At 44.5% G+C, this 71,794-nt stretch overlaps 5 protein-coding genes across 5 annotated transcripts; 3 read left to right on the forward strand and 2 right to left on the reverse strand.

Annotated features, from left to right (window-relative positions):
- Positions 1-1,992: 1,992 nt before the first annotated feature.
- On the reverse strand, positions 1,993-2,817 carry LOC124652157 (transcription factor MYC2-like). The gene has a single exon (XM_047191182.1). It carries the CDS (start codon positions 2,815-2,817, stop codon positions 1,993-1,995), a length of 825 nt encoding a protein of 274 aa, XP_047047138.1.
- An 18,629-nt stretch (positions 2,818-21,446) lies between these two features.
- LOC124655200 (DNA polymerase delta subunit 4) lies at positions 21,447-22,247 on the reverse strand. The gene is made up of 2 exons (XM_047194135.1): positions 22,043-22,247; positions 21,447-21,941 (listed from the first exon to the last, which is right to left on the reverse strand). Exons 1-2 carry the CDS (start codon positions 22,200-22,202, stop codon positions 21,721-21,723), a joined length of 381 nt encoding a protein of 126 aa, XP_047050091.1. The 5' UTR covers positions 22,203-22,247; the 3' UTR covers positions 21,447-21,720.
- Positions 22,248-26,477: 4,230 nt separating this feature from the next.
- On the forward strand, positions 26,478-30,839 carry LOC124657342 (probable 1-acylglycerol-3-phosphate O-acyltransferase). The gene is made up of 9 exons (XM_047195913.1): positions 26,478-26,686; positions 27,026-27,259; positions 27,845-27,891; positions 28,209-28,327; positions 28,415-28,563; positions 29,211-29,320; positions 29,410-29,509; positions 30,465-30,588; positions 30,675-30,839. Exons 1-9 carry the CDS (start codon positions 26,478-26,480, stop codon positions 30,801-30,803), a joined length of 1,221 nt encoding a protein of 406 aa, XP_047051869.1. The 3' UTR covers positions 30,804-30,839.
- Positions 30,840-32,710: 1,871 nt separating this feature from the next.
- Positions 32,711-37,858, forward strand: LOC124652707 (probable 1-acylglycerol-3-phosphate O-acyltransferase). Its single transcript, XM_047191747.1, has 9 exons — positions 32,711-33,035; positions 33,927-34,163; positions 34,774-34,820; positions 34,953-35,071; positions 35,154-35,314; positions 35,962-36,071; positions 36,168-36,267; positions 37,226-37,349; positions 37,429-37,858. Exons 1-9 carry the CDS (start codon positions 32,806-32,808, stop codon positions 37,555-37,557), a joined length of 1,257 nt encoding a protein of 418 aa, XP_047047703.1. The 5' UTR covers positions 32,711-32,805; the 3' UTR covers positions 37,558-37,858.
- A 1,802-nt stretch (positions 37,859-39,660) lies between these two features.
- LOC124657343 (pentatricopeptide repeat-containing protein At2g36980, mitochondrial-like) lies at positions 39,661-41,580 on the forward strand. The gene has a single exon (XM_047195914.1). It carries the CDS (start codon positions 39,661-39,663, stop codon positions 41,578-41,580), a length of 1,920 nt encoding a protein of 639 aa, XP_047051870.1.
- Positions 41,581-71,794: the final 30,214 nt, after the last annotated feature.

The raw sequence follows: 71,794 nt of genomic DNA on the forward strand, positions 1-71,794 counted from the left end.
TTGGGTTTGTGTCACAGCCCTTCACCTCCAGGTCTTGGATGATCTTCTCAGGTCAACATGATCTCTGGTGGTTTGAGTGGTTGTGTGTGTGTTGGTTCTGTTCTTGCTCAAGAACTGGATGAACTGAGCTTGTTTTTGCTTCACCCTTACCTGGTGAATCTTATCTGGTCGACTGGTCACTATTTCTAGGGTTTTTGCTCCTTTTATATGAACCCTGCTTCTATTCTTGCATTGACACACAAGCCTGGCTTGCTTGGGTGACTAAGCTACTGCATGGCCTTGCTGTTGCTGCCCAGCACACTTGAGCTGTGTGCTCTCATATGCTGAAACTTGAGCCCCTGGTGGTGCTCAGGTTTGGTCTGCTGCCCTTATCTTGTGCTGTCCATGGTTTTGGACAAGCACAAGTGTGCATGACACTTGGTTCTGTCCAAACTGAATTCTTTGGCTAACACTAACATTCTGGCTAGTGTTGGTTCTTTGTTTTGCAGGTTTTGAAGATGGACATGACCAGAAGATATTCTCCAAGTCATTTAGTCTAGGTTTTAGTTTAGGAATAATATTGTAATCTTTATTTTTATTTCTATTTATTATTCATCAATTCTTGTATCAAGAATATTGTAAAGACTTTGTAATCTGTGTTGTGATATCAATAAAGCTCAAGTTTTTGTTTATGAGCTTTTGCTTTATGTAATATTTATATTCTAGAATAAATATTGTATTTATTATTCACTTTGAAATTCAAAGTTGTTTGATTTTATAAGTTGTGTTTAAATTATGCATTCTATTTTTATATTGTTCAATGCTTATTGTTAAATGTATTAACACTTGTCAAATGAAATCAATTCCCCAAATCAACAAGATACAAAAGAGATCATGTCGAAATTTCCCTCACTCACATTGCCTAACCCTAAATGCAAAATGAGAGAGAACCTCGATCCCTCTTAGGTTTAGTTGCAATAAGGCGCGAAAATTTCCCCAGTTTTGCAATGAAATGCACATCCCATTTCTAAATCTACCCTTCGTTGTTCCTATGTTCTGGGTTATTACAAGCTGTCAGTGCTTTGCAAGCTAGATTAGCGATAATTCGAGGTCCTAGCCGGTTTCGGGACAAAGAAGGGGAGGGGTTTGAACTTGGAGTTCTTCTTTGACATTGTTAATACTTGGGAGAAGCAACCAAGAAACTCGGATAAAATCCAAACATTTCTTGAGACATACGTTGGCATTGAGAACTCCGGCGCCCACGAGCAGCTTCAGCTTGATCTCATTCATCACCATTGACGGAGACAAGAGACTCGATAGTGTGGCACTTCTTTTTTATTTGATGTCACATTCATCATGAGTGATTTAAGCCATTATTTGTATTCCAAACCATTCTTTTTGGTCTAATTATTTGAATTTGAACTATTATTGTAATTTGGATTATTGCTGTATTGTGTGGTGTTTAAAACTAGTATCAAATTTTAGATTATGTTGTTGTCATATTTGTATTTTTATTAGCTATGTCATACATATGGGCTGAAATGTTGCAGATGCGATTTAACGTTTCGTGAGGGTCTGGTCTACGCAATGCATTTTCAGCCCCAAAACGTGTTTACCGTGCCATATATCTGAGATTTTAGGAGCTGCGGGATGCGGGGTCTATTAGAGATGTTATAACTCCCCAAGTCGCATAGAGATAAACTTAGTTAACAAGCCAAATAAAAGTAGAAAAAATATCCCATGTGGCCTGACAGCAATTACGTACATATCGATACTATATCAAGCCTTCATTGCTCATAATTTACACGGTTCTTGCCATCTTGGACCAAGCTGAATATAAATCCATCAATCGTCTGATTTATTCCATGTAGATATACACTAGGAGAGCAGATTAACCGATGTACTGTAGTATCCTAGTACTCCGTATTTGTATTGAGATGTTAAACTCCCGGAATGGCGAGTCCGTGCGTGTGCCAAAACGTAGGGTAGCTTAGCTTCATCTAGGTTAATTAGCTAGGCACTGTCGCGTAGCATCTTGAGCAGCGCGGAGTGGAGGGCGCCGCCGCCGCCGTCGTCGTTCTGCAGCGCGGCGGGCACGTCCACGAAGACGTCCTGCACCGTCAGGCCCTGCACCTTGCTAACGCACGCGTGCTGCACCTGCAACTCCAGCGAACGGAGCGCGCTCATCAGTCGAGCAGGCGCGTGCGGGGCGCCCCCCGCCGTCGTCACACGCAAGGCCGCCGCATCCCGCCCAACCATTCGCACCTCCACCGCCTCGTCGCCGGCCAGGCGGTGCAGGGAGTAGCCGCCTCGGCTCGAAGCGGACCTGCTGCTCGCCTCCCACGTCGCGGCGGCCTCCCGGCCCTCCTCTTCAAGCCGCGCGACGCGGGCGCGCAGCTCGGCGATGTAGTTGGCTGCGTCCGCGAGCAGGGAGGCCTTGTCCATGCGGGACACCGTGGGCACGGCGGCGCGGAGGTCGCAGAAGCGGCGGTTGAGTTTGTCGCGGCGGTGCCGCTCGGCCTCCACGTGGCTGACGCTGGGTGCCTCGGGCCGGGGACCGGGCTTCCGCCCACGACGCTTCGACGTCGACGCCGGGAGACTGCACGGCGGCATCTCGGAGAGGTTGGAGGCCGGGGAGAGCGTGGAGCTCCCAGCAGGCCACACGTAATTTGCATCCTCGCTCTTGGGCGCGAGGACGATGTCGTCCAGCAGCCATTGCTCGGGGACCTCACAGGAGGCGAACTCGAGGACCTGGTGGTGGGGACCGTCGGCGGGGGAGAACTGGGACGGCGGCGACGGCGGGAAGATGGAGGAGCACGGCGAAAGCAGCTCGTCCATGGCCGGCACGCCGCAGTACTTACGAGCGTACGTGTCGCTCCTGTAACTGAGGAGCTCGAATTGGCAAACTAGCTCAGATGCAGACTCTCGTTAAGTGTGGGCGTGTTCTTATAGTGGTGTCACATTTTGGTGTTAAGCCCTTGCTCAAACATACGTGTCACGGAAAATGTGTCTCTCCTTTTCGATTTCATTTCCTCCCGCGAAAAACATGTTGGCTAACTTGGGCTTCAGAGTTCTGAACCAATCGGTTTTGCAAATTCTCGGTCGCCTCAGGATTTTCTTAGTTCCCAGTCTACTCCAAATTATTTTAAAATTGCGACGTAATTCGTGCTAGATATGAGTTGTAATAGGTGCAATTAAAAAATTGTGGTTGCGGTGGCCTCCCTAGTCGACACGATCAAAGCTGAGGCGAGATTATGGGCGGACGCGGGAGCACGAGGGTTACGTCAACTTCTCCCGTAGTTTTCTTGGGTTGAGTTGTATGGCGTGGGTGTCAGTCCACTCTTTGGACTTGTAAATACAACTTCTATTCTATCAATGCATCGAAACGCAAAGCTTTTTTGCGTTTTCGCGAAAAAAAATTGCGGTTGCGTATGAGATTGCAACTGAGATTTAACTACTTATACATGGATGACGTCGTTTGACTGGGATTTCGACCGAGAATTAGTCACACCCTACATCAATATCTTACTATATCATATATCGAACCGGCTGTTGACGGTTGCTCGGGACTGCTATTTCCGGGCTACTGGATGGCGACACATTAGCAAATTATCAAATGGATAGTTTCTTTATGTGTCACATTTTCCTTTGGCTGATTCATGTATCGACGTTGGCTGATCCATGATTGTAATCGTTTAAACTACCGTATACTCTGAACTCGTTTTAATAAAGAAAGCTGTGTGCATCAATTGATGCAGAGGCTGTGCTATGCTCCCATTTCGAGAAAAAAAATATCGAACCATATGTACTCCCTCTACCTATTCATGAAATATGTCTAGAAACATCTAAATTTGCGATAAGAATTATGGACTGGAAGGAGTAGATATGGATGATCATATTAAGTGAGAATTCGTTTATCTACTACAACAAACTTTACAACTACAAGCTTTGCCCGGCTTCAGTAATGGGGGGCGAAGACGGTGGTGTGCCATCGGCTTGCGCTAGTGTTTGTAGTCATCGCTAGGTGAAAGATGAATTTGTATTTTTTATAATCTTTTTTCGGGTTCTTCTTACTACAATGAATGAGTATCAATAGATAATTGGTTTTTTCGCAAAAATAAGTGAGAAAAAGAATGAGCAGATTGTAGTAAGAAACATAATACCCCCTGCAAGAAATATTTTTTGTTGTGTGTTTCCAACATTGCACCATTTTCTCCCATAATTCGTCAAAGCTACTATCCAAAATCATGGCAACATTCAAACATGACTTTGCAACACAAAATATAGGTTTTGCAACAAATCTTTTTTTGAAGGGTCAACAGTGGGAAAAAATCCCCACTGCAATTTTTATTGATAATTAAAAAAGTTTACAGTTGTACAAGATGTACAAAGGAAAAGAAAGAAAGAAATAGAAAGAAAGAGAAAAAAAGAAAGGAAGCTAAGAACTCATGAAGCTATGAAGCCAAGTCTTGAAAGGATTCTCCCATTTTTTCTTCATTCTGAAAGAAAGCAAATTGATCTCTTGTTTGAATTCTGCCTTCCAGGCTTGTAAAGTTGGTGTTTGTCCTTCAAAAAATTTCCTGTTTCTGATTATCCAAATGGACCATGAAGCAATCATAACAATTTCCACTGCAAACGGTAAGTTCAGCTTGTCCTTGACATCATATAGTGCTTCCATGATTGATTGCTGGTTGGAAATATGGGGACAGATAGAAGACCAGCATTGCTGTGCAAATGGGCAGCTCCAGAAAAGATGAGCTAAGGTTTCTTCTTGAGTACATTGTAATGTTGCACAGTTATAGGTTTGTAAATTGCAGTTTTTCCTCCGAAGTAGATTCCTTGTGTTTAGTCTGCAACAAATCTACAATGGTGTCAACAAATAAAATTAGGATGTACTGCAACTTATGTACTCCCTCCATCCCACAAAGGATGTCGCGGATTAGTCTAAATTTGTGTGCAATTTAGTGTTCAAATACACTCATATTTAGACAAATCTACGACATTATTTTTGGGACGGAGGGAGAATAACATAGGAAATACCAAAGAAACTCATTTGCAACATAGATTCACTCGCTCCTAACAGAGGTCTAGAAAATTACAACTTATTTCCCATTGGTACAAAAGCAAAAGGTATACCGGCTATATATAGCTTGCGACTAAGGGTGTAAACGGATAGAATTATTTTCGTGTCGGCCCCGAATCCATTTTAAGGCGTCCATATCCGATTTTAAAGAATCCGGCGGATAAGAATATCCGATTTCAAAATGGTGCTCCGGATATGGTATAGGATATGGTATAACGAATAGCATGCGGATATGGATTATCTGAAATTTAATTAGGATAATTCAAATGTTTTAAACCGGAAAATCAGATTTCGAGTAAAAAAAGCGAAGGGCAATCTCACAAAGTTAGTAGCTATTGAGTTATCGAATTCATTTGACGAGCATGTTTAGCTCTAAATTCTATCAATGTTTGAGTTTTAACGTAAATTGTGTCTATCTTTTCTTAACTATACAAGATTAAAAGTTTAAATCCTCTCAAGATTTGCAAGAACTATATATATTTATCGATGAGAGCATATATTTGATTTTTATGTTTCAGGTCCGATTCCACCCTATTTCAGATTCGAATTCGCAGTCTGGTATATCTGCATTCGAATCCGAAACCAGTTAATATCCGCTCCGATCCGAATCCGAGAAAATATATGGTAAAAGATATGGTACGGTATGAGTGAAATCCGATCCGATCCGATCCGTTTACATCTCTATTTGCGACAACATCATTCGCAACATCAAAATCGTCGATTTCCTAACATCACGTTGCAGCTCCGTGGACGTTGGATAGATATGGTGGGTCGGAGCACTACCCCGTGTCGGTTTCGAGGACAATAATAGGTTTTATTTGTGTTGATAAGCTATGTTGAAACTTAACACGGCCTAGGGTGATGTGTTTGGACTTGAGTACATGAAGTACTACAAGCGTGGGAGTGCAAGGTACATTCTCTGTTTCCGGGCATGAACTGTTGCATACATGCATGTAGCCCTATAAGGACGTTGACACGCAGGGCTATATACTCATTTGGAGTCACATTAAGTGTGTGCTTCGCGTGCGCGCGTTGGCCGGTTGAGTGAGCATGGGATGCATGCATCATGGATGCACTCGTACGTACGTTGGCGTGTCCAAGGAGAGTGACACTTGACAGTCGCGATGCAAGGAGGAGATTCTTGGACTCACCGTGGCCATTCAGCAGCAGTCATCTGTTCCTTCAGGCAATCAGGCTTCAGTCTCTGACCTTTCTCCCGCTCGGCTAGCTAGCTGCCACCTTGGTAGAATTTAGAGCCCACCTTTTCTTAACAATGGTGATGGATATACACACGTGTGGGCGAGCTGTGCTGGCCGGCCGGGCTCCACCTTGGCCTCTTGGGAAATGGACGGATGCGGCAGTGATGCAGGCGGCCGCTGGGCGCGCAGCGGGGGCCTCCGGCGAGCTGGGACCGACCGGAGGAGTCGGAGAAGGTCCATGGCGTGGCGCGGGCTAGGTCGGGGTCCTGGTCCTCCTCCTACGGCGAGGCTTGGTCTGGTGTCTGGTCCTCGCGACACTCCGTCCGCCAGGCCGTACGTCGTGGCCCATCAACGTACGGATTGCCCGCTGGCTTTTGCCCCTCTCCACCGGCCAGGATGCAGAAGCCTGTAGACAAGGCTTGGCTCCAAGATTCCCTGCACTGCCGACGCCATGTGTGATGTGTCATGCTTTTGTTCAAATTTGAGCTGAATGACACTTTGAGTGTTTGGTTAAGCTATGGATTCAAAAAAAAAAAAACTCATGCGTGGGTAAGTTGGTGCGAGATAAGAACCGTGACAAAACTGAAATTTGTTTCAATTTTTGGGGAAACACAATAAAAGGTAAGTTGTATAGATATGCTACTAGCAATGTGCGCCCATGGATATGTTTTAACCTAAAACCGACTATGTTTATGCCCTTCTTCGTGAATTCTTGAAGAGGCGGCCATCATCACATAATAAGAAAACAGAGATGAAAGCTTCACCCGCATTGAAGATTGGAGGGGAGCTGCGCCCCTGGTTGCTTCATCGACTCCTCCAACATCATCTCCATGATGAAGAGGGAGCAGTCGACTCAAGGTTTCCACGGTACATAGAGATGTGTTCATCTTTAAATTTTGGGCTACACAAAAGTATGTATATGTGTCTCTCAAAGGCCAAACAAATTTGATTTTGCTCTGCACATTTATATTTTTTCATAGATCACAACTACAAACTATATATTTGAACGGAAGTCTCAGCTTACATACAAGACATCTATATGCACTTATATATATTTTAAGAAATTTGCTAGTTTCAAAAAATTTACTCAAAAAATTTCGTGGGGGCTCAAGCTCCAAAAGAGGTTTCCCATTTATTTGATGATACAATTATGTTGTGCAATTGTGGAGATTATCAGCATCGATCTTGTAATGACAAATTTGCCGTCTAACCAATGATGCTTTAACACTAGAATCCGTTTGAGTTTTCTCCTCCATCTGCTCCCTTTGCGGTGCGATGGGACTGCTTCCGAATGTAATTTTTTCTTCCGGTTGAATCAACTTCACCAGGAGGTATGCATCGCTTTCCTCATAAGTGCACCGTACTCGCATAGCCATCACTCTTTCGTGGAGTGATAGTTGGAAGCCCAACAAGGACATGTTCCGAAGGAAAGTATGGATACACTCCACTCGCATAGCCGTCATCCTTAATCGATCTTTCTCTCTTACATGCACAATCTGTACATGTGATCTCCTTTCTCGGTCATATTCCATGTCAGGGTTATTTTTTGAATTACAAATTTCGATCTAATTAGTTACCAAATGTAGTTTTGGAGAGCAGCTAGGGTAATTAATTAGGACTTTCTCTGTCTAATGATATAGCCAATATGAGTATGTCTGAAATCTAGGAGTGAAACCAAACGAGGGACATGCAGATCTGGTGTACGTTAACAACAACTCGCCGTCCTCCCGGGTCGCTCCCTCCTGAGCGGCTCTCGAGGTGCCGCCTCCACTCTCCACCCTCTCCCCCTCCACCCACTCCCCCTCTGGCCGCCGCTGCCGCCCTCGCCAGCGGTGGTAGCAGCCCCTTCATGTCAAGCGGCGATGGGGATGGAGAGGTGCTGCTGAATAGCTTCTCTCGGGAGGCGGGGCCTCGCTGGTGGGGGCACAGAGCGACGCGGTCGTCGCTGGCCGAGGCCTGAGGATCTCCTTTGGGGGTTGACGAGGAGGAGGCAGTACATCGTCGGCGTGGCTTCGGCGGGCACGGAGGTGATCTGCACCGTCAAGACGAGATCTAGGTTGTGAGGCCCGATCTTGACCAAATGGGTTCAGCCAGGGCCAGTGTTGTGTGGTCTATGGTTGTCTTCAGGACGCTGTTGACTTGCAGCCTGGCACTAGACTACTTCTTTCCTCATCGGTTCCATCAAGGAGACGACTAGTGCCGTCGGGGCCTGCCAGTCTCGCGAATAAAGACGGTGATCCTAGGGTTTCTCGTGTGCGAAGATGAAGAACTGCCCGAGGCTTGTCATTCTTGATTTGGCTGGATTGTTAAGTTCCGGAAGGCTCCGCCGGCGAATGTAACAGTGAACATGATGTAGCCCCGCTCACCAACGACACTACATCAAGGCCAACAAGTCCCCCAAGTGGACCAATGACAAGGGCTCGAGTTAAAGCTCTACACGACAAGGTGAACTCGCTCCTCACTTCCCTCGACCTAGATACCCCATTGGATGGAATGCTACCTCATGCCGAAACCCTTTGTGTCATTAGGTACGTGGAGCATCAAGACCACGGAGAGGACGGTACGTCATGGTCAAGGGAAGGAGAGGAGCAGCTGAACGAGAAGATGTACACGGAGCTGGACCCGAAGTCGCCCCAAGAACGCAAGGAAGAGACGATGAGCGGCCAGTCCAGAATACGGTCTGACCGGCCTCCTGACCGGGCCACCCGGCCCAGAATCCGGTCGACCGGCCGCCTGACCGGGCCACCCGGTCCACAACCGGGCCACCAACCGGTGCCATCCGGACGCCATCCCGGGGCTCCAGAACCTCGCCCGGTTACTGCCCGGTCCCAGGCCCGGTCACCGACCGGACTGCCCGGTCCCAGGTCCGGTCCAACCGGCCTCCTGACCGGCCTGCACGACTAAAGACGCCTTTTCGGCCCGAAACGTTTTCCTTTGTGCCTTTTCGGCCCGTGTCGCCTTGTACCGCTATATAAGCACCTTGGACACCCCTTTTTCCCCTTAGACTTCTTTAGAACTCAAACCTACCTTTGAGCTTAGTCTCCCTTGGGTATCATCCCTCTGTAATCAAGGCACTCTTGTTGTTGTTTGGTGAATTGCTATGTGAGATTCTAGTGCAAGGCACTCTCTCTCCCTTACCAATTCCCTTTCTCCAACACCGATCTCTCACTCCGGGATTCTACCTCGAGTCTCTCCCGTGGTGATTCTATTGGCGTGGTCCATCGAGCCACGAGGGTAAGTATCGATTGTATCGGGTCGGTGTGCGTGCGTGAGTCTCGTGTTCTTCGTGTTCTTCGTGTTCCTCGCGCTCTCCCACCTCTTCCCCTCGAATCTTGGGTCAATTCGCGAGATCGGGCCAAACCCTAGATCTCAGATCTCATCATATGGTATCAGCAGCTTTTGGTTTCTGCGGATTTGACCCTCCACCCACCCAATTTCGTTTCTAGAAAATTTTCCAAAAAATAGCCCTAAATTGCCTTTGGACGGATCTGTGATTTGGTTGAGTTTAGAGTGGTTTTGCTCCGTGGATCTGGTGTTGTTGTGCTTGATCTACTATTTCCCCAACTTTTAGCCTCCAATTCCATCGTTTCCCTTCGTTTTGGCCGATTTGGTTTTGGTTTGGGGAAGAACAGGAGAGAGAAAGCTCCAAATCGTGCAATCCGGTTTCAAACCCGGTCAACCGGCCCCCAGACCGGACCGTCCGGCGCAGAACCCGGCCAACCGGCCGCAAACCGGACAGCCGGCCCAGAGACCGGTCCGACCGGCCGCCAGACCGGACACGCCGGCGCCAACTCCGGTCCAACCGGACCAGCGACCGGGCTACCCGTCTTCGACATCGACTAACACCACCGCCGACCACCACCACCACCATCATCTCCACCATCGCAGGTATAACTTGCAGTAACCCTTGTAGCCCTCTTCTTTTTGCGATCTATCCCACGAGCGAAGCTTTTCGAGTGTTGCGAAACATCGCACGAGGTCCCGACCGTGAGGGTGTGCGTTGTGTGAGTAAAGCTCATAAGTGGAGCTCGTGAGTGGCCAGCAAAAGAGGAAGAGCATAGTGTGCTAGTGAAAAAAAAAAAGAGAAAAGCAAAGTGCAAAGTGCCACCGATACAAAAAGAGTGAAAAGCTTTTAAGCAAGCAAGAGAGATAGAGAAGAGAGACCTCGTGCGAATCTTGGTGTTTCTACTCTATGCAACCTAGCTTCGATCTCTTCTTGCGTTAGTGTGACATTGAGCACCCTTGCTTAGGGATTTTTCATTTTTCCGCTCGTTCCTTGGTTGCACTAACCCCGTTCATCTCGTGTGTGAGTTCCACATTTTTCCGTGTTTATAGTGATCTCCACTTTGACACTTGATTTTTGGACCTTACCCACTCTTAACAACATACTCGATTTTGGATTTCGTCTTTTGGCTTTCCACCATCCACTCCTAACACCATATTTTCTAGCTTTTGCGTGTGCCTTTGTGTGTGTCCCGATACAATTGGTCTTACTTTCGGCTTGGTTGATTGCCTCAATACTATCTTACCACGGTAAGAGTGAGAGGTAGTCTCCTTCCACTAACACCCACAACATAGTTCTTGTCTTGTGATCATGGATAGGCACGGAGACCAAGCAAAGGAGGATGAGGTCCTACACCCCTCCGAGAGGTTGGCCACCCAACACAACCTATGGGTGCAACGCCAAGAGTTCAAGGACCAACTCAACTTGTTCGAGACACGCATCGATAAACAATATGAAGAAGTGGCTCACAACTTTGGCCAAGTGAACCAAGATATGAATCTTCTTCGAGAAGCTACGGACAACTTGCATGACCAAGTGACGGCCAATGATGCAAACATGGAGCGGCGCATGGATAGCCTCGAGCGCGCCATCAACAACTTGGGACGCCGACATCGACATCGCTCTACTTCCTCATCGTCATCGACCTCCTCACATGATGACTACTCCCGTGATCACCATTCGTCCTCAAGCTCCGACTCAAGGCATGGAGATCATCATCGACCTCGGCGCCCACATGTTCGTCAAGATGACTCTCGCTCAAACTCAAGGCGCGGAGAGTTCCATCGCCATGCTCGTCCTCATGAACGTCCGCAACAAGAACAAGCTCTTCACCAAGATCGTCATCAAGCGGCTCGCCATGCCCACCATGGGCATGACGACCAACCCCAAGACAACGTCCTCCACAACATGGACCCGGCACCTCATCGTCAAGCCCATGTGGATGCTCAAGACCAAGGTCATCAAGATCCACCAAGGCGTGATCTCCGGAATCATCCTCGCCATGACCAAAGGGGCCGAGGGCAACCACAACATGATCAAGATGAGAGGGCCATAATTGGGCAACGCCAACAACCTCGCCAAGACCCGCAACAACATCCTCAACATGAGCCAAGTGAAGCTAGTGTTCACCTCAACCGCCAACCCAATGCTATGGTTGGTCGTGGAAGACCTCCTCTACCACCTCAAGCCGCAAGAGATGAAGGAATCCGTCCTCGCCGCCGAAACTTGGAAGATGAAGAGAACATGTATGGGAAACTCAAGTTCAACATGCCCAAGTTCAAGGGTGAAGACGACGCCGAGGCCTACCTCTCATGGGCACTCAAGGTTGACAAGATCTTCCGCATCCACAACTACTCCGGAGCCAAGAAAGTAGCCATGGCCTCCCTCGAGTTTGAAGAATATGCCAACACTTGGTGGGAACAAGTTGTCACTCTTAGGGAAGAAAAGGGTGAACCTCCAATTGACACATGGGAAGATATGAAGGAGGAGATGCAAGCTCGCTTTGTCCCTACACACTACAAGACCGATCTCTTCAACAAGCTCCAAAAGTTGAAGCAAGGAACCAAGACCGTTGAGGAGTTCTTCAAGGAAATGGAATTGACTATGATGCGAGCAAACATCCAAGAGTCCGAGAACCAAACCATTGCTAGGTTCTTCAATGGCCTCAACTACCCCATCAAGAGGATTGTGGAGTTCCAACAATACTCCAACATGGTTGAGTTGGTTCACCAAGCTTCCAAGGCCGAGCGTCAAGTGAATGAGGACATCAAGTACTCGAAGTCCAAGCAATACTTCTCCTCCAAGCTTGCCACATCAACTCCTACAACAAGTGTCAAGCCAACCGCATCCTCTACACCTTCCAAGCAACCTTCTATCCAAAGTCGCATGAAGCAAACGGTGTCGTCCACCGCCTCCTCCAAAGCCTCTACGGGACCTTCCAATGTCACTTGCTTCAAGTGTGGTACTCAAGGCCACAAATCCTTTGAGTGCAAGAACACCAAGGTTATGATCACTATGGAGAATGGTGACATAGAGACACTAAGTGAGGGCGAATATGAAGCCCTAGTGCAAGCCGCCGTTGCTAATGAGGAAGAGTATGATGAAGAAAGTGGAGAAGACCCTCTCTTATGCACCCACGACCCAAGCCCTTCACTTGTGGTCACTCGAGTGCTCACCACTCAACCCCAAGCTATGGAAGACCAAAGATGCAACATCTTCCAAACTCGCGCCGGAATTGGTGGCAAGTCAATCAAGGTCATCATCGACGGTGGGAGTTGCCACAACTTGGCAAGCACCGAGTTATGTGAGAAGCTCAACCTCACGCTTCGCAAACATCCTCATCCATACCATGTCCAATGGTTGAGTGACAAGGGCAATGTCAAGATTCAACACACCGTCACCGTCAACTTCAAGATAGGACCCTATGAAGACACCGTTGAGTGTGACGTGGTACCCATGACCGTGTGTCACATGTTGCTTGGCCGCCCATGGCAATTTGACAAGAAGGCCATACATGATGGTTACTCCAATGCATACACCTTCAAGGTCAAGGACAAGAAGTTCGAGCTTCGCCCAATGACTCCTAGCCAAATCATCGCCGACAATGCGAAGGCTTTAGCGAGGGCACAACACCACACCCACCATAGTGAGTTGAGAGGAGAGGGAGCAGCCCACCACAAAGAGAGTGAGCGCCAACACCCACATATGAGTGAGAGAAAGAGTGTCCTCCTAGCCACAAAAAGCGAGTGGAGAGAAGTGAAAGACAACCCATCCACCACCATACACTACGTGCTCATTTGCAAGGGCCTCGCGTCGGAGACTAACGACTTATCCAACATTCCTTCGTCTTTGTGGTCTCTTTTGAAGGAGTTCCAAGACGTCTTCCCCGACGAGCTACCTCATGGACTACCACCGCTTCGGGGCATCGAGCACCGCATCGACCTCATACCCGGCGCTCCCCTACCAAACCGCGCCGCCTACCGCACCAACCCCGAAGATACCAAGGAGATACAACGACAAATACAAGACCTCCTCGCTAAAGGGTACGCCCGAGAAAGCCTTAGCCCTTGTGCCGTTCCCGTGATTCTTGTGCCTAAACCAGATGAGACGCAACGGATGTGTATGGATTGTCGCCCCATCAATGCCATTACCGTCCGTTATCGCCATCCCATTCCGCGTTTAGATGACATGTTGGATGAATTGAGTGGTGCCACCATTTTCTCTAAGGTTGATTTGCGTAGTGGTTACCACCAAATCCGCATGGCGATTGGTGATGAATGGAAGACGGCATTCAAGACCAAACTTGGTCTATATGAATGGCTCGTCATGCCATTTGGTCTTTCCAATGCTCCTTCGACTTTTATGCGTCTTATGAATCACATTTTGCGACCTCTCATTGGCAAGAGCGTGGTTGTTTACTTTGATGATATCCTCATCTATAGCAAAAATCTCGAGGACCATGTTCAACATGTGAGAGAAGTCTTATGCATCTTGCGCCACGAGAAGCTCTTTGCCAACCTACCAAAATGCCATTTCGCTCAAAACAAATTGGTTTTTCTTGGTTTTGTGGTTTCCGCCAACGGGATTGAAGTTGATTCTTCCAAGGTTGAGGCCATCCACAATTGGCCCACTCCCACAAATGTTGGTCAAGTTCGAAGCTTCCATGGACTTGCCGGATTTTACCGCCGCTTTGTGAAAGATTTCAGCACCATTGCTTGCCCTCTAAACGAGCTTACAAAAAAGAATGTTCCGTTTGTTTGGGGCAAAGCACAACAAAAAGCTTTTGATGAATTGAAAAAGAGACTCACCGAGGCACCACTACTTGCTCTTCCCGATTTTGCAAAAACATTTGAGATAGAATGCGACGCGAGTGGCCTTGGAATCGGTGGTGTTCTCATGCAAAATGGAAAACCCGTGGCATACTATAGCGAGAAGTTGGATGGCGCACGCCTCAACTATCCTATATATGACAAGGAGCTTTATGCTTTGGTTCGTGTTCTTGAAGTTTGGCAACATTACCTTTGGCCAAAAGAGTTTGTTATCCACTCGGATCATGAGTCCTTGAAGTATTTGAAAAGTCAACACAATTTGAACAAGAGACATGCTAAGTGGGTTGAGTTCATAGAGTCCTTCCCTTATGTTATCAAATACAAAAAGGGAAAGGAAAATGTGGTTGCGGATGCACTTTCCCGCAAGATTACTCTCCTACTCACCCGCTTGGAGTTTCACATTTTGGGTCTTGAGGAGATCAAAGAACTTTACCCTTCCGATTCTTTCTTTGGACCAATCTTTGAAAAGTGTTCCATTGACCGAGGTTTTGATGATTTCTACTTGCATGATGGCTACTTGTTTAAAGCTAACAAAGTTTGCATACCCGAGTCTTCTCTTCGTAAGTTGCTTTTGCAAGAGTCACATGGAGGTGGCCTCATGGGTCATTTTGGACGCGACAAGACTCTTTCGATGCTATCCACACACTATTATTGGCCACGCATGAAGCGATACATGGAGCGCCTTTGCAACCGTTGCACCACTTGTTTACAAGCTAAGTCAACATCCAATCCCCATGGTCTTTACATGCCTTTACCCATTCCATATGCACCTTGGTCGGATATAAGCATGGACTTTGTGTTAGGCTTACCAAGAACAAAGCATGGGCATGATTCAATCTTTGTGGTAGTGGATAGGTTCTCAAAAATGGCACATTTTATACCATGTCATAAGAGCGATGATGCTTCACACATTGCTTCATTGTTTTTCAGGGAAGTGGTTCGCCTACATGGGATACCGGCAAGCATTGTGTCGGATCGAGACGTCAAGTTCATGAGTTATCTATGGAAGTCGCTTATGGCAAAGTTTGGAGTCAAGCTCTTGTTCTCATCGTCCTCGCACCCTCAAACCGATGGACAAACCGAAGTAGTCAATCGAAGCCTCTCCACCCTCCTCCGCACACTTGTGAAGAAAAACTTGAAGTCATGGGAAGATTGCCTCCCCCACGCGGAGTTCGCCTACAATAGAGCCAAACACTCCACAACATTACGGAGTCCCTTCATGATCGTCTATGGATTCGAACCTCCAACGGCACTCGACATCCTCCCACTCCCTCTTCATCAAAGGACCAACATGGACTTCGACGAGCGCACCACCGCCATGAAGAAACTACATGAAGAAACAAGAGCAACCATACAAGACCATGTCCTTCGCCAAGCTACCCGCCTCAACGCCAAGAAGAAAGAACGAGTGTTTGAAGAAGGAGACCTCGTTTGGGTTCACCTAAGGAAAGAAAGGTTCCCTCAAGAACGCAACTCCAAGCTCAAGCCAAGAGGAGATGGGCCTTTCAAGGTACTCAAGCGCATCAACAACAACAACGCCTACGTCATCGACATACCAACATCCAAGTACTTGGTGAGCAACACTTTCAACATCTCGGACCTCTCCCCACATCATGGAGATGAGGAGGAACAAGAGTCGAGGACGACTCTCTCCCAATGGGGGGGGGAGATGATGTAGCCCCGCTCACCAACGACACTACATCAAGGCCAACAAGTCCCCCAAGTGGACCAATGACAAGGGCTCGAGTTAAAGCTCTACACGACAAGGTGAACTCGCTCCTCACTTCCCTCGACCTAGATACCCCATTGGATGGAATGCTACCTCATGCCGAAACACTTTGTGTCATTAGGTACGTGGAGCATCAAGACCACGGAGAGGACGATACGTCATGGTCAAGGGAAGGAGAAGAACAGCTGATCGAGAAGATGTACACGGAGCTGGACCCGAAGTCGCCCCAAGAACGCAAGGAAGAGACGAAGAGCGGCCGGTCCAGAATCCGGTCTGACCGGCCTCCTGACCGGGCCACCCGGCCCAGAATCCGGTCGACCGGCCGCCTGACCGGGCCACCCGGTCCACAACCGGGCCACCAACCGGTGCCATCCGGACGCCATCCCGGGGCTCCAGAACCTCGCCCGGTTACTGCCCGGTCCAGGATCCGGTCACCGACCGGACTGCCCGGTCCCAGGTCCGGTCCAACCGGCCTCCTGACCGGCCTGCACGACTAAAACGCCTTTTCGGCCCGAAACGTTTTCCTTTGTACCTTTTCGGCCCGTGTCGCCTTGTACCGCTATATAAGCACCCTGGACGCCCCTTTTTCCCCTTAGACTTGTTTAGAACTCAAACCTAACTTTGAGCTTAGTCTCCCTTGGGTATCATCCCTCGTAATCAAGGCACTCTTGTTGTTGTTTGGTGAATTGCTATGTGAGATTCTAGTGCAAGGCACTCTCTCTCCCTTACCAATTCCCTTTCTCCAACACCGATCTCTCACTCCGGGATTCTACCTCGAGTCTCTCCCGTGGTGATTCTATTGGCGTGGTCCATCGAGCCACGAGGGTAAGTATCGATTGTATCGGGTCGGTGTGCGTGCGTGAGTCTCGTGTTCTTCGTGTTCTTCGTGTTCCTCGCGCTCTCCCACCTCTTCCCCTCGAATCTTGGGTCAATTCGCGAGATCGGGCCAAACCCTAGATCTCAGATCTCATCAGAACATATATCCTGGAGTTTGCTGGATTAGGTGGTATTCGGTCGTGCACACACATGCTTTTATTCCGACCGTTTGGTTCTGGAGGGAGCGGCGCGAAGTTTTGTTCTGTGTTGCCATCAGATGATATTCTGATTCATGGTGAAATCAGAGGCGGAGAAAGTCATGAAGGTCGGATTGAAGGACTAGCAATGGAGGTTCGAATCTGTGTGCTATTGAGGAAATTGCTTGGTGTTGTCGGTTTTCGCAGCAGCAGTTTGAAAGTGGGGGCGGCAACACATGTGAAATCCAGAATCTTACCTTTCAGGGTGAAAATCTAAGGTCTGATTTTAATTGGTTGTGACTGGCAATGACCTTGTTGAAAGCCTAAGATCTTTTGATAGGGTGATGACGGCGCTTTTGGAGATCCTGGATTTCAAATGATGTCTTGGTTGTGGGTCGATTGTTGCTGCTAAGGCTGGAATACCGTAGCTGGTCTTTTTATTTTTACTTTCTTTCACTTTGTTTGACTCTGTGCATCCGTACTACTATTAGGGTATTGAGTTGTTGTAGAGGCTGGGTGTAATTGGTATCTCTCGATATTAATATTCTTTGTATCGAAAAAAAGGGTTATGTACTACCTCGATTCACAGAAGGATGTTGCAAATTTATCAATTTGGATGTATAGAGACACTCTCTAGTCTATAGATACATTCGAATGTAGACAAATGTCCGAAATCCTTTTATGATCGGAGGGCGTGTACAAAACAACGCAAATCTGTGTAGGACCTATACGTCTGCATGTGTAGGGATTTTGCTAGAATTCAACCTTAATTCCAATGATACGATAAATGTGCGCTAGTATTTTTCTAAGAAGAAAGGGAAGTAACTTGTTTAATCATATGAAATATTGACCATAATTTCTCATAAAAAGTCGTTCTATATATACGATCAAGAACTTGCATCATACACTTGTGTACGCTATTGCCGGCCTGTGCAACAAGATGAGCATAGTTCTCATGAACAGTGTTTCCTAGATCACATCGATCCTCCATACCTTTCCCGAACTGATTTGTATCGTTCGGCCGCTGGGTCTCCGTCGACCGTCATGTTCACCAAATCGGGAAGGGTGTGAGTTTGTCACAGACAGAAATACAATACGCATTGCCAAAAGTAGGCCGTGGGCTGTAGCTGACGAGAACGGTCGAATTAACCATGAGTTGAACATTCAAACGGTGATCTTTCGCAACAGTAACGCAGAGAGGATGCGCGTAAATCAAGCTTTTCATTCCCTGCTGATGATATGCACCACGGGAGCCAAATTAGCTGGCTCATCTCGAGTGAAAAGTAACGTATTACTCCCCTGAACATTTTAAAAAAATATAAATGCACTGCCTAGTCTATTTTCATTAGTTGGAACTTTTGGTTCAATTGACTAGTGCAGCAATCTTTTATGGTATCAGAGTCAAGAAGTATTAAGTTCAAGACCCTGCTCACGCAGTTTTAAAGACAAAAGTCATGTGGCCTGCACCGAACCCACGCTAAGGATTAAAATAGCCTAGATGTGAGGGAGGGGTATTAAATATAAATACACTGCATAGTCTCTTTTCATCAGTTCGAACTTTTGGTTTGATTGGCTAGTGCAGCAATCTTTCACTTTTGGCATTTGAATTTTGTTCTAATTTTCTAAAGATGACTCAAAAATTAGAACTGAACATTGAACTTTTCAAAATGCCCATTTTGGGGTCCTTGTTCATTCTAAAACGATTTTCGCTGACATGCATGGTATCCTTACGGGGCTGTTTATGCTTCTTCTTTTTTTGAACATAGTATAACACTCGCAAACATACACGTGCTCATTCCCGATGAACGCACATCATCTTCAAGGAACTGAGTTAGCAGATCTAAAGGTTGATGAAGTCATAGGCGTCTCGCTATGATGAGCACGTCACCTACCACTAAAACAATATTGTCAGTTAAACCCCAAGATAAATTTAGATATTACAAATACCCATGTCCAGTCTAAGACTTAATTCAGCACAAGAAACCTAACCACTAGACAAGAGGCAAGCAGAGAGCCCAGTTTGCCGGGGCTGTTTTGGCTTATGTGATTCCCAGTTCAACATGGTTTCCGGGAGCGCCACGGCCGGGGGCCTACGTCAATCACACATTCAGACGGTGAGACGGATATTGGCATAGTATTGCGACGGCAGCCGACGTGACATCTCACACCGACCGATCAGGAGTTCAGGACGCAGCATGGAGACCGCGGTACAGTGCACGGCCCAGCGCCCCAGCCACAAGAACACTGTCTCTGTCTGTACACGGCACCGGAAGTAGTGTCTCTCAAGCAGTATTCAAAGCATCGTACGGGGACGCTCGCGACCTGGCATGGCGTCTCGTCCAATCAGATACGGGCGACCACTACAAAAACTATCAGGGCAGCTGTGGCAGTTGTATAGATTACCAATATCGGCTGCTTCAAACTCTCCCCGACGATGTAACTGTTATTTAAAATAAATTATTAGGACTAGCCATGATGATCTTTCCTTAGAAAATATCGGTTGGATCAAAGATTTTCGTACGAAGAAACTTCATGCAAATTCAACCATGTAAGATAGTGGGGCATGCAGTTGTTATCTTATGTTTTATATGTTTCTAGAATCTTTGGCAATCAACAATATGTCCACAACCTACATGCTGTTCACTTTGACCCTAATCCTACAATTTTCTAACAACATAGGATTCAAGAATCAAGAGTGCATGGTATTTCAACCATGTTTATTTCTTTTTTTTATTTATGTGGTTCAGAAACCCTCAAGTCAAGAAATGAGTCTAGCTTATTTGGTTAGGGAAGTGGATGTACAACCCATGCACTAAAGGATTAGAAGCTTGCGGCAGTTTTCGTATAATGTTCTTTTTGATATGTGTGATTCATGTATTGTATAGGATTTATGTTTCCTAAAGCTTTCTTTGCACTATATTTTGTAGGAAACTTACATTGAGTTTAACCTCTCTTGGATAAATCTGTTTTCCCCTATGATGTAATGAAATTAAACAACGTAAGTGCAAATTCAGTCATCTAAGAATAAATGAGAACGCCATTGTAATATTATGTTCTAGAGTCCTAACAATTGAGGAACGGAATGTGTGCAACCTACAACGTATTCTCTTTGTTACTAATAATCCAGTAGTTTTCTATCCTACAAGATTCGGGACTGCATCACATTTCATGTGTTTTAGAAATCCTACAAGTCAAAGAGGCCCTGAAAGACTAGAAATCCTAGTATTGCATATATTCATATTCAATAGGATTTCTTTCATCTGAGTCTAACTTCCTGGGGAGATATTTTTTGTTTTCTCCTCTAATGTAATAAACAATTTTTACTGCAAATTCAATCGTCTAACATACTTGCGTTTCTAGAATCCTGACAATCGAATAGGACAATGTGTGTGCAACCTACAGTTAGGGTTGAAAATGAAAGGGAAACATTCCTCCTGTTTCCGAAGAAAAAAGGAAATGGAGGGCCAAATACGGAAAAGGAAGCGGCATTTAGAGGAAAAGAAACGAAAACGACAAAATCATAAAGGGAAACGGAAAAGAAAACGAGGGAGCCCTTTCCGACGGAAAGGAAAACGGCAGTGGAAATTCCAGAAAAATAAATATGGAAAGTTTCCGAAAATATAACCTAGAGAGGCTCGTGCATTTAGTAGGCCTATATTTACACATGAAACTGGACCTGGCCACGTATCAAGTCCACTAATTACTCTAACCCTAATCACTTTGTATAATTACGTGTGCATGCAGCCGTTAAACTATGTGTGTTACTTTATGTTGAATTGCCGCTTGTCGAAGTTAAGTGATATATCTTGTCTATTATTATTTTATTTATGTGTGTCTTTCAGTCTACAAATCGGTATTATACCGCATTGTGTTGTGCCAAATATTCGTTTTCGTAACGTATCCGCTACGTTTTCGTTCTGTATTCATATCCGATGATTTCCGTTTTCATATTCGTTTCCGGGATTTCCGATTCCATTTTCGATTCCGACAAGATAGAGGGAAACAAAAACGATAAAGCATTTTTCCGTCCGTTTCCGTTTCATTTTCAACCCTACCTACAGTCTTGTCCTCATGTGTCAAGGAAGCACAGTAACCATGAAAGCTAAGCAGATGACAGACAGTACTTGATTACTTCAATTTTCTTGTTCCATGCGGCCATGCTCCTAGCAAGAAAGCGGCAATGATAACTGGGTGAATCGGTACTTCTTTGCCCATAATTTTTTCTGCACATCACGCACGGTCATGGTTTTAAATTCTGAATTTCACCATCATAGCCCATAAAATTGGTTGAGCAGTTCGGACGACAAACAAACAAACTGTACAGGAAACAATTCAAGGGGAAACAAGCATGTCTGTTAATTCCTCTTAACATACGGAAACAACATGAACAACTTGCCCGGCGCAAACTGAAGATGTGCCGGCAGAACTGAAGCAGCAACATCTGAGAAGAAAAACAAGGTTTGGAACAACAGCAAGAGTTCTTGTAGTAAAAGAGCCTGAACTAAACTGCCTGGTCCTAGCTATGAAGGGGCCAAGAAGACCAGGGTAGATGATGGCAAGATTGATATCTTGCCATGTATCACCTATTGTAGAGGAATTTTGGTTCTAGATTTTACCCTCCCAGAGGCACTCGGGGGAGGGGCCTCCATTGTTGCGATTCTTAACAGATGAGGCGTGAGATAAGAGATCCCGAAGATGAGGCGGTGGCTGGAGGCCCATGGCAGAAGCACGCTCCCAGCGCTGAAGCCGGTTAACACCAATGCACGGGCCAAACTTCATGTCCAGGTCAAACTGCCGCAGCTGCTCCTCTTGCTCACTGAAGTCATCTGCAGCAGCAGCATCATTACATCAAGAATTAAGGTCAAAACCACAAATGCAACAGGAGAGTTTCAACTGTAAGCATAACAATCTTTCGAGAAACAAGTACCTTTGAGATCCAAGGATCCGTGAGAAATTAGTGCTGGCATCTGAGCAGGATTTGATGCCCCAACAGAAGCCCCTGTTTTCTTCTTAGAGGATGATGAAGTTTTGGCGACACCTCCTTTCTTCTTCTGACGGTAGAAATCCTTCACGCCAGTAGAAGCCATTGTTGTCTACTATTCAGTTCGGCTTATGTTTCCTGTCAAAGCCACCCAACATAAATTTAAATTAACTTCCACTGTAGGTTTTATTTCATAATTTACTCACTAGCACCGGAAAAAAATGCTACGAACTATTAGAGCATCCCCACTCGTTGGCGCTCCCCACGCCCAAATCCGGCGAATTTTTCGTCCGGATTGGAGGAAGATTTGGCGTGGGGAGTAGTAGTTTCCCAGCCGCGTGCCCAGGCGAAGTCGACGAGGCGAATTTGAAAAACGGAAACTTGACAAACTACGGCTAAAAACGGGTGAATATAGACTAAATTTAATGATATTTATCATATAACGGGCGGAGTTCATACATAGAGGCCGAATCCGACTATATTTCGAATTCGGCTAGGGGAATTCAAATGCTAATTCTAAAACACGGCGATCTACATGCCTAAATGGCGGTAGAACACCGTGTAGTCGCCGTCGTCGTCGTCGGAGCCGTCGTCCTTCGGCTGCGCGGCCTCGGCTGCTGCTGCCCTGGCCGGCGTCTCCCCACCACCCCGGGGATGGCTTGTACATGTCGTCGTCGGAGGACTCGAGGTCGACGACGGGGACAGCGACGCCGGAAGGAGGTGTCGCGGGACGGCGGAAGCGCGCGGCATCGTCGTTGGCGGTTGTGGCACCGCGGGCGGCGTGTTGGTGTGCGGCGGCCGAGTCCGGCGGCCGCCGGCCGCTGCTCCGCCTCCTCGCCGCTCCCAGTCGCGCCTGGCCCATTCCAGTGCGGCGTCGTCCTCGCGCTTCTCCTCCTCCAAGTCCTTCAGCGACCTGGCGATCGCCTCCGCCAGCGCGGCGTCCTCCGCGCGCTTCGCCTCCTCCTCGGCGAGCTGGAGTGCGGCGGCCTCTTTCTTCGTCCTCTTCCGGCCGCTCTGCGGCGCGGAAGGCTGGTCGCGGATGACGAGGGCGCCGCTGCTGCGCCCTCTGGTCGGCGGCGGAGACGCCGGCTCCCTCTTCACGCGCGCCGGCGTCGAAGGCGACGTCGCCTCCTCCCTCTTCACCGGCGCCAAGGATGACCTCGGCGCCGATCCGGAAGACGACGAGCTGGCAGCCATGCGCCGTGGCTGCCAGACGTTTCCCCGGCGGCGGCTCGTGTCCGGCGGGCAGGGGTACCCCGCCTGGTGGAGGAGGTGCCCCTCCCACGCGTGGAGCGAGCGGCGGGGGAAGCCGTTGTTGGCTGCGCCGTCGTCGTCGGAGAATGCCATCTTCGGAGAGTGAGGGAGAGTGGACGGAGACTAGAGGAGGCCGGAGGGAGAGTGGATCACGGGGTACCCCTGCCGGCGAGCGGAGCGGCGTATATAGGTGCGGCTGGCACGGGGGATTAATGCGGCGTGGAGTGCGACGCGTCCGCGGCGAGCTGACCGGCGGCAGCCTTTGACCGCGTGGAGTGCGCGCGGAAGACGATGCGTGCGCGGAAGACGACGACATTAACTCGCCGCGTGGACGGCGAATGCGGACCGGCGGCGAGGCTTTACAGCGCGCGGAAGACGATGCGATGAGGACGACGATCGGTTTCTCTCGCCGACAAGTTGGGGCCACCAGACGCGCGGGAAGTTTCCTCGGTATTTCCCGCGCTTTCGTTTCGTCCGGAGTCCCCGAGCGCTCCCCGGGGGGCCGGGGATGGCGTGGGATCGCCGGATGAAACTAGGCCCAAATCCGGACGAAAACGAGGAACCGGGGGCGCGACTGGGCCGATTTACGCCGTCCGGATGTAAAAAACGCTCGCCGGGGGCCTGTTCGGGGGGACGAGTGGAGATGCTCTTAGTAAGTACAATGCAGACATGGCAATATCAGAAACATAGGCTCGCTCATAGCCAAGTCTTGATTCCTGAAAACTAATCCATTTTAATAAAATGAATCTGCAGCTGCTCAATAATCAATCTATGCAACCCATTTACTAGTAAGTATGTGACTGTAGGCTGGTCAACATTTACCCAGTTCGTGCATAAAGATGTGCTTCAATGCATACAATCAGTTAGCATGCCTACGTCAGATAAGCCCAGCATTCATGTGACCAAAACATGGACCATAAAAAGGACACAGACAATGAATCTTGGTTCTTGCAGAACTTCACAGCAAAATGCATTCTCGTTATGATCAGGCTCAGCCACTGATCCTGATACTCGGGAACCAGAACCAGTGCGCTAGAAGAGATGTTCCTTGCGCGCTCCTGCATTCTCCTGACTACTCCCATCAGTGGGCTTAAAATGCCAAACTTCCGACATCAAAATCTACGAGCATACAGAGGCGCAGAGCTCAAATCCGAGCATCTTTCTATTTCAGAAACAACAGGCTAGCGAATAGCCTCATTCTAAAACTGACGCCCTGAATCCAACTATAGGGGCTGGCAAATCGGCCTACAAATCACCCAATCCCAATCCCCGCGGAGACCTAGAATCTCCCTCCCCGATCGAGTTCGGACCAAATCAGGCGGAGGTTCGGCATGCGCTACGATCGGAGGAGAGCTTGAGGGAAAAAAACGGGAGCAAGCAGAGGGCGTACCACAAGAGACGGCGGCGGCGGAGAAGCGAGCAGAGAATCGTTGAACGGCGGCGAGGTCGGTAGCGAAACGGTTCTTCCCTTCTTCCTTTTTTTTAAGCAGATCTTCCCTTCTTCCTGTTTGACATTTTTGGCACTGTGATATGTAAACTGTAACGGAGGCCTTCTTAGCCCAGTTTAAAGCCCATCAAGTGGGTCTAGTGTAGTTCGTCGCTCTATTGGGTTTGGGCCTTCTTAGCCCAGTTTAAAGCCCATCAAGTGGGTCTAGTGTATTTCGTCGCTCTATTGGGTTTGGGCCTTCTTAGCCCAGTTTAAAGCCCATTTTGGCAGAAGCTTAATTTGATTCCTACATCTAGTCATGCCTGATCCCTGGGAGGAAAAGGCACAATATGATGTTATTGACACAACTTCGTGCACGTTAGGGAGCGAGGAAAGGGGATTGAATTGCTTGTGTGTTCGAGAAAATAGAGAGTCGTGGCATGTAATTAAGAGTTGTGAAAGGAGAAGGGTAAGTAAGACCAATGTGGATGGCAGTGGGCATCGACAATTGGATTTTCACAAAGAGATGTTATGCATGGGGTATAAGTTGGGGTACACAGGGCAAGTTAGAGCGGATGAGTGGAAGATACATGGTTGTATCATATTTCGATAATACCGAATATCTAAGGGAATCATATTGTGCATAGGCCAAGATCTGATACAGAGTTATTTGATTACACACGGAGGACCCTAAAAGACACGATTTAAGAGTACCATTTAACACTAACATTAAATAATGTTGTAAATCCATGAACCAAACACCTTCTAAGCTCAGCCACCAGCTTTATGCTCCATGACTCCATCATAGATCGTAATATCGATGGTAGTTACATCGTTGACAATAAATATGCATAAGTGGTATATGTTTTTTTTTCTGGCGATGTGACATGTATGACTCCCCTCTTGCCGACCCACTCAGAGAGAGGAGGAACATCTCAATTCCCACATGTCAGATTGCTAGTGCAAAAAAGCAAAACTCATTGTCTTTATAAATATTTTTTTGTGAATCTATATATCCTATAAAGCAAATATTCATTTGTCCATATCATCTACCCACATCACCGATCATTTAAGTTATCCATTTGTCCATGTCATCAATCCACACCATCAATTTTTCCAGTGATTTAGCTGCTCACATAATCAACTTTTAGCCAACAACAGGCAACCATTTCAAACCAGTTAAATCTACCCCTTGCTCTTGTGACCAACTGAATCTTGCATATTTCCGCAGACAACTTTCTGTTTCGTGCGATTTATACTTTATATTTAGACAGCATAGCTTGAGATCCCGCTACAATCATATTATGCGGTACATTCTCCATGGGAAAATTTCAAACCTAAATCAAATGGATAGTCCAAAAGAGGGCGACCAGAACAATGAAGGCACCAGACATAAAATAAAAAACATGATTCCAATAGATGCACCTGTATTCCTCGAGTAAACCAGACTCTGAAATTTCTTCAGGTCCATGTTCCCGGCGGCTTGCGCTCCAGTCCTTCTAGAAACACGCGACTCTTCCCAGAATCTGCATTGCGCTCCGGCCTGGGCAAAGTGGAACCCACGATGGCTGGCCCACAACGGCTGCCACACCGTATAAAAACGGAGCCAGCTCCGACAGAGTCAGTCAAAACTCAGAACAGAGCTCGCCATTCTGCCACCGCCCACCGGAAGCCACAGCCAGCCAGCGGAACAGGTCGCGTATGCGCCGGGCTGCCGCCGTCACCAGGAGGATGGCATCGGCCGTCGGGACGAGGGAGGCATCCACCGCCGCCGCCCCCGCCGAGGCGGCGGCGGCGTCGTCGTCGGCCCCGCGGCCCGCCGGGTCGAGCTGGCGGCGCGCGCTGCGCTGGATGCCCACCTCCACCGACCACATCGTCGCCTCCGAGAAGCGCCTCCTCTCCACGCTCAAGTAACCTCCTCGCCCTGCGCCTCTCTAGTATTGCTCGTCGCGATTCGTCAAAATGCGGGGGGCGTATTTTGACTGCCGCGATTCGTCAAAATGCGTGGGGCGTATTTTGACTGCCCTGTTTTGAACTTTGACTGAATATTTCTCGCGCTTTTATTTATTTATCAAATACTAACTGTTACAAAACCAACCGCAAGCACAAGCTAGTTCTTCTAAGGCGAATCCAGTGGTATCCAAGATATCTTCGGATTTCGGCAACCTAGACTAGAAGCCGCCGGCCGGGGAATTTCTACTGTTCTGACTTCTCACGCGCAATGTATCTTTCTGCGTTTTCTGTTGCAGAACTGGATATGTCCAGGAACAGATCAACATCGGCCCGGCTCCACCGACGCCTGGGCTAAAACCAAGAACGTCAAGAGATGAGCCAAGGTTCATCAACACGGTCACGTTCGACAGCAAGGAGGATGCTCCCACCCTCGTCCTGGTCCATGGCTTTGGTGCCTCGCAGGGGCTCTTCTTTCGCAACTTTGATGCCCTCGCAAAGCGTTTCCGGGTGATTGCCATCGATCAGCTTGGGTAAGTTATGAGGAAGCCAAAGGGACGGGATCGCGATTTTTATATCCCTCAATGTGGTGATTCTAGTACATATCATTTTTCTTACAACTGCATTATGATATTTCTGCATTATGATATTTGTGCATTGTGTTTACATACCAATACTGGCATATAATTATTGCATCTGTTGCCATGTTGCCTATCTAATTTTGATTATTGACCACTATCAGTGTTTGTGTCCCTCTCTTCCAGCAGTTTATGCTGTGAAACATAAACGTAAATTGCCAATTCGCTGATCTCAAACTTCAGTATTTATTTTAACATTTAATGCTATCATACGTAGAATGAGGCTTACGAAGAGGAGTCCAGAGAACTCAGGAGGAGTCAGTTACCTCATTCAACATTTTTCCATGTTACTCTTTCGTACATGATATTAGTAGGAAAAATGCCACCTGCATAAAAAAATAATGAAAATTAGCTTGACGAGTGTTTTGCCTTTGCTACAGAGTTGTGCCATGCATTCCAAACAATGATTTATGTTGTTCCCTTAACTATCCGCGTTCTTTTGCTGTTGCATAGTATTTACTTTTGTCTTTTGTTTCGCAGTTGGGGTGGATCAAGTAGACCTAAATTCACCTGTAAAAATACTGAAGGTTAGTGACTATACTTTATGTGTTGTACAACTTTGTATGATAGCGTTTGATATTTCATTATGCTATTGGTGATCCTTAGTTGCTGCTATTATTTATATTGTTGAGCATGCCATAGAATCTAATTTTAATCTGGAACATCTGTAATCCTCCCTTTTCTTCTGATTTTTTTGTTACTCTGTTAACAAAATTTACCAAGAAAAACCCACCTAGATTTGTTCCATTGTCTTTGCTTTTGTGATTTAGTTCCTGCCACATATTTTTGTGATATCACGTAGTGACATGCTTCCATTTTTCTTTCTTTTGGTTAACTAAACCAGAAACTGAGGCCTGGTTCGTAGATTCTTTTGAGGAATGGCGCAAAGCAAAGAACCTCAGTAATTTTATATTGCTTGGTCATTCTTTCGGAGGATATGTGGTTGCACGGTATGCCTTGAAGGTATATTTGTAGCAAGTAACATTTAACGAGTGAAGCTACTCCACTGGTTCCTATAATAATTGCACTAAATTCTATGTTTAATTTCAGCATCCCGAACATGTGCAACACTTGATTTTGGTCGGTCCTGTTGGCTTTTCACCAGAAGCAGATCCTACCGCCGAGAGTTTAACCAAGTTTCGAGCCAAGCTAGCACACCATCTTTGGGAGTACAATTTTACAGCTCAAAAAGTTGTGAGGTAAATCTAGGGCCTCTCTAATTGTATTTTCATGTCACCTAACATATATAGAAATACGGAAATTATAATGGACTGAGGTTCGTGCAGTTGCTCCCCTCTATGACATCCTCTCACCCATTGATTTCTCCTAATTGAGTGCATGCAATCTAATTTTTATTTGCATGCAAATCTTGTATGCAAACTGGGACCGCCAGCATGGTTCTGTTAGGGAAGCACTAAAACAAAAGTCGTGAATGCAAGTTTCAAAAATAAGGTGCACCAGTTTTTGCTTTAGAATTGAAAACTACCAAATTCTACTAAAAAGTAACCAAAATTAATAAGAGTAAAACACAACCAAGAGATCCATGGAGGCATCATATATGCTGTGAAATGGCAGTCACAACTGGGGCTAATAATAGCATCACCATGTTTCAGTCAGTTAAACGGAATGTAAGGGTTCATAATTTTTTTTAAATGAAAGGTTTAATTTCTCCTTTTAGCAAAGTAGAAGGATAGAATGTTCATATTTAAGTAGATATTTCTGCTCCAATTCAGATGCAATAAAATGGGATTTTTTCTGTGATTTTTTTCAAAACAAATAATGTTTTCTTCTCTAAGCTACACATTAGTATGTTTTGTCCTGACGTTCATTTATTTTTCTTACACAGAGGATTGGGCCCTTGTGGTCCTGCTTTAGTTCGGGCATATACCACTGCTAGGTTTGGCTCATTCCCAACAGGTGAATCACTAACAAAACAAGAGTCCTCCTATCTGACAGGTAAGCATGAAGTTAAATTTAACCAGTAAGTGCATTGTCTGAAATGATACCTGTAATCGAAACTTATTGTTGCTTTCTGGTATATGAAGACTACATTTACCATACCATAGTTGCCAAAGCTAGTGGAGAGCTGTGCCAAAAATATCTTTTTTACATGGGACCATTTACAAGGAAATCTCTTCTGCAGAGGTCAGCTCCTCTTCCTCTAAGCTTAATTTTTCCAAGTTTTCCTTGTGATATTTATGGCATGTGCATAATGCTTGTTGTCAATTATTAAGAGAGCATCTACTTTTATTCATTTAGATCTCTTCATCATTTTAGTTCCCTCTGCAGTCTGCGCCCCATTGCAAAAACATTGTGCGCTAAAAAAATAGTGAAAGATGTGCGTGCGGGCTCAACTAGCTGACAAATATCTGCTTTCATTGGTTGCTGGTTCCAAATCTCATGCAGGAAAGATAGGATGGTGTAAACTTGCTTAGCATACTTGATAACTTCCTTTTCTCTTGGAAGTCTTAGCCAAGTTCAGGTGTGCTTATGGCTGCCAATAACCGCTAGTTTTTTACCATGAATATATTTTTGGCCTAGCTGATCTATAACGGAAAGTTGAGCATCTGACTCGTAATTGCATGTATGCTGATATCAGTTCATTATCATTGATCCTGGAATTTCTCTTTTACCAGATTATGGCTTTAAAATCTTAGAATTTTCTTGACACCGTGCATGCGTTTTAGGATTTAGTACCAAGCTGATGCAAGTAAAGCATACATTAGTTTTACTCTATTTCTCAAATGTTTTTGTGACTTTCCCCTGTGGTGTGCTCTTTCACGCAAACTGCAATTTCCGTGGAACTACTTCCGTTGTACGATCTTGTTGTTGAATTGGTTGATCCATTCTTTCTGTGGGAGTGCCCATCCTAAACTGCACTATTTGTGTGATACTATCTTCTCTTTCCAAGATAGTAGTATGTAGTGAGTGTTCAGCTGTTCATACATATTTTAAATATGCATAAGGTACTATATTGTAGATTCAGTTATTTATAAAAAAAAACTATGAAAAACTAGAGGCAGGGGGATGCACTGTCCGTATATATATGCTGTGTGAACAACTTTGTGATGTTTTCTGACTGCCCTATAACTCGCAACAGTGCACCCGACTGGAAAGTGCCGACTACTTTCATATACGGACAGGATGATTGGGTGGATTACCAATTGGCGCAACAAGCATGCAAGGATATGAAAATTCCTTATGAAATCATAAGAGTCCCACAGGTTATCTTCCACTCTGTCAATACAGACATTAATAGGTGCTTTAAGAATGGCACTGACTACGTATACCTCAATGCCTATATATGCAGGCAGGGCATTTCGCGTTTATGGATAACCCTTCGGCGTTTGAGTCGGCGGTTTTCTACGCGAGCCGGGATTTTCTATCCAGAGATTCGGAGGAGGCTCTCTCACTTCCAGATGGCTTGACATTTGCATGAGGCGTCATCTCGCACCAATGAACATAAGCAAGGCTACACGAAGTTAGAAAGCGACCAATGTTACAAGCTTGTTTTAGTTTTGTATGTATGAAGTGTGTGTGTGTCATTTATATGTGCTTGCATAGAGATCCAAGTGGGCCAATATTAGGGTACCCTCTACCCTCTTTATAATATAAAAAAATTAAACTAACTTTTGCAAAATGATGCTGTTATCAGAAAGTTAGTTCATTTTTTTTAACTAAAAGGGCAAGTGTACTCACTTGCATCTATATGCTTGTGTACCAGTAATGGGAAACATAATGATGCCATCTACACAACATATCTCCGATATATTTCAGCTAACACTAACTTGTGTTGACCTGGATCGAAACATTTTCACAGTAGCAACTAGCACAAAACCTTTTGGAATAGAAAGAATGAAACTAGTACCAGCTTATCGCCAACCGTGCTTTCTACCAACTCCACCAACCTCAGACATGAATATTGATTTCGATTTAGCTGCACCTGAGCACGCAACTGCTGCCTCTACTCAGCCTACTTCTTGTGCCGACTTCGCCAGCCTCACGGGGTACCGATTTGGTAGCACCTATTCACTCCCCTCTAGATGTGGTATACGATCCTTTCACCTCTCTCTACCATTACCCACACACGGCGCCAATTGAAGAGGGGTGACCTCGGCAATGTTCATGATCATGGACTTGGGTTTCATGGAAAGAGGTGTGCTGGTGATTTCTTCGCCTTATTAGACAAACAAGGGAGTTCGATGTTATTGATGAAAAAACACAAAGTCGCCAGATTGTTAGAATCGATCTATGGTTACAACGACTATGCTACGAGTTGATCTATCTCCTCCCCGTTGGCTCCTCTCCCAGCCTTTACATGCGATGCTGGGTCTCAGAGTCTAATCCGGGTTCGTTACAAATACAAGGATAAGCCTATATCAGTGTCGGCTACTTAATGGGCTTTTACTTGCTTTTACGTATGGTTCCTGGGCTTCACGTGCTTCAAGGTTTTGTTTTATTATGGATTTTATGGTTCTTTCCTATATCCATACTAGGGACGCTAATCTTGTGGACCCAACAAGTTATCCCCATGTCACGATACTCGAACTACTTCAAACCCTAGCCCTCTACTCGTTGTCGTCCAGTTGTTGGGTTAGGTCGACGAACACAGGCATCTCTCATGGCTAGTTGGGCGCCGACGCTTCCATGGTGATCACCGGGGTAGGAGGAGGAGCGGATGCGGCAGACATGGCAGCGGGTGGTGGGGCTGAGGCCTCCATGGCCATCCTAACAGCCTCCTCCTCAGAGATGCCCTGCCGGCATTACCGCACTGGCGTAGCTAGGTCACACGTCACGTCCTCGCAGATGCATTTGCGGCGCAAATTTCAGCCACATCGGTACATGCCTTAGGGCATGCCCAATGCACTACCATAGAAGTACTGCCTGACACCTTTAGCTAGGTTCGGGTGGTCTAAACTAGGAAGTGTGATCTTAAGGTTTAAAAACATGATTTTTGGAGAGAGAAAGATACATAGTGTTATATTTGTGGGATCTGTTGTCTCTTTTTTCAGACTAAAGTTGTAGCTTTCATTGCAAAGATAAATTTCACCATATTTCTTCTGACAACTTTTTTTAATGAAGAAGCTAGTTGTGTATGCCACTCGTGCCCTTAAGACTATAGGATGAGGACACGTGGCCCCAGCTGCCGGTGCCGTCAGCACAGGCGCAAGCCACAGAGAGACTTCCCCGAAGGAGCGGTCAGGGTCAACGGCCATTGCTTTGATTTGCTTTGCTTTGCTTGCACTGCAGTCCATAGGCACGCACGCACACGCAAGCCATTACGTAGGGGCGGGCTCGCGCGCCGCACAGCGCCACAACGTGCGGTCGGGGCGCGCCCTCCGAATAAGAACTCCCCGATCTCGCCGCGAATCCAACAGAATCAACTACTCCTGCTACCAATCTCCTCACCAGAGTCCAGAGCCGCGGGCAGAATCCCTCGCATGCGCCGCGCCGCCTCCACTGCCGCCGCCGCGACCACGACTAGGATGGCAGCGGCCGAGGAGGTCAGGCAGGCGTCCGCGGCAGCCACGGCGGCCGAGGCGGCGTCCGCGTCCGTGCCGGCCCCGGCCGGGTCCAGGTGGGCGCGGGCGTGGCCGTCCGCGCTGCGCTGGATCCCCACCTCCACCGACCGCATCATCGCCGCCGAGAAGCGGCTCCTCTCCGTACTCAAGTACCTTCCCTCGCCCCCGCTTCAGCTAATTTTACCCCGTCTCTGAACCCGCTTGGGAAAGAAATCACAAAGATTGCTACTTTAGCTTTCGAATTGGCTCGACGAGTGTTAGGCCTACCGATTAGCTGTCTCGGTTGTCTGCAATCGTGACGACCAGATTGAGTTCCTCGCTGTAGCTCAAATTTGGGGATTTTTAACTTGCGCATTCCCTCTCACAATGACTGGCTGGGAGCGTCAGCTGAGTGCTGCAGCTTGCTATCTGTACTCTGTTCTGCGTTTGTGACCATGGCTGTGTAGCTGAGCTGCTGAGGGGTAATAACTAAGAACTAAGTCGCTGAGTGCTGATTCCAGACCCAATTGTGATTGGAAGTCTCTGGCTTTATACATGGGGTAACCATCTAAGAGAACAGTGTGTCACTTTAGGATCAGTAAAGCCTGGATTTTTAGTTAATTTTAGCAGCTCGATTGTGGGACACCCTGCCGGGTAGGTTCATGCAGTAATATAATCCATGCCGTGTCCGATAGTGCTACTTCCGAAGGATTACACTTGTCCATTCTGTATAGATGCAAGTCCATGGCCGTTTGTTCGATTTTGTTCATTTGGTTTTGTCCATTTGCTCTCGATCTAGCCATCCATACAATACAACTGTTCTGACTTATGCAAGGAGGCATTTAAAACTTATTTTTTTTCCCATCCTGTACCATAGACCCCTAATGGATAATGATACGTGTTCAGTCAAAGATATATAATTGCATTATGTTGCTGACATGGGGCATCACGTTCCAGGTTTTGCTCCTAGCTGTCTTTTAGCAGGTCTTCGTTTGATGTGTTTTACAAGAGTTCTGTTCATTGTTCTGGCATGTGATGTATCTTCCTATTTTCATTTACAGAACTGGGTATGTCCAAGAATCAGTTAGCATTGGATCGGCTCCACCTGGCTCGAAAGTGAGGTGGTTCGGGTCATCAAGCGATGAGCCTAGGTTCATAAATACGGTGACATTCGATAGCAAGGACAATGCTCCCACCCTTGTCATGGTCCATGGTTACGGTGCTTCGCAGGGCTTCTTCTTTCGAAACTTTGATGCCCTTGCAAGTCGTTTCCGGGTGATTGCCATTGATCAGCTGGGGTAAGCTTTAAGAAAACTAAAAGACTGCATTGTGACTTATATTTATCAATGTGGAGTTTAATTAACTATTCCTGTGCTCAATGTTTCTCAGTTGCTACAACAGTCACCGATACGGACATTGATCTGAAGAATTTTGTGCATTATAGTATTTATGTAAAGAAAGAAAAAACCCACAGTAGGATATGATTCATGACTTGTTGCCATGCCACATATCTTATTGTGATTGCTCACCACTATGGGTTTTGATGTTGCTCATCTTAGTAATTTAGGTAAAGAAAGAGAATTCGTAGTGTAGATTATCTGAAAATTTAAATGTTACCATAGAGTGTTAGTTAAGAAGTAGACTCAATTGCTTATTTGTTTACCTTTCTCTCTATTACTTTTTCCTATTTTTTTGTGATCTTTGAACCTAGAAAGAGAATACAACCTATATGACATTCGCGGTAAATATCCACCTCACCCCATTAAAGATAGTGAAAGTTAGCCTGATGATACATGAATTGCTTACCTACTGTTACAGGAACGTGGCATGGATGATAACCCATGCCTTTAAGTTTTTATTTAGTTACTTTTCTTTGCATATGTTGAACTTTTGCCTTCCCTTTTGCAGTTGGGGTGGATCAAGCAGACCTGACTTCACCTGTAAAAGTACTGAAGGTTAGATACAGAAATTTCATTTGTTGCACGACTTCGTAAAATGCTGCCAGATATTTTATTATGCTATTGGTGATTTTTTTGCAAGAATGAGTAACAAGTTTCCATTCGTTCTTTGGCCAACTTTTTAAACAGAGACTGAGGCTTGGTTCATAGATTCTTTTGAGGAATGGCGCAAAGCGAAGAACCTTAGTAATTTTATATTGCTTGGCCATTCTTTCGGGGGATACGTTGCGGCAAAGTATGCCTTAAAGGTAATATAGATAATACACTTAGCAAGTGAAGCTACCCCACCGGTGTCTATGATTGTACTAAACTTTATATGTTTTATTTCAGCATCCTGAACATGTGCAACACTTGATTTTGGTTGGTTCTGCTGGCTTTTCATCAGAAACAGATCATAGCTCTGAACGGTTAACCAAATTTCGAGCAACATGGAAAGGCATGCTAGCGAACCATCTTTGGGAGTCCAATTTTACTCCTCAGAGAATAGTGAGGTAAGTCTAGGGTTTCTTCTATTTGTATTTTCATTTTAGCTACAATATGAAAAAGAAAGTAACTTCACAATTAGGAGCAATAGCACTTGTACTTAAATTTGAATACTGTAGGTAGTAGATAAATCTTCAACATATGCCCATGTTAACTAACCGAATTGTTTCACGGCAATCATTTATGGTAGCCTTGACAACTGTATTAGGCGAAACCTGCTAGTAAGGTTCTGTTACGCAAAATGAATGGATGCTCCAAAAAGAAGCTGCGATTCTTTTCAAATCAAGCACTACCAATTTATATCCCAGATGTCGACCTAATACAAATTAACATAAATAGATCCAAATTCCTTTTGGCACTTCCTTATACGTCACCATGATATGCTTTGAATTTGGCTGTTACAACTTACAACTGGGCATTTATAGTAGTCACACCATTCTTCCATAAGATAAAATTGATGAAAGGGCTTTATTTCCTCCTTCTAGCAGAGTAGATGAGGATGTTCAATTTTTAGTGCAGAACTGCTTCAGTGTGGAAGCATTGGGATTTCTGCTGTGATTTTTTAGTGAAGACATTTGGGTGGTTGTTTTGTTTCTAATATACTCTTAATACCTTTTGTCCTGAGTCCTCACATTCGTTTGTTTTGCTTAAACAGAGGATTAGGTCCTTGGGGCCCAGATTTAGTACGGAAATATACCACAGCTAGATTTGGCTCACATTCAACAGGTGAATTACTAACAGATCATGAGTCCAGCTTGCTGACAGGTAAACATTTGTTGTTACATTATTATATCAGTAATAAGTCCGTATTCTTAAATGATGCTTGCAGCTGAACCTTATTGTTGCTTTTCATGTATGAAGATTATATTTACCACACTTTAGCTGCAAAAGCTAGTGGAGAGCTGTGCTTAAAGTATATTTTTTCCTTTGGGGCTTTTGCAAAGAAACCGCTTCTGCAGAGGTCAGCTTCTCTTTCTATGTGCTTAGTTTCTACAAAAAAAATCCTGGTCATCTTAAATCTTAACAGCATGTGCATTAGTATGATTCTCATTAATCAGTAATCATGAATTGTATAAGATAACAGTTTGTATATGTTTATTTATAGCTGTTGGTTCTCTTTTCTAGTGAGAGAAACTACAATTCATTACTTTCTAGATATGATGATGGAAAATGAAAGTTTGTAACTAGCTGCACCTGCACCCAGTTGCAACTACCTACACCTGCACCCAATTGCCAAAAACAATTGCATTAAAAAGGTGAAAAATGGATGTGTGGGCTCAACTAGCTTAGCAAAATTCGTTTTCATTGATTGTTGGCGTCCAAGTCTGTGCAGACAGGCTAAGATTTTTAACTCATGTTCTTCCACGGCACAGTTGATAATCTCTTTTTATCTTTAACTTATTTCTTAAGTTCAGACATACATATGGTTAGCTTGAACATGATGCAATTCTAGCATGGGTGATCCATACCGAATAGTTGAACATTTGACTGCAATTCTCTCATATGTTCTGATATCAGTTTTGTAATATCATTGATCCCAGATCCGCTCTTTTACCTGATTATGGCTTAGAAAGTTGAAAATATTCTTCACATGATTTTTAGTTCTAGGCACTAGTTTTACTCCATTGCATCACATCTCTCTTTGTCTGCACACAAACCATCCCTATTGGGAAACTACTTGATACAATCTTTTTGTGGAAGAGTTCCATGTCAAACTTCCACTCTGACTTCAACAGAGTATTAGTGGATAACTAATGAACTATACAATGAGTGTTCATCCATATTTGTAATAGATATGAGGTTATAATCTTGTTGATGCAGTAGCTTACCGACAAACACACAGACGCCACTGATTTTACGCTGCGTGAAGCAGTGAATATATCTCTGATGTTTTCTCACTGTCCCGTAACTTGCAACAGTGCATCCGATTGGAAAGTGCCAACTACTTTCATATATGGCCATGATGATTGGATGAATTATGAAGGTGCACAGCAAGCACGCGAGAACATGAAAGTTCCTTGTGAAATCATCAGAGTCCCACAGGTCAGTATTCCTCTCTGGTAGTCTATACAATAAGAGCTAGCAATTTGGTACTGACGATAGATACTCAATGGACATGCAGGGAGGACACTTCGTGTTCATAGATAACCCAGTGGGGTTCCACTCGGCGATCTTTTACGCGTGCCGGAAATTTTTGTCTGAAGGTGCAGAGGAGGGCCTCGCTCTTCCCGATGGCCTGATATCTGCATGATGCGTCGTCTCGTGCTAGCATGATGCGTCGTCTCGTGCTATCTCGTACCGAATAGCGGTATGAGGATAAAGCAAAGCTATACGACGATAGAAAATGTTAACGACATATGTCACTGGTTTGCTCTTGTATGTATGAGTTGTGTGAATATTTGTCATCCATATGTGCTTGTGTACCGATACTGAAACATAATAGTGGTTATATATTAATTAAGATTTCTCTTGTCGATTGTTAGATCATGTTATTGTGAGTGAAATTCTTAATTCTTTCTATCTCAACTTTGTGTGTCCCATCTTCATAGTACCGACTATCATTGAGCATATCTGATGAAGCCATTGTTGTGTCATGGCAAGAGCATTTGTATCACTGCATTTCTCATTTCTCAGTTCTTGATTGCACCTAGAAATTTATCTCAACAGTAACAAGTTAGAAACTCAAAATACGAAAGGTGACGTTTGTTCCGGAAGGTGAAGCTAATTTAGATATGTGTGACTGGATGTGAAGCAAAATGAGAACCCAGCACCTCAGTTCAAATTCATGTGAACGCGAATTTAGGTTCCTATTTATACTTGAGGCCCAAGCTAGACCTAGTACTCATGCAATTTATCTTGATGACTCTGCTTTAATTTTTACAAAGACTAAAAATCTTAGTACTCATGTTTAATGGTTGTGTGCATCTCCAGTTGGTGCAGAGGCCGGGAAGTGAAATTCTCCCCATTTTGACCATGCTTTTATTCCGACCGTCCGGAGGGATGCTTTTATTCAGACCGCTTGGTTCTGGAGGGAGCGGCGTGTTGATATTAGGTGAACTTTGGATCCATGGCGAAGTCAGAAGAAGAGAATATCATGAAGATAGGATGGGAGGACTAGCTAAAGAAGGTTCAAGTCTCCGCGTTGTTGAGGGATTTGCTTGGTGTTCCGGCTTCACATCAGTGGTATGAAGGTGGGGGCGATAGCACAAGTGAAGTTTAGAGTCCTATCTTTCAGGGTGAAAACCCAATGTCTGACCTTAACTGATTGTGACCTTGTTGCAAACATTGTTTTGAGAGCGGAGACTATCTTTAGGGTGAAAATCTAAGATCTTTGGTCGGGCGACGACGATGCTGGAGCACTGTTTTCTTCTTGAAGGCTTCGTTTTTGAAGATTTTGTAATTTTTTTTACGAGGAATCCACCGATCAAATCATCAATAGTAGTACAAATAGCCCAAAAAGTAAAAAAAGGTACAAATTGGTACTCGGACCACCTAGTGACGACTACAGACACTAGCACGAGCCGAAGGCGCGCCGCTGTCCTCGCCCATCCATCGCCGGAGTCAGGCAAAGCTTGTCGTAGTAGAGTTTGTTGTAGTAGACAAACATGAAATCATCGTGCTAAGGTCCCAAAGAACTAGCGCACCAGAGCAGCAACCATCGCCAATGATAAAACTGTAGATCGGAAGAGACTGACATGAAACCACACCAACAAACATGAAAACCGACTTTGAATTAGTAATGCTTGCGGGTGTTCGCTTCTCTATAGCACATGCACCTTTACCTTCCTTCTAGGTTGGTTCTGGCTTCCTCACGGCTATAGCCGAAAATCCAAGAATATGAGTGAGGGCGAGGGGCTTGGGTGAATGCAGGGATGGATTCCCCACATCACAAGTCGGGACGCGCTGAAACATGATTTATACTTGAACTTCACGTCCAAGGCCGCAAGGCCACCGGAGGCGGAGCGGACCAGCAATATCCCCAGCGAGGAGAACGAAACCCTAGATGGATTTTGTGCCCTTTTCTGCCACCTCTTGTTGTTTACGCTGCACGTTGGAGAGTCTGTATCAGTCTTGGTGGTGGATGTACTACTGTTGTTAGACCTGAGATACTGTAGCTAGTCTTTTATTTCTTAGTTTTTCTTTTTCTTTTTGGGTGTTGCGTTGTTGCATAGGCTAAATGTAATTATGATATTAATATACGGAGTAGTATAATTCCCTTTATCGAAAATAGCAAAATGAGAACAAAAATTCGTTGCGATTCCATTTCAGCACCAGCGAGCCGCAGATTCTTTCGCGGCTTCGCCTATCCCATTTGATGAGCCTGAACCCACAAGCTGGTCGCGCCGCCGCACGCATGGCAGAGCATGGAGCCCCTTCCACCTTCGCCGGCCTGTCCGCCGCCACCTCCAGGATCGCCTCCCACGGCCGCGCCGGAGACGCCGCCGCGGCGCGCGCTGTGTTCGACGCGATGCCTCGCCGCGACGCCGTCGCCTGGAACGCCATGCTCACCGCCTACGCCCGCGCCGGCCAGCCGCGCGCCGCCCTCGCGTTCTTCGCCGGCATGCGCGGCGCGCCGGACGCGTTCACCCTCACCGCCGCGCTCTCCGCGGCCTCGGCCCTCCGCTGTTCCGTCGCCGGCGCGCAGCTCCACGCCCGCGTTCTCCGCCTCGGCATCCGCGCGCTGCTCCCCGTCGGCAACGCGCTCGTCGCCATGTACGCCAGGTGCGCCCGCGCGGACGACGCGGCGCGCGCCTTCCGGGAGATGCCCGAGCGCAACGCGCTGTCCTGGTGCTCCCTCCTGAACGCCTACGTCGCCTCTGGCCGCATTAAGCTCGCACAGGAGTTGTTCGACGAAATGCCTGCTGCAAGCAGCGTTGCCTGGAACACGCTACTTACCGGATATTCTCGCAGCAGCAATGCCAAGCAGTGTTTTCTTGTGTTCAACAAGATGCGGGTGTCAGGGATCTCTTGTGACGATGCTACACTCTGCATTCTGATCGACGCTTGCACGGAGCTCCCCTACCCATCTACTGGCTTTGCAGTCCACAAGATTGCGGTGCAGAGTGGCTGGAATGCCGTCCCCGAGGTCAGTAACTCGCTTATTTCGTTCTACAGCAAGTTCAGCTTGCTAGATCATGCCGTGAAGATCTTCGAGTCTATGGAGGATAGGACCGTGGTGTCATGGAATTCGTTGATCGACGCATACACGAGGCTTGGCCACATTGAAAAAGCGGCTGCTCTGTTTCAACGTGCTCCTGAGACAAATATCATCTCGTGGACAGCGATGATTGGAGGTTTTGCGAGGAGTGGCCACACAGACGAGGCCCTCGCACTATTTGTCAAGATGTTGACACAGAAGGATACCCAGCCTGACGACTTCACTTTGGGGGCTGTGCTTCATGCTTGCGCTACTGCAGCATCTCTGGCCGGTGGAAGGATGATCCATGCCTGTGCATTCCAGAGGGGTTTTGCGTCCTACTTGTACGTGACCAACAGCTTGATGGACATGTATGCCAAGTGCGGAGATGTGGAGGGTGCAAGCAATATATTCAATCATGTTCTACAGAAGGACTTGGTCTCGTGGAACACCATGTTGTTCGGGTTCGCGATAAATGGATGGGCAAATGAAGCACTGGCAATGTATGAAACCATGTTGTCCCACGATGTCTGCCCCGACGAAGTTACATTTGCAGGCTTGCTCACCGCCTGCAGCCACTGTGGACTCCTAGATCAAGGCAGAGCTTTCTTTGAGTCAATGGTGTCTGTCCATCGACTGAAGCCATCACCGGAACATTTAGCTTCTGTTCTGGACATGTATGCTAGATCAGGGAACATAAAAAAGGCCATTGAGATGCTGGACCAATATTCAGATACGGTTCAGCCACATATCAGTGACATGCGCGAGGCTCTGCTTAGTGCCTACTCATCAGGCAACCTCGATGTCAGAATCGGAAGGAGCGTGGGGAGCAGCATGGTGTCTATGGAGCCTGCAAAGGATGCTGGCTATGTCATGTTGTCTAACTTGTTGTGCGCCATTGGGCAGTGGACGGAAGCGGAGCGGGTGAGAAGAACCATGTCAGAGCATGGTGTTAAGAAGTCTCCTGGCTGTAGCTGGATCCAAGTGATGGGTGCTATTAAGGTGTTCGTATCAGGTGGTCAAGAACTTAATTCAATAGAACGTGATATCATTCACCTGTTGGATGACGAAATGAGAAGTACTATGCATCGCTGCACTGTTGGTCAAGATATGGACAGAGAAGGAAATCCAACCTGACGACTTCACTTTGGGGGCTGTGCTTCATGCTTGTGCTGGAAGGCCATCTCTGGCCACTGGAAGGATGAACCATGCCTGTGCATTCGAAATTGGTTATGTATCCTACTTGTATGCGGACAGAGAAGGAAATCCAACCTGACGACTTCACTTTGGGGGCTGTGCTTCATGCTTGTGCTGCCGCGCCATCTCTGGCCACTGGAAGGATGATCCATGCCTGTGCATTCGAAACTGGTTATGTATCCTACTTGTATGCGGCCAACAGCTTGATGGATATGTATGCCAAGTGCGGAGACGTAGAGGGTGCAAGCAGTGTATTCAATATTGTTCTTCAGAAGGACTTTGGTCTCGTGGAACACCATGTTCTTCAGGCTCGAGATAAATGGATGGGAAATGAAGCACTAGCACTGCATGAAACCATCTTGTCCCACGATGTTTGCCCCGATGAAGTTACAGCTTGCTCACTGACTGCAGCCATTCTGGACTCACGGAACAAGCAAGAGCCTTTTTTGAGTCAATGGTATCTGTCCACCGACTCAAACCAACAAACCAACGCCAGAACATTTAGCTTGTGTTCTAGATATGTATGCTAGATCTGGTAACATCGCGAAGGCCATTGAGATGCTGGACCAATATTCAGAAACGGTTCAGCCACATAGCAGTGACATGCGGGAGGCTCTGCTTAGCGCCTACTCATCTGGTCACCTGAACTTGCAACAATACTGTGGGAGAATACACAAGCAATTGTCCAATGCAGATAATCAAGCTACTTTCTTAACACAAGTACCAATGTGAAGTCGTCCTTTGTTAATTTTTGAGCGTACAAATTACTTTCATGTTACAACTGCACCATCTCCGCTTATGTGCTCACAATATGCATATAAAAATAATTAAAAAAAAAATAGATGTAACAGGTAGCCAAATCGGCTTATGAGGTGTAGTTTTGGGGTTCAATTCATTCGGTCATGCATAAGTCGGTTTGAAAAGCATGGGCACCTCCGAAGGTGAAGTTTTTCGCTTGGCTTGCAAACCAAAATAGGATTTGAATGGCGGATCGGTTGGAAAAGCGGGGACGGACAAATTGTGGGCTTTGCCCTCTTTGCAAACAATGTACATAATCCGTGGATCACCTATTCATCCATTGTCGCTTCTCCCCTCGTATATGGAACCTCGCCAAGGATTGGTTGGGCATGACGGCTATCAATACAAGGCATTGGGTGTGTCTCGGTATTTCGTAGTGGTGGACCATGATGTCGCGAGCCTATACTTCGAACCGCAAGGCCATGGCAACTCTCACCTTGCTAATCTTCTCTTTCTTAATAGATGACCCCATTTTCCTGATCTCACAGCGAGCCACGTCACCTCATTAACAATTTCCAATTCCTCTCATTGTTTCCAAGCGTACCTAACATTTTTGCTACCCAGACCAACACGGCAGGACCGAGGAGCCGAACCAGAGCGCTTCCTCGCCAGACCCACGAATCTGGATCGATTTTAATCTTTCTTCCATGGCGACCCATCGTTTCCTCTTCCACGCCCGCACATCTTCCATCCTCAGCAAATTCGTCAGTCTTTTAATTGGTCATAAATCCTTCTGGTCTTTCACCTTTCCCAGCCACTCTATTCCCGTCCTCCCAATTCACGTTGATGCCTCCACTCATGCTCTGCCATTGCCGCTGCAAGGCTAGGCCCCTAAGGGAGATCTTGAGGCATTGATGACCATGTCAAGGATTCAGATTGTGATGTTGCGAAGGAGCCCAATATCATACCGAACCTCATCCTCAAGTGATTCCCACGACCTTGATTTAATTATGTATGCTCAGCCTTACAATTTCTAATGTGGCACTTCCTTTTGGGTTTGGGGGATTTACAAGTCGTGCTCTGGATTAATGGGCTCTATCCGTTCCTGGTAATCTATGCCGCCAATTTCAATTAGGCTTGCACTCTTCTCCTGATTATTTTGCTCAATCTATACATATTCTGTGTATTGCCTTCAATGCTCGATATTCTTAGGTTTGCTCAGGAAGATTACAGTGAAGCATACCAAATCGGTTTTGTCAGTGAAGCATACCTAATCGGTCTCGTCATAATAAGATCTCTGTGTAGCTTTCACAAGAATTTTATTTGCTTTTAATTATGGATGAACTTTTCCACGGGTTTTGGGTATTGGAAGGTGATTCAATTCGGTCCTACTGGTAGGAAAAGATCAACTATGACATCAGTTCAGAATGTATTTTCGTTTTCTGATATTTGAATGCCTCATTGCTAACTTTAAACTGCTGCGGCCTGTAGATGATGGATAATGAAGATCCTCAAAGTATGCCTATGAGTAGGATTCTCTTAATTATCAAGTTTTATATGTCACGCTTGATAATGTTTGGTATGCCACGGGTTCTTTCTCAGTTCTGTTTTCCTCTCATTTTCTTCCATTCGTTGTGACTGAGGTGCTCCAAAGGTAAGATGACTAAAATGACACCACATCCTTTTTCAGGTTGACGTTTTTTGTGCAGCAAAGGGAGAAACCATTGTGGGTTCATATAAACAGTTATTTTGTATGAAATTTCAATTAGTTGCACTGCCATGACTAATCTCAAGTTGTTGTACTAAAGGGCTACTCAAGATTCTTATGCTGCTATACTGCTATTTGGTTTACAATATGTTGTGTAGCAAGTACTACATTTTGTGTACTACACCAAGATAGAATTTGATCCACTGCATTTGCATCCAAGGAAGGCCCAAAAATAAACTAAGGCAAATCGAAATATTTTCTCTCATGTACTATATTCCCTAACTCCACTCACATGCAGGTTGATGATACAAGTATGAAAGCCGCCTGCTAGCAGGCCACCTATCACCCAAAAAAATATGCACAGATTGTTGAATGCTCAAAATATCACATTCACTTGAGCGTTAGCTGAGCATTTGATTTATGCCTTTTTGAGCTGTGAGCACTTTCAAGAGGTATAGGTAAATCCTCATAAAATCAATGTTTCAATAATATTCTTTTGCATGTCCATTTTATTCTGCTTTTATCCATTTGTGTGCTCTCTACTTATACTAGATTTTAAATAAATGTGCCAAGATACAATTGTATTGGACACACAACCCAACGCCTTTTCTCCAGTTTGTATATACTGTATTGAAAATGCTTTATATTTTGTCATTGAATTTCCGCAGCAACGCGCGGGGTATCATCTAGTTTCTTGGGAAGTTTAGCCCGAGCGCAATGTTAGGATCTTCCACAACAAACAAGCCCCTGCACATATAGTCTTCGATAAGATTAAGAGAGGCATGCCTTTTGGTGCTTGCGGGAGCGAAACATTTGGACGAAATGATGCCGGAAGAGTAATTCGTGCAATAAATAAATTTTTACGGTTTTGTAAAACACTCTTCTTCTATCGATTGGGGCAAGGCTTTCTCCCCGTTTGAAAATAAATAAATAATTGATCTGACATATCCACGATCTCAAAAATAAATCTTAAAATTATTTAATATGGTTCTGAGGAAACGCAGAGATAATGTGCTAGAATTTCGCTAAAATTGCGCAATTTTAGATGTGGTTAAGGTTCGAGTATTGAGAAGATATTTCAGCTACAGGGATGGCAACAACCTTTTTAGGTACAACCGTTGCGTGTACATGTGTGACAAGGGAAGAAAACAAGAAAATCATAGCAACGTCACGTGCATTCAGCTAGTTTGAAATAATCTTGACAAGACCAAACGAAATATATTTGGTCACATCGTAACATCATTTGTTTTTTAACTAAGGACGTAAAAATCCCGATGTTATACCCGGCTGTGCATCTCCATGTCCTCCGTCATGGGCACGATGGAAGGTGTTCTGCATAGAGCCGCCCAGAGGCGAGACGGAGAGAGGCTGCTCAGTAGATGCCCCCAGCTCCAGAGAACGACACCTCGGTTCATCAATGATAGGGCCCCACCTATCCACGCCAAAGTGCCAAACCTCTCGGTCGCCATGTCAGCTTGCGGGTCAGAACTTTCCTCGGAGGTTTCAGCGTCTTCATCAAACTGACTGTTGTCAGGCGGCGCTTCCGTGTTTGCCATTTCGTCCTCGTCCTCTATCTGCAGCACCACATCATTCTCCAGGTCGGTACCCTGTCCATGGTGTCAGCATTAAGCACGTCTAGCTATAGATAGATAGACAGAAATACGGAGTATATATATGCAACTGTGGTCAGAGCTGCACAGAGGAGGAGGAACTGCATAATTACGTGCTGTTGTGGTGCCCCTCTAACCGGACTCCAAGGCACTAAAATTAAGTTTCTGATGGGTTCTTGCGTCGGCCATGAGCGGGGAGGTTCTTGCGTCGGCTGCAGCTGGTACTGGTGGCGGAATTTGAAGGCGTGCAGAGGCCCCATGCACATTTGCATGACGAAATTCTGATCCGCCGGAATAAACCTTGTTTCCCTTACATGATAATCACCACTATGTTCCAAGAGGTTGACCTGCATACCCCCAACATCCCCAACATCTTGATGCGCCATGAGCAACCAGACGTAGCTGAGAAGCTCCAGTCCATTGCTGAGCTGCCGGGCGTGTTCCTCCCCACGGCACTTACCAGCCGCGTAAATGAGCAGCCTTACCCACACCTCTTTGATCGCCCTCAATGATACCACAGAAGGAGGTGATGAAAAACAAGGAGACGACCCGGCGACCCTTTCCTCTACGTACTTATTCAGAAACTCTGTCTTGCTCATCGTGCCACTGCGATTTTCCCTCACCCATTTGGCCAAGTAGTCTTCAACATCTTGCGCAGCGGCGTTAACCGGCAACATCTGAGGATGAACCGCCATGAGGTACATGAAGTAGTTTGATAGCCTCCTGCATTCCGCCGCAAGTACCGCCTTCTCATTTGGTTCCGGATGGCCACGGCCATTATAGACATCATCATAGAATTCATCGCTCAAATGCAAGTCTGTATAAATATGTAAACGATGAATGGCCTGGTGGAATTCCATATGTAGCAACTTTTTGAAAACCATTGGAATCTCTAGCTGATGCGATCCCTTCCCGGTCAAGAAAAACTTCTCGATATAGTTAACGATCTTTGTGTCCTCCACGTGCTGGATGTGCCAAAGGTTTCTCCATTTCTTCTCCAGACCCAATGCACTAACAACCTTGGAGATGAGCTTTGGCATGCATTTCTCAGACATGTAGCAGTCGGCGAGGTTAAATTGCCCCATAGAGAAACTACTCATCTTACGCGGCATAACGGCATCCAAAAATGAGGAAGCGCTGCAGGACAACCAACAGAGAAATGTGCCTTTTTTCGAGCGCGCCCTTGTCCACGGTGATACTACCACCATGGAGACGGAATAAGCTTCCATAAATATGGCCCCAGTGAGCAATGTGTATGTAATAGCAACATCTGCTCTGTTGTGGGCATGTAGCTTGGAGTTTGCCACGAAGAGCACAAGAGCGATCACCATGGAGATCTCGGCAATACACCGCAATATGCGACCCAACATGCTGTGCAACACCATAGCCTTTGTGTAGAGGAGGTCGTGCATCATGCGAAGCTCCATCAAAACGATCTTGAGCTTCCGATCTCTTTGCCCAACTCTTCTCCCATACTCTTCAAAACCATCCACCACTTCTTTTTCAAAATAATTACCTTTCAGATGGAACAATGTCCTTCCCACAAGCAATCCTCTTGCACGGACAACCGTGTTAAGAGCATAACATGCCATGATATCACCAGTAGTATTTCCAAAAACTTGTAGCGGTTTCTCCTCCCCCTCTTTGCGAATACCAAGGTAGTCCCGGCTACCACTATAGAGCGCCCATGTCCTCTCTCCATACTTGATTAATCCAGCGACGAATATGGGTAGAGCAACAGCTAGAAGCTGAAAGTCCATTATGTCAAACGACTTCCAGAAGACATACAAGGTTAGAGTGACTTGGACCACGAGGTTGAGCAAGTGCCTCAGCCACAGATTGTTGTCCTCCATGGAGAAAGCGGTGATGGTGTCCTGGCCTCCCAGGTGAAGGAGGAGAAAGGGCCCCCAGAGGAAGGGCAGCATGTGACTGTGATCCCCAGATGAGTAGTGGCTTCTTAATTTGTATTTCTCCTCGTATCGGGAGAGAAGGCCAATGGAGAAGATGGCAACTGCATCTGCCCCAACATATGCCAGCCAAATGATGAACCTAAGCAACCCACTGATTCTACGCCGCCGGAGGTTGCCGGTGAATAGCAGGAAGAATTGTACCGTGAGACTGATGAGTACCATAACCTGAATGTCCTGATCCTTCCATAGTTTCAACAAGATTTCCTTTGTTGATTCCAACATTATCCCGTGTCCTGCAAGTTCACAAAGAATATATAGTTAGCATTATGGTGCACATTTCTTTCCGTGAAAGTCAAACAACACTTTGACAATAAACCCGAACAGATGGAATGCTAGAGTTCAGTGTACAATAACCTAATTATTTATTTTTCCGGTCCTAAAAATCATCATATGTTATTACTAACTTTTACATGTATACATGTCTATCTTACCTGCATATGTTTTTTATAGTTTCCTCAAAGTCAAATATATGATTATTCACTCGTTATCATGATCATATATGATCACACGACCCATAAGTTTAGTGGGGATATCCACATGCCTCTCCGAAGAAAAATAACTCATTTATGAACTTCATTTGAATGCAATGTTTATTTTGTTATGGAACTTGATGGTGCCAAAACTGGAAGATTGAAACAACATGATTATATTTTCAACAAATAATAAGTAATTCCATGGCATAAGGCTACATATTAAGACACATATTTTTATATCGAATATCTCGCAAATGTATGATAATGCATATATGATTACAACTTTCCTTAACTTGCATCACATTCCGGTAACAACATAACCACAACGTCCCAGTGAAAGAAAACTGGCATATAGCCCAAATCGGAAGATAAGGTACACAAACACTACATACTTCCTCGTTTAAGTACCATCATGTTCCCCTAACAACGTAGTTTACTTCATAGTTTAGGCGAGGCAAAAAAGTCAATGTTAACCCTATATGATCATTAATTAACTCTTACCTTACAAAAATTACCAGCACATATCAGCCACAAGTCACACAAAATGGATGGCTTGCATTAAATTGTGTGCATTATTTGTTATAACATTTTCTATGGGGTATGATAGTATAAGCTTAGTTAGTATATACTCTGTTCATTCATATGTGTGGTAGAATCTGATATCCAAAGTCATGCATCAGACAAGTTTAACAATGCTAAGAGTGTGTAAGAGAAGTAAACTAGTGTGATCTATGTCATATACCATACAAAAGGAAATATGTAATCTAACAACCACCATGCATATCCTAGTTTTATAACTACTCAACAAATTTTCTAAATCGCCTTTCTGGTGGAGAAGACTTTGATTGGGTATCGCGCCCGCCTAGAGGTTGATCCGGAGGCCTTCTTGTAGGCGTTCGAACTTCAACTATGGAAATTTTAGACAAATCTGGAGGTGATTTTCATATAAAGCTTCACATTCGAAATAAGTTTGATAATTTCATTTGGAGTTTAGTATCGGTCTATGGGTCTGCTCAGGATGCCCTCAAACCTGCCTTCCTTCGTGAAATGGTTAATCTAGCAAAGGATAATCCGCATCCTATCATCATAGGTGGGGATTTTAACTTGCTCAGATATCCACATGAGAAGAGTAAGGGAATGTTTGATAATCATTGGTCTTCCTTATTCAATGCTGTCATCGACAGTTTGAATCTGAAGGAAAATTCAATGATTGGGAGGAAATTCACTTGGGCTAATAGTCTTCCGGATCCAACATACGAGAAGTTGGATAGAGTACTAATGGACTCAGATTGGGAACATAAATTCCATTAGTCTCGGTACGGCCTCTACCTCAGATTGAATCTTTGTCGGATCATGCACCCATACTTTTAACAACCGGGATCCCATCTCCGCCGCGTAAACGTCCTTTAAAATTTGAACTTGGATGGTTACAAAGGGAGGCCTTCTCTGATATGGTTAAGAATGTATGTGATTAGCAGTTTATCGTGGGCACCCCTATCCAAAGGTGGAATCGCAAGCTACGGGTTGTGCAAAAATACCTGTGAGGGTGGGCGCGACATATGACTGGACAACTCAAACAGGAGAAACTTAGCCTATCAACGTCAATTGACGATTTAGAGGTAATCACGGAAATTAGACAGCTCACGACGCCAGGAATTGATTTAAAGAATCAATATAATGCGAAGTTAGCTGGTTTATTACGCGAGGAGGAACTCAAATGGTACCAACGATCAAAATCTTAGTTCTTTTTGGAAGGAGATTCGAATATGGGATACTTTCATAGTGTTGCTAATGGCAGACACAGAAAGAAACACATTCACTCCCTCATTCAGGATGGGGTTACGATCGAGGGACATGAGCAGTTAAATTCTTACATCACCTCTTATTATAAGGGTTTATTTGGGGCACCTGAGGAGTCAGATATAACAGTTTGGACGAATCCATAATTGATGATATTCCACAAGTGTTCCCTCAGGAGAATGATGTCCTTACCACACCATATACAGAGGATGAGATAAGGAAAACAGTCTTACAAATGGAACTTAACAAGGCACCGGGACCTGATGGTTTTTCGGCCGAGTTCTTTCAAACATTCCGGGATACCATTAGAAAGGATTTACTAGAGTTGTTTGAAGAGCTTCAAGCCGGGCAACAAGAATTGTTCCGTATTAACTTCGAGGAAATCATTTTACTCCCAAAGGTTAACCATGCTGATCGTATTCAGCCCAATTTCGACCAATCTGCCTTCTTAATGTTTGTTTCAAAAATTTTACAAAAGTTGACACTATTAGCCTGAATTTGATGGCTGATCATGTGGTGCGTCCAACTCAAACTGCATTCATGCAAGGTCGATACATCATTGATGGTGTTGTGACATTACATGAGATGCATCGCAAAAGATCGACTTTGAAAAAGCCTATGATAAGGTCAAATGGTCATTTCTTCATCAAACATTTTGGATGAAAGGCTTTTCTCACGAATGACATGCATTAATTCACAACTTTATCTTTGGAGGAAGTGATGCCATCAAAGTTAATGATGATGTTGGCAAATACTCCCAAACGAAGAAAGGGTTGAGGCAAGGCGATCCTCTATCTCCAATGTTATTTAATATTGTGATGGATATGCTGGCCATTTTAATTAAGCACGCTAAGGGAGATGACCAGATTGAAGGAGTGGTACCCCATCTAGTTGATGGGGGACTATCTATTCTGCAGTATGCCAACGAAATAATTCTTTTTATAGAACATGACCTAGAAAAAAGCAAGAAATCTGAAATTAATTTTATCAGCTTTCGAGCTAACGTCTGGTCTAAAGATTAATTTTCATAAGGGTGAATTGGTTTGTTTCGGTGACGCCCAAGACGAAGCAAACCAATATGCCGAATTGTTCGGATGTGGTTTAGGCTCCTTTCCAATAAGCTACCAGGGTATTCCGATTCACCATCGGAGGCTAACTATAGCTGAATGGAAAATAGTTGAGGAAAGATTACAGAAAAGACTTAGTAGTTGGAAAAGAAAATTACTATCTCTGGATGGAATATTGGTACTCATAAATTTAGTACTCACAAACATGGTAGTGTATGATATCATTCTTCCAGCTATCCAAAGGAATTCTTGATAGATTAGATTATCTCTGATCAAGATTCTCTTGGCAAGGAGATAGTGAGAAGAGAAAATATCGGTTGACAAAATAGAATGTCGTATGCCGTCCTAAAGATCAAAGTGGACTTGGTATTCACGATCTAGAGTTGAAGAATAAGGCCTTACTAGGTAAATGGTTGGCCATGTTTTTAACTGAGGATGGTGTATGGTAAAACTTGCTGATGAGGTAGTATGTAGGCTTAAAAGCGATTTCTCAGGTTTCTTGGAAACCCGGAGATTCACACTTTTGGGCTGGCATCATGGCAACTAAGAAATACTTCTTCCCATACAGGTTCTTTTTTATTAGGGATGGGTCGGAGACATGGTTCTGGGAGGATAAGTGGTTGGGTGCAACCTCACTTCGGGAATAATATCCAGCTTTGTACAGGATTGTTCGCCAAAAGGATGTTACCCTTCAGGGAGTGATGGAAACTTCCCCACCATATATGACGTTCAGACGTGATGTAGTCGGTCCCCAATTAACCTCTTGGAACGAGTTGCTACAGAAATTAGCTTCAATCCAACTGGTTCAAGGGAAACATATATTTCGCTGGGAACTCAACAAGAATGGTATATTCTTGGTAAAATCCATGTACGGTGCGTTACTAGAACCCATACAACCGGCTTATAATAATAAAACCATTTGGAAATTGAGGATGCCGCTGAAAATGAAGGTATTTGCTTGGTACCTACGTCGTGGTGTTATCCTCACCAAAGATAACCTTGCAAAATGCAATTGGCATGGTTGTAAGAAATGTGTTTTCTGTCAAGAAGACGATACAATAAAACATCTCTTCTTCAAATGCCGGTTCGCTAAACCTATATGATCAATCATTCAGATATGATCTAGCTTACATCCACCTCGAGGCATTGCAAATATTTTTGCCAATTGGCTAAATGGGGTAGAGGTCAGGTTTAAAAATCATATCAAGGTGGGAGCGGTCGCCGTAATTTGGTCGCTATGGCTATGTATAAATGACAAGGTTTTTAATGAAAAAACTCTTCTCTTATGCAGGTAATTTACCAGTCTACGCCTACGCTCCACTCATGGTCGTCGCTTCAGCGCGTGGAGGACCGCGACCTATTTATGGAGTTTATTATCCAACATGGGTGACTGCATAGTCTGAGGACTGTGGCTCCTACACCATGATAGACTTTTTGTTTCTCGTTACCTTTCTTTAAGACCTTGAGTTGTAACCTTGTTGAACGGCTGTCTGCATCGTAACTATGCAGAGGCCGGTGTATTACATCAAAACTTTTAAGTAATAAAGCGTTTTTTTTCGAAAAAAGAATGCATATCCTAGTTAAGGGGCTCCTAAGCGTGTGAGCTGAGGGTACAGATTGATGACACAACACAAATTGTTTTAGACCTGGTTCAGAACAAAATGGGAATCATGCAGAAAAAAGGACAAATCTACAAGCTAATCAGGTGGCCCAGGTCAATGCGTGTATTTTTTGTTCCACGGGAGCAAATTATTTGTCCAATTCTACCTATCTACCATATAACTAACACAATAAATAAAGAAATATACCACCTCTCAGCTAGCGAAACCTACCTTGGATATCTAGCAGCCATTTTTGGTGCAAGTTGGCTAAGGACAAGAAGCAAGAAAAATGTGATAAAATTGACATTGGCTCGTTTCAAGATATAAGGCGTACTTTGACTGTTAAACTCCATTCTTTCACCCATAATTAGTCCAATAATACATAGTTTATGTTACATCAAATAGACTTTATTAAATTCATATCAACACAGTGCTTCGTATAATCATGATTTTGTTACCATTTTCTAAGTATTGAACGAGGGGTTTGCGGGCAAAATATAGCTACTATCAAATTTTCTGTTATATATTCTAGAGCGGAGGAAGTACATTACGGTGTAAAAGTCAGTTGTTTTTTCGATATGTTAGTCAGCTTATTAATGGTCAGTTGTTATATATGTCAGTCTTCGACGCTACTAGAATAAATCTCTTTCTGAACATGTATTATGGTGGTTGGAGGAGGCTCATAAGTCATAACTGGCTGATTTGGATTACTTTTTTTTCCGTCTCTTTAATTGTGAATGTGTCCTGAAATTATCAGAACTTAAAAGAATAATGTACTACATAACATGCATTGCAAGGCAATACAAACAAGTGAGTAGGAGAAGCCAATTTAATATGTTTGGAAACTAGGTGAAGCCAAGAAGGAAGCAAACAATGTTGTGGGACGCAAAAGTAAAACGGAAGCAACAAATCATGTCAAGTATAATATGTCAGTCAGTTGTTTTTTCGATAAAGGAGCATAGCAGCCCCAGCCTCTGCATCAATTGATGTCAGTCAGTTGTGTAGACCAGTGTTCGAGTAGAGAGTGAGATAGAATGCCTTAGCCATTGTTACATTAATATAAATTGATAATTACTTTATGAATGTTAGGTAGCATGTGGCTCCAGGGTATTGGGAAAAAACATCTACAGTATGGCCAACAATAAGGCATGAGGAAGAATGATACACGGTTTATGTAATCCATATTTAGATTTATCTTAACGTAAATTAATACTTCTAGAAGATTGTTGACGCTAAGATAGACACACCAACGTATGAGGATATATATGCTACTAGTCCTTGATTAGGGTGAGTGGGTAATGTCTTGAAAAATTTCAACTAGCATGGTGGCCCTTGTAAATTAGAGGGCGCCATCTTTATTTTGTGGAAAGTGTTTATCTTTTTTTGGTAGATATCAATATTATGTGACATGAAATAATACAGTTCTACGAAAACTACAAATATATGCTAAAATAAAATTATTATCTTCATTTTGTGAACAGATAATTATGGTTTCATTTGCAAAAAATCCTCGTAAATGTATGTATCTTGATATATGTGCGACATTGGAATATTACATACATCAAAATAAGTCTCGATATTAATCTTGATGGTACGTTGCATACCACACTGCACTAGTACGTAGAGTTAAAGTGCATATTATGATTCACTGATATTAGAATACAAATATCTATAAACTACTGGCCATTAATAATCAAAGTCCGTCCTAATGGTTGCTACACCGATGCAATTATGAGATATTTCAGTTGCTGTCTATAGGAAGACCATCAGAAAAAAAAAGTTTGATGATGTTTATGAACGTAAAATAACATAACAATAGTCGGTTTGTACATATAGAACCATACATAAAGTAGATTCTACCCTGTTAATGGTTAGTTGTAATAATTTATTATGTTCACATTCTTTGCCTTTGAACATACAATAGACATGGTATGTTATATCATGAAAACATAAATTTAGATAAAATACCTTCGGTAAATAGACACAAAACTTTACATTTTTTTGTCCAAGTGCTCAGTGGCGGAGCTTGGGCCAAAATTTGGGGGGGCAAATGGGCCAGGGAGACACTTTGGGCCACTGTTGGGGGGGCAAATGGGCCAAATATAGACTATTTTTAGCCAAAAACTGTCAAATATGAAGGGATATTAGGCAAATTTTTCTTGGGCTGGGGGGGCGGCGGCCCCTCCTGGCGGCTACATAGCTACGCCACTGCAAGTGCTTATAACTAAAGACACTATTCTCCTTTTAGATGGGATGCACTAGAATTTTGATTGGCGATGGTACTATAACAAAACAATTCACATCGTCAACATGCATGCCAATTAAATGCTAACATATTTACTTTTATCTTATACATACCTTCTGTCTTCCTATTTGCTGCGTCTATTCTACAATAAATAGGGTTTTTGGAAAATTGTTACTCCATCTGGTTTAAAATAATTTCCTAAAAATGGATGTATCTACACACTAAAACATGTCTAGATACATATATTTTTGGCAGTTATTTTAAACCAGACGAAGTAATAAAATAAAAATTCAACAATTAATATTTTACGTGAAATATTTAACCATATATATTATTATTTTATTAATAATGTTTTTATATGGATCATCAATGTGAAAATAAAGGAGATAGTATTAAGTTTACCTATTTTCATTTACCTTTTCTTATATGAACCACTCTCCAATTGAGACTTCTACATTCTCGCTTGTGAAGAGGTTACAATGTATATATCAAACGTATTTGTGACGAGGTTGCACCAAGTAACGTTAACATACATTTCTATTTACTACTCTTCTAATCAGAACATCTCATCTCAGTTTTAGAGAAGAATTTTATCTCGTCTCTAACTTGGAGCTACATGTGGATAATACTTTATGGCTTGGTTTTCGAAATTAGCATGCTACAGCGATGGACTGAGAACAACAATTCGCATTTAGCGATGGACTGAGAACAACAAGGTGCTTAGAATAAACAGTTTTGCAATTTCTCTAGAAGAAATTATTTCTATATCTACTGATAACCGCTGTATCGAAATATCGAGGTCTGAGAAAGTACAGATAGGTTAAAAAAAAGGTCCCTCGCTCGTTACTGTAGCGGGAGAGGATAAGAGTTTAGAGTACAAAACCATGATATCTAATTGTGGTGATCCAACAACGTGGGCATAGATCAGTGGTTGGAGTCGCAGTGGTGCACTCCAACGACCAGATTTCGATCTGGAATGAATTTCTGGAATTGTCACACCAAGTTCCGCTTCTACTATATCACTAGTGTTCTAGTTCCTCTAGACATTGTTTTATTTCCTAATTGTGGAGATCCCTCCAAGTACAAAGAGGTTAGGAGATATTTAGTGAAAGACTAAATACCGCTTGGGAGTTGGGACATAATTATCTTCCTGTCTACTTCATGGTCTTGAGTGACTTGTGGCTTGCCCCAGCTCACACCACAACGAAAAAAAAAAACATAATCAAAGTATCGGGATATCACAAATTATGTCTTCATGTCCGGATCTATCAATGATTTCCTACCGCAAATGGTACTCGTGGATATCACGTAGACATACGTCTGGCCGGATTACTATATGAACTAACTGGTGTTCAATTAAGCTTGAAAAACAAGGTACAATAGAGTAGTAGATGTACTTAAGGGTTTAGTGGAATAACTGCATATCGGCCTGACATGTGGTTCACTGGAGCTCCTTAAGAATGCCTTTGTTGCCTAGGAAGGGATGTGCCTTCTAGCTGTGTCTCCATGGAACTGAGCTGGGACGTTGCAGACACACTGGCGCAAGGCTATGGCGGCCGAGATGACATCTACCTCTTGCTTCTATTTTCCGTGATATGTAGGGGTTTAACCGTTTCCCTTTTGTTTACAACTGTTTTCCTTTCGTTACAGCTTGATTTTATTTGATTGGTCAGGGAATCTAGATAAATCTTGACCCTAAATTACGGATCCAACAGTAAGAAATAATCTTGATGATGTAGATTAACATGGTGGCTTGAAAATGACCTGATTTTTTTTATTTTACTCTATAAAATATATACACCAATAAGTAGTTTCGAAAAAAAGTGGCCAAGCGATGCGTGAAATGAACATTTCTAGGGAAAGCATTACAAATAAAAACGTGTTTGCAATTTAGGCAACAACATAAGGCTGAATATTCATTGAAGGATTTCCACCAAAGTCCAATAATCTTCCATCAAAACATACATACCACCTAAAACAAGTTATATACCTTAAAAGATAATCAATTATAATGTTGTAGGAAATTATATCAATAACAATTTCTATGGCGGCATATAACTGGCTGCTAGACAAATAGTCTTTTCTATAAATAGAAAAGGGATATTGATAACACACATCAACTTTTTTGTATGCATGCAATGCGTGATACTAAAATCTGATGTAGGAGTAGCACGTCAATTAATAAGGAGAAACATGAGAAAGACATCATAATATGATTTCGTATCATAGCATATAAAAAAAAATACATCAGATACACAAATTTGCGTTCAGATTAAATATTTATATGATGAAACTTCATACTACCTAATGATATTATTTATTATAGGAGTTTTATCATAAACTAATAGCATATGCATGATACTAGTTTTTTTTTCAAAATGGGGATAAAAACTCCGGCTTCTGCATCATGATGATGCACACGGTCTTTTATTAAGAATTTACGAGTACATAGTTTAAAACATCTCAAGCATCGCCCATAATTGATAAAAAAATCAACCCTTGTTCCTATTGTAACTAATCCACTGAGTCAAGAGATCGTGAACTCGGCTCTTCATCTAACAATTAAAATAAGAAGAGAAGAAGAGAGAAGAGTTTAGATCAATAAGACCGTGAACACGGCATAGATCGTAAACACGGCATAGATCTGGAAACCCCAAATATAAACAGATCTAGCTGCTGAAATACAAGAGGTTAGTTCAATAAGAAGAGAAGAGTTTATAAGTTAGAAAACAGGGTCGACGGCGCGCCGATCACGTACGGACACGTCACCATTACTATAACCCTATATAACGAATAAATAGAGAAGAAGAGTACTGATGCGCGCGGGGACCGAACTCGAACTCTGCGTAGTGCACATTCGAGCTGGGCGACCAGCCGGGATGAAGGCTGATAGACGCATGCTGGCACGCACGTACCTCTGAAGATATGGGGCGCCGATCCCGACCTGCCTCTCCTCCGGTAGATCGATGTATGTAACTGAAGCAGCACGCGTCCGGGCGGCCGATGCCGATGGCGCCGACGCCAGGGCCGGGGCTCCGGTCGAGCGGAGGTTCCTCGGATTCTCCCTTCCAGCTAGCCAGCCAAGGGGCCGCGTGGAGAGGACCTGGAGCAGACCAGAGAGATCAGTGGAAGACGACTAGAGTCTGGAGGCGAGAAATGGAGTTGGCCCCTCGGCCGACCGACGTGCTCCTTTTTTTCTCAGAAGAAATGAAAATATATCAATAATAAAAAGAAGAACAGTTTTGCCATGTCTGTCAACCCAGATTTTCTTAATCTAAGTCACTTAACAAATATACTTGAGTTGCACTTTTCTGTTAAAAAGTGTAATTGTACTTTTCTGCTAGAAATGTACAACTAAACCGAGGTGTATTTTTCTTTAAACTGCAGTTACATTTTTTTAAGTTGACTGAAACTTAATAAAATCTCAGTCAACTGAAACATAGACACATCCAAAGAAGAATACACCTCTACTCTTGGATTCGATCGAACACGGTTTCCTTCTTTCTTGTTGTTGTAAAAGACGCGGTTTGCACACGTCGCATGCAAACGGCGCCCCGTACGTGATTCAGCTTTTGGTCTGGCCTAGGTACGGGTGGTATCACGCACGCCTAGGCGCGTACCACGTACTTAAGCTTGCTCATTCATGTTGCTCCCTCCATATTACTCCCTCCATTTCTAAAAACGTTTCATAATTTTTTTTAGATTGAATGAATCTGTAGCTAAAACATGTCTATTTATATTCATATCTTCATAAAATTAGAGAACCTTTTTAGGAACCGAGGAAGTAGCTTATTAATTATTAGTTCTAGGTTATCAATTTAACTAACAAAATATTAGGTTTATATTATAAAAAATATAACTAAAATTTTACATGTTATGTTTTCTAATGGTAGAACTGTTTGTTTCGTAATTTATAGTATATTGGTCAAAGTAAGACTAATAAACCGCTATAGTATCTACTTCAATATAGAACGTTTTCATACTCTCTCAATTCTAAAATATATATCTTCTAGATACGAACATATGTATAACTATAATACATCTAGATACATCAAGTATTGCAGAGCACATATTGGTGTTGGTATTCTTGCCGATGTTAAATGACTGACTAATGGTTGCGCGCGTGCACGCAGCCTTGGCATTGCGGCTCAAATTAAAATTATGGGAGAACCTTCGTCGATATTTACAGGTCTATGGTTATCTATATTTGACTCCCTTCAGAACAGTGCAAGATTATGTTTTGGAGGAAGAAAGAATTTGAAGACCTCGAAGATTTGTTAGTATCTTTTTGACTTTATTTTGTAATTGCTGGAGTTAGCTCATGTATCTCTACCATGTACTATTTGTTACTATGAATACATGTGGCATTGATTGTTAGAAAAAAGTATTGGAGGGCACATTATTGCCCCTCTCCTCCCGGGCCGCTCGCGCAAGCGACTCCGGAGGCCTGACCCTAAAAGCGAGCGGCGGAGCCAGATCTCCCTTCCCCGGTCGCTGTCGTCGCTGATGCTGGTGGTGGCGACCTCGCCTGGCCGTCAAAGGCGACGGGTGGTGGTGGAGGCGCACCCCCGATGGGCCCCCTTCGCGCGGAGGCGGGACGTCACCGGGGCTACGAGGTGGTGGAGTGGAGCAGTCTGCGGTGTGGTTCTCGGAGGTCGTCGCCGACACACGGCGGAGTCCGAGGATGAGCTTTGGTCCTCAACCTGGCAGGCAGCAAGGAGGGGAGAGGAAGGGCGCGACGTGGTGGCCGAGTGGCAGCGGTGCTGGTTCCCATCTCAGGGGAGGCGGTGCGGAGGATGCGTGGCCAGGGTGGAGTGCCCTGGTGCATCGACCACAGCTCCTGTGCTGGGGACAAGCGCCTGGTTCCCCGGTGGTGTCGGCGTGGCGCGGCGGGGTGGCCGGGATGCGGAGGTGCAAGCTCCTGTCTTGGGGGTGGTGGCGCGGAGGACGCCTGGCCAGGGCGGAGTGCCTTGGTGCGTCGACTGTCTGCCTCCGTGTTGAGGACGAGCGGTGATTGCATTGTTCTTGTGGAGGCTGGAGCTGGTGGTTCATGTCGTCGTGCCGGAGACCACACATTTTTGCAACGATGATGTCGAGGAGCTGCGGTGGCGGCGTTGTGTTTCTCCAGGGACAGGATGGCACCAAAGCTCGGAGGCGCGGAGTCGAGCGAAAATACGGTCGAAAGACCTGTTGGAGATATGCCCAAGAGGCAATAATAAAATGGTTATTATAATATATCTATGTGTTTATGATAATGTTTGCATACCATGCTATAATTGTATTAACCGAAACATTGATACATGTGTGTTATGTAAACAACAAGGAGTCCCTAGTAAGCCTCTTGTATAACTAGCTTGTTGATTAATGGATGATCATGGTTTCGTGATCATGAACATTGGATGTTATTAATAACAAGGTTATGTCATTAGGTGAATGATATAATGGACACACACCCAAATGAGCGTAGCATAAGATCAAGTCATTAAGTTCAATTTGCTATAAGCTTTCGATACATAGTTGCCTTAGTCCTTCGACCATGAGATCATGTAAATCACTTACACCGGAAGGGTACTTTGATTACATCAAACGCCATTGCGTAAATGGGTGGCAATAAAGGTGGGATTAAGTATTTGGAAAGTGTGAGTTGAGGCATATGGATCAATAGTGGGATTTGTCCATCCTGATGACGGATAGATATACTCTGGGCCCTCTCGGTGGAATGTCATCTGATTAGCTTGCAAGCATATGAATAGTTCATAAGAGATCACATACCACGGTACGAGTAAAGAGTACTTGTCGGTAACGAGGTTGAACAAGGTATGGAGATACCGATGATCGAACCTCGGACAAGTAAAATATCGCGAGACAAAGGGAATTGGCACCGTATGTAAATGGTTCAATCGATCACTAAGTCATCGTTGAATATGTGGGAGCCATTATGGATCTCCAGATCCCGCTATTGGTTATTGCTCGGAGAGGAGTCTCGACCATGTCTGCATAGTTCGCGAACCGTAGGGTGACGCGCTTAAGGTTCGATGTCGCATAAGTAGATATGGAATATGGTATGGAGACGAAGTTTGTTCGGAGTCTCGGATGGGATCCAGGACATCACGAGGAGGTCCGGAATGGTCCGGAGAATAAGATTCATATATGGGAAGTCATTTTCAGGGTTACCGGAAAAGTTCAGGATTTTTCGGTATTGTACCGGAGGTTCTAGAAGGTTCCGGAGGGTACCATAGTGGGGCCCACCTATCCCGGACGACCAACATGGACCGGAGGGGTCGCATAGGCCCACATGGGCCATGCACACCAGCCCCCAAGGCCCATGTGGCTGTACCAAGTGGATAAGATCAAATCCCTTGAAAATAGGGGCTTAACTTGGGGGGGAAGTTTCCCCCCTTGCTTTGGCCGACCCAAAGGCTTGGAGGGGGGTCCAAGGCAGCCCCCCCACGCCTATATAAGAGGGAGGGGAGGGCTGGGGCGCAGCACATCATCCCCCCAAGCCCTAGCCGCCCCTCTCTCCCTCCTTCTTCTTCCTGCGCGCAGGCTTGGCGAAGCCCTCGCGAGAATTTCTCCTCCACCTCCACCACCACGCCGTCGTGCTGCTCGGGATTCCGAGGGGATCTACCACACCTCCGCTGCCCGCTGGAACGGGGAGAGGACGGGCTTCATCGACACCGTACGCGCGACCGAGTACGGAAGTGCTCGCCGGATTGCAGCACCGGGGACGATCGTCTACATCAACAACGAGATCTGATCTCATAGGCTTTGGAAATCTTCAAGGGTTAGTCTCATCTCCACCTCGTTGCTTCGATCTTGTAGATTAGATCTTGGGTGTTCCATAGATTAGATCTTGGATTTATTCGTCTTGCGGTAGGAAATTTTTTGTTTTCTATGCTACGAACCCCATCAGTGGTATCAGAGCCATGTCTATGCATAGATCTGTTGCACGAGTAGAACACAATGGTTTTGTGGGCGTTGATGCTTTTTTTGCTTTAGTTTGTGTACTTTGCATCTTGCGGGATGGTGGGATGAAGCGGCCCGGGCTAACTTTACATGACCGCGTCTCATGAGACTTGCTCCACGCTTGACATGCAACTTGTATTGCATAAGTGGCTTTGCGGGTGTCCTGTCTCTCCCACCATAGTGAAGATTCCAATTTACACTTCCTATTGTCAACACTAGTATCACCGTTGTGGTTCATGTTCGTAGGTAGATTGGATCTTACTCGAAAACCCTAAACCACGTAAAATATGCAAACCAAATTAGAGGCGTCTAACTTGTTTTTGCAGGGTTTGGTGATGTGATATGACCATGATGTGATGATGATTATATTTGATGTATGAGATGTTCATTATTGTATTATGGCAACCGGCAGGAGCCTAATGGTTGTCTTTAAATTTGTTAAGACCTGCGTGTCTATTCATCATGTAATAGCGTTATTTCAATTAGTTGTTATAGTAGCTATAAGTGATGGACAACCATGAAGCGGCGCCACGGACCTTGGTGCAATGCTGGTGATGATGGAGATCATGATAATGTGCTTGGAGATGGAGATAAAAAGCACAAGAAGAAAGGCCATATCATATCACATATTATGAATTGCATGTGATGTTAATCCTTTATGCATCTTATATTGCTTAGATCGCGACGGTAGCATTATAAGATGATCCCTCTCACTAAATATCAAGATAATAAAGTGTTCATCCTTAGTATGCACCGTTGCTAAGACTTGTCGTTTCGAAGCATCTCGTGATGATCGGGTGTGATAGACTCTACATGTGCATACAACGGGTGCAAGCCGATTTGCACACGCGGATACTAAGGTTGCCTTGACGAGCCTAGCATGTACAGACATGGTCTCGGAACACGGGATACCGAAAGGTAGAGCATGAGTCATATGAATGATGTGATGAACACTTTGAGTGTTCGCCTTTGAAGCTACATCTTTTCTCGTGATGATCGGACTTGGTGTAGTGGATTTGGTTCGTGTAATCACTAAGACAATGCGAGGGATGTTGTTTTGAGTGGGAGTTCACCTAGTTAATTTAAGAATTAAAAATGAACTCATATTATCATGAACATAGTCTGAATAGTATTTTGAATTAAATTTGTAGAATTGGCATCCGTTATCTACCATGCGCTAGTCTTGTAATTGAGATAGAAATACTGTTAAGTCTGACAAGTAACTCTACGGGCTGGTACCGTATTGTTAAAGAATCAAGAAATGATTAAGTCCTATTGCAAACTTTTAGTAAACTTCTCATTAATGATTCAAAGAACAATGGTTTCAATTAGTACCTACAATCATCTTGCCTCCGTGAAACTTGAAGTTCAAATCTGTTTGAAAAGTAAGGAGCTGGAAATTTTGTTTTCAGAAATAAGCAAGGTATGAGATATATGTGATATCTAAGACCTTATTGCAAGATGATAGAATATAATCTAGTGAGACTACATAAACTCATAAGTTTTATGGGAATGTACGAAGGTTGAAGATGCCCGGGCGTCCCAATCCTCCAACTAGTTGGGCACTAACGATATTCGCATATCCATGAAGTAATCGTCCTTAGTATGCACCGTTGCTAAGACTCGTCGTTTCGAAGCATCACGTGATGATCGGGTGTGATAGATTCTACGTGTGCATACAACGGGTACAAGCCAGATTTGCACATGCGAATACTGAGGTTAAACTTTACGAGCCTAGCATGTACAGACATGGTCTCGGAAAGTCGTCATGATATGATGGATAAAATTATGAGTGAAATTGTTCATCATATTACAAAGTTACTAATAGTGAAATCTGGAACACTTGTCATATGTGATCAACTTCAAAGTAAGAACCTCAAGGTTATTGGTATTTGACCAATGGACTTAGAAGTCATTAAAAGTGAAGTGTTTTCTGAGAATGAGGAAAACTAAAAGAGAAACTACAAAAGATATTTTGGCGTGAAAGAAAGAAAAGACTAGAAAGTCTAGCTCGGGTGTATATAGATGATATACATGTTATGAATGTATTCCTTGTTTGGTCACAAAATGGAATTCTTGGGTATTAGTACCATATTGGTTGGTATGAGGTGTCATACAAAACAACGCAATACAAGAATACATTGGCCTAATTGACTGAAAAGGAATGTGATAGGAATGCACGTCTGGAACAAAAATAAAGTGTTATTATGTTCGTCGTTGGCATTTTGTCTAGCCATTCAGATTTATAATAAAGAACTTTATAATTGTTATTCTTGTTCTGGTTAAATGAAAACAATGAGTTGTTCAAATTGTAACAACATTCCATGTACGATGGATAAGTTATTATAAATCTTTATGGTGAAGCACACATACATAACACTGACGCTAAAATGCCATAAGGCAAATAATGTGAATTCCACTCATTAGTGGAACCGCCATTTAGGTCATGTTAGAAAGGAACGCATGAAGGAACTCCATTTGAATGGATTTTTGGAGTCATTCGACTTGGAATCGTTTGGCGCTTGCAAATCTCTTCTAAAAGAGAATGACTTAAATATCGTTCATAAGCCAAGAGTTGAACGGGCAACTAACTTAGTGGAAACATACATAGTGATGTATATGGTTCACTGGGCATAGTTGTGTGCGGGAGATTCTTCTACTTCATGAAAACTTCTAACAATGAATTGAGTATATATATGTGGATATATTCGATAAGGAAGAAGTTTGAAACTTTTGAATGGATTCAAATAAATTTCAGCATGAAGTGAAAATCATCGTAATAGAAAAGTCAAATATCTGTGATTGGATCATGGTGGAAATATTTGAATTACGAGTTTTAGCGAACATCTAAGAGAGTTATGAAATTGTTCTACAACCTCACGTTTCTTGGAGTATCATAATGATGACAGAGTATCCAAGAGACGTATCCAAACCTTGTTGGATTAATGATGAGATAATATAAAATGATGCCATTATATTTTTTGTGGATTATGCTTTAGAGACTATCGCTTTTACAATGAATAGAGCATCATCATGATCCATTGAAATGACACCATACGAGTTATGGCATGGGTATAAACCCTAAATAGTCCTTTCATAAATTTTGGTATGCATAGCATAAGTAAATGAGTTTACAACCAAAATCGGATAAATGTCTTTGTTGATTATCCCATGAAATTGATTGGGAATTCTTTCCACTATAAAGTCAAAGACAGAAGTGTTTGTCGATGTTTCTTACTTATTCCAAAGAAATTGTTTCTAGCGAAGTATTTGAGTGGGAGGACAATGGAACTTGATAAGGTTTATGAACCTGAGCTTGATGATCAGAGTAGCGCAACATCGGAAATGGTTCCGGAAGCAACTACGAAGATCATGGCTCCCATGTCTACAAAGTGTTATAGTCATGGAGATCAAGGTACTTATTGAATCTTGTAGATGTGGTTTATTTTGTGATCAAATAAATGATTTGTGGACAAAGGATTGTTTTTGAACAATGATAAACCAACTACATACAAAGAAGTTATGATGGGCCCTGACTCCGTTAAAATGGCTATTCGCCATGAAATCCAAGATAGGTGAATACTTTTTGAAAGTAAATGGATCTATAAAATAGATGGACTTGAATGGAATATCCTTAAAGAAGCTTGACTTATCAAAAAGTTGTTTACGACAAAGTTCAAAGAGTTGACTACGATAAGATTAGATCTTCCGTGGCAATGCTTATAGTCTATGTGGATTATTCTAGTAATCGCTACATATTTCTTTTATGAGATATGATAGTAGGATGGCAGAAATACATTCCTTACTAGAAGTGTGTATGAAGGATGTATAGTAGATACAACCAAGAGTTTTGCTGGTCCGTGGAATACTAAATAAGTATACAAACTTCAATTGGATGAAGTGAGTATCGCGGAGTTGGAATCTTCACCGGATGAAATAATCAAAGAGTTTTGATTTCATCAGAAACGATGAAGATGCTTGCATTTGCAAGAAATTAAGTGGGAGCGCTGAGACATATTTATAATACTTTATGTAGATGACATATCGTTGATTATAAATAGTGTAATTATATAATTGATTTAAAAAAATTCATTGAAAATTAACATCAATGAAAGGATATGAATTGAAACATATTTAGTGTCGAGATCTATGAAGATAGATAGAAACACATAATAAGTTTAAGTTTAAGTACATAGAATAGATATTGAAGTAGTTCAATTAAGAAGGTGTTCTTTTCATGTGAAGGTTTAACAAGACTTGAGTGTATTTGACACTCGATGAGTAAATACACATGAGTGATTTTAGATCACAAATAATATGTACAAAGTCAGATGTCCTGTGCTCTAAGTTGTTACGAGCATATACCAGAATGATTCATATAATGATCATTGGACAACAGTAAGAATATCCCTGAGTTCTTTAGAAGAATCAAGGATATATATATATAGTTTTTGTATGGGGTAATGACAAACAAATCGCTGTAAGGTGTTGCACCAATATTAGTTTGGTCACATATAAAAATAAAATTTCAATCTCAATTAGGCTAAGTGTTGTTTATAAGGTAGCACAATGAGCTAGAAGAAGTCTATGCTAGATTTAGATCAGTTCTAAATATTGTGACGGATTCTACAAACGAAGGCAGAGTATGTCATTGTTTTGACAATGACTGAGGATGTTAAGTCGAAGAGTTCTTGGAGAACTTGGTGTAGTTTCGACAGTGTCAGAATTTTGAAGCTATATTGTGTGTGACAATATTAGTGACTTATTTCAGACCGCGGAATTAAGGTTCCACCAGAGGACTAAGCATATACAATTAATGCCGACTCATTTGGAAAATGAGTGATGCGTTGAGACGCAAATGAATTGCAAAATACATACGTTTCTGAGCATGTCGGATCCGTTGACTAAAACCTCTCCCGTGAGCAAAACATGATAAGCACCAGAAGGCCAAGGTGTTATATCTTTACATATGTAAACTAGATTATTGACTCTAGTGCAAGTGGGAGACTGTTGGAGATATGCCCAAGAGGCAATAATAAAATGGTTATTATAATATATCTATGTGTTTATGATAATGTTTGCATACCATGCTATAATTGTATTAACCGAAACATTGATACATGTGTGTTATGTAAACAACAAGGAGTCCCTAGTAAGCCTCTTGTATAACTAGCTTGTTGATTAATGGATGATCATGGTTTCGTGATCATGAACATTGGATGTTATTAATAACAAGGTTATGTCATTAGGTGAATGATATAATGGACACACACCCAAATGAGCGTAGCATAAGATCAAGTCATTAAGTTCAATTTGCTATAAGCTTTCGATACATAGTTGCCTTAGTCCTTCGACCATGAGATCATGTAAATCACTTACACCGGAAGGGTACTTTGATTACATCAAACGCCATTGCGTAAATGGGTGGCAATAAAGGTGGGATTAAGTATTTGGAAAGTGTGAGTTGAGGCATATGGATCAATAGTGGGATTTGTCCATCCTGATGACGGATAGATATACTCTGGGCCCTCTCGGTGGAATGTCATCCGATTAGCTTGCAAGCATATGAATAGTTCATAAGAGATCACATACCACGGTACGAGTAAAGAGTACTTGTCGGTAACGAGGTTGAACAAGGTATGGAGATACCGATGATCGAACCTCGGACAAGTAAAATATCGCGAGACAAAGGGAATTGGCACCGTATGTAAATGGTTCAATCGATCACTAAGTCATCGTTGAATATGTGGGAGCCATTATGGATCTCCAGATCCCGCTATTGGTTATTGCTCGGAGAGGAGTCTCGACCATGTCTGCATAGTTCGCGAACCGTAGGGTGACGCGCTTAAGGTTCGATGTCGCATAAGTAGATATGGAATATGGTATGGAGACGAAGTTTGTTCGGAGTCTCGGATGGGATCCAGGACATCACGAGAGGTCCGGAATGGTCCGGAGAATAAGATTCATATATGGGAAGTCATTTTCGTGGTTACCGGAAAAGTTCGAGGATTTTTCGGTATTGTACCGGAGGTTCTAGAAGGTTCCGGAGGGTACCATAGTGGGGCCCACCTATCCTGGACGACCAACATGGACCGGAGGGGTCGCATAGGCCCACATGGGCCATGCACACCAGCCCCCCAAGGCCCATGTGGCTGTACCAAGTGGATAAGATCAAATCCCTTGAAAATAGGGGCTTAACTTGGGGGGGAAGTTTCCCCCCTTGCTTTGGCCGACCCAAAGGCTTGGAGGGGGGTCCAAGGCAGCCCCCCACGCCTATATAAGAGGGAGGGGAGGGCTGGGGCGCAGCACATCATCCCCCCAAGCCCTAGCCGCCCCTCTCTCCCTCCTTCTTCTTCCTCGCGCGAGGCTTGGCGAAGCCCCGCGAGAATTTCTCCTCCACCTCCACCACCACGCCGTCGTGCTGCTGGGATTCCGAGGGGATCTACCACACCTCCGCTGCCCGCTGGAACGGGGAGAGGACGGGCTTCATCGACACCGTACGCGCGACCGAGTACGGAAGTGCTGCCGGATTGCAGCACCGGGGACGATCGTCTACATCAACAACGAGATCTGATCTCATAGGCTTTGGAAATCTTCAAGGGTTAGTCTCATCTCCACCTCGTTGCTTCGATCTTGTAGATTAGATCTTGGGTGTTCCATAGATTAGATCTTGGATTTATTCGTCTTGCGGTAGGAAAATTTTTGTTTTCTATGCTACGAACCCCATCAAGACCTACCTGACTTGTTGGGTCGGCGGCGACGGCGCCCGCGGGTGTCGTGTCCCTCATTATAGGCGTCGCTGGGGTGTGTTGGTGTCTCCTGCGCTCTCGCATGTTTTGGTTGCTGTCTTTGGACAAAAGTCTAGGTCCTTCGGATCGGCGCGATGGCGGCGTTCTCGACGTCGTTCCTCTGTTGGGAGTTTCATGTTTGGAGGCACGGTGTGATGGCCCTGGTGCTTTCCTCCGGTGCTCCCCGCTGTCTGAGGCTGGCTGCAGCAGCGCTATGCACGTCATATCTGGCAACTCCAAGATGATGCCTTCTCGGGGCCAACCGAGTTCCTCCATGTTCTCCTTTCATGGTGCGTCGACTAGGAGAGCCATTTTGGAGTTGTTGTTCTTTGGTGGTTTCTAGCGTCGGCCGAGACGCGGTTTTGTCGTTTAGCTTAGGATAGGTTCTTTCGTGTCTATGTTGTTTTGTCGGTGGTGGCTGACTTTAGTTCAGCTGGTGTGGTAGGGGATGTAGCCTTCTTATATTCAAACCTCTACCTTCTATAAATATACGGTACGTCTTTGACGTGCTCTCGAGAAATTTTTTATTGGAGAGCACCTAATATGATGTGATATTTGGTGGGGTTCTCCCTCACGAGCCGAAATTTCCTCGGAGGGCTTTTTGTTTCGTTGCGTGCCGGTGCCTGGCCGGCCGTGCGGGAGGTGACGGCCGAGCACGCCGTGCTCGTGTGCCGCTTGCTTAAGGAAACTCCTGCAACAAATGCGGCAGCGGTTCAACGGGCGCCGCGAATGCCTGCAGTTCCACCGTCACGTTTCAGTTTTCATATTACCGCAGCCGCAGCGCACCGACGCCCATGGACACCCTTCGTGGCTCCGGGCCCGCAGGCCTGACCTGAGAACTCGTGGGTGGCTACGCGCCGCATGTGAGCGTGTTCTACAGCGAAAGGGTATCCACACGGCGTCAGGTGCTTTTTTGACTTGCGCCAAACTTTTCAGTCTGGACTGGAGCCGACCATGATCGACATACTTGTACCGACGTTCACACCCAGCCTCCTACCGCATGACAACGGTGTAGGAGAGGCTGTACAATCCTTCATCCCTACTCGAGCAAGCAACTCAGCTGCATACTTAGCTTGATTCAATGCCATTGTCAACCTTTGTACTTTAATGTTCAAAAACACACTTAGACTATTTATAGTGCAAGTAACTTCACTAGTAAATAAGTATTCAACTCAATAAATTTGCTTATGTGGCGACTTAACGAGGAGAGAAGAGGATTGAGTAACATATCTAGTTACTGTAATATCACATTTTCTAAGATATAATGAGTTTACAAGCTAATAAATTCTTACATCTATGATACTAATTTGATGTTACTAACCACTATGAATGTGATAACATAGAGTAGTAACATGTGTCTACTCTATGTTACTCCCCACTATGACTAATCTTAAGTCTCATAGATCCTTTTTTTTTCGACAAAGGAAATATATCAATATCGAAAGATACCAATTAGACCTAGTTTCTGCAACAACGCAATACCCTAATGGCAGTACAGATGCACACATCCAAAAAAAAAAAGAAAACTAAGAACAAAAAGTCCTGCTACGATATTTCAGCCCTAGCAGCAACAATACATCGACCACCAAGACAACACCTGAACTCCATGCTCTCCAAAAGCGACACCTCCAAGAAGAAAACAGTGCACAAGCGCAATCATCGTCGTCTGATCAAAAGGTCTTAGGTTTTCACCCTGAAGATAGTTCCCGCTCTAAAAACAATTCCTTCAATAAGGTCATTGCCAGACACAACCAATTAAGTCCAGACCTTGGATTTTCACCCTGAAAGGTAATACTCTGAACATCACCTGTGCTGATGCCCCTACTTGCATACTACTACGAAAAACAGAACAACAACCAAGTCCCTCAACATCACAGAGACTCGAACCTCCATTGCTAGTCCTCCAATCCATCCTTCATTATATTCTCCGTCTCTGATTTCACCATGGACTAGAATATCATCTGATGACAACACGGAGCAGAGCTTCGCACCACTCCCTCCAGAACCAAATGGTCGGAATAAAAGCATGGGTGTGCACGATCGACTACCACCCGATCCAGCAAACTCCAGGCATAAGGTGCACTGTTACATTCGCCGGCGGAGCTTTCCAGAACTTATCACTCTGGCTAGATGAAGTGGGACCGGCCTCAGGAAGGTCACCATCTTCGCAAAAGAAGAACCCTAGGACGACCACCTTTATTCGGCGAAGTGCAAGGCATGGGATCCCATGATCCACCAAGTCTCACGGGCCACCTCCGGCGGAAGGAGGAGGCCGCCGCCGCCATGCCCGGGGCCATCGCCCCATCTCCTAGGTGATGCAGGCATAGTAGCAGGCCATCGATTCCACACACAGAAACAAGGTGAAGGAGTTCGGGGGCCTCTAGGACATAATGGATCCAGATTGGGCCCAAACTCCTGTTATCACCGGATTTTGGCCAAATCAGGAGATGGGCCGTAAGTGAAGATGGGCTTGAAGGACGTACACATGGAGCATCTTCGGAGCGGCCTTGCGCTAAGAGTTTGGGCTAAGTTGCCCATGTATCTGTAATATAGTAGATCGTATCGTATTTAGATTAAAAGATAGAGTCTGGCCCGTGCACGGTTAGGTGCACGCCTCAATTAGAAAGTCCCTTGGACTATAAATATGTATCTAGGGTTATCGGAAAAGAAGGACAATCACGTTCACAACAAACACAAATCAGGCGCATCGCCACCCCTTTCTTCGAGGGTTTCTTCCGGGTAAGCATCATGCTGCCTAGATCGCATCTTGCGATCTAGGCAGTACACGTTTATTCGTCTACCTTGTATTGCTCGTGCTGAAGCGTTGTTGATGGCGAGCAGTACTACTTATCATTAGGTGTTTAGGGGCTTGCATTGATGCTTTCTCGTGCATATCTGCGTGGCAATGCCGTCCTCGACACTTAGCTGCCCTTACACCTATCCGGTGTAAGGGCAGCATCTTGCTTGTTCGTTACTTAGTAGATCCGATCCGTTATAGTTGCTCCTTGCTCCGCAAGGATTAGTTTAATATCTGCATAGTTAGGCCTTATGCTGGGGTCGGACGATCCGGTAGTGCATTAGGTGTTGTTTACCGTCCCTGCAAGGGATGTTCCGGGAATCAACGTTATGTTGGTTTTTAGGCCTCTCGTAGGGGTAGTTTGCATTACCTTCCGTAGCTGCTAGGCCCG

This window comes from Lolium rigidum, chromosome 5, assembly GCF_022539505.1.
Source record: "Lolium rigidum isolate FL_2022 chromosome 5, APGP_CSIRO_Lrig_0.1, whole genome shotgun sequence".
Classification (NCBI taxonomy): Eukaryota; Viridiplantae; Streptophyta; class Magnoliopsida; order Poales; family Poaceae; genus Lolium; species Lolium rigidum.

Bases quoted from the DNA above. Each gene is read 5' to 3' on its own strand.
- LOC124657342 (XM_047195913.1), top strand. From the start codon at position 26,478: ATGCGCCGGGCTGCCGCCGTCACCAGGAGGATGGCATCGGCCGTCGGG. The intron at 26,687-27,025 runs GTAACCTCCTCG...TTTCTGTTGCAG, and splicing joins CGCCTCCTCTCCACGCTCAA to AACTGGATATGTCCAGGAAC. The intron at 30,589-30,674 runs GTTATCTTCCAC...CTATATATGCAG, and splicing joins AAATCATAAGAGTCCCACAG to GCAGGGCATTTCGCGTTTAT.
- LOC124655200 (XM_047194135.1), bottom strand. From the start codon at position 22,202: ATGGCTTCTACTGGCGTGAAGGATTTCTACCGTCAGAAGAAGAAAGGA. The intron at 21,942-22,042 runs GTACTTGTTTCT...CTGCTGCTGCAG, and splicing joins CGGATCCTTGGATCTCAAAG to ATGACTTCAGTGAGCAAGAG.
- LOC124652707 (XM_047191747.1), top strand. From the start codon at position 32,806: ATGCGCCGCGCCGCCTCCACTGCCGCCGCCGCGACCACGACTAGGATG. The intron at 34,164-34,773 runs GTAAGCTTTAAG...TCCCTTTTGCAG, and splicing joins ATTGCCATTGATCAGCTGGG to TTGGGGTGGATCAAGCAGAC. The intron at 37,350-37,428 runs GTCAGTATTCCT...ATGGACATGCAG, and splicing joins AAATCATCAGAGTCCCACAG to GGAGGACACTTCGTGTTCAT.
- LOC124652157 (XM_047191182.1), bottom strand. From the start codon at position 2,817: ATGGACGAGCTGCTTTCGCCGTGCTCCTCCATCTTCCCGCCGTCGCCG.
- LOC124657343 (XM_047195914.1), top strand. From the start codon at position 39,661: ATGGCAGAGCATGGAGCCCCTTCCACCTTCGCCGGCCTGTCCGCCGCC.